General features: G+C 53.5%; 2 protein-coding genes across 2 annotated transcripts; one reads left to right on the forward strand and one right to left on the reverse strand.

The window, feature by feature from the left end:
* Positions 1–20,668: 20,668 nt before the first annotated feature.
* On the reverse strand, positions 20,669–30,722 carry LSG1 (large 60S subunit nuclear export GTPase 1). The gene is made up of 14 exons (XM_081862467.1): positions 30,594–30,722; positions 29,450–29,576; positions 29,250–29,370; positions 28,302–28,388; positions 27,921–28,007; positions 26,956–27,016; positions 25,911–26,090; positions 24,630–25,046; positions 24,412–24,513; positions 23,679–23,822; positions 23,103–23,226; positions 21,707–21,786; positions 21,347–21,523; positions 20,669–21,103 (listed from the first exon to the last, which is right to left on the reverse strand). The coding sequence occupies exons 1-14, from the start codon at positions 30,675–30,677 to the stop codon at positions 20,933–20,935; spliced, it is 1,962 nt and encodes a 653-aa protein (XP_081718593.1). The 5' UTR covers positions 30,678–30,722; the 3' UTR covers positions 20,669–20,932.
* An 11,078-nt stretch (positions 30,723–41,800) lies between these two features.
* FAM43A (family with sequence similarity 43 member A) lies at positions 41,801–43,449 on the forward strand. The gene has a single exon (XM_081863117.1). It carries the CDS (start codon positions 41,929–41,931, stop codon positions 43,309–43,311), a length of 1,383 nt encoding a protein of 460 aa, XP_081719243.1. The 5' UTR covers positions 41,801–41,928; the 3' UTR covers positions 43,312–43,449.
* Positions 43,450–69,572: the final 26,123 nt, after the last annotated feature.

The raw sequence follows: 69,572 nt of genomic DNA on the forward strand, positions 1-69,572 counted from the left end.
CTGCGAAAGCCGCTTTAAAGTTAGTGTACATCATCACACTTCTTGGTAGTTCAGCTACGTGCTATATTTATTTACTTAAAACATTTCTAAATGGCTTAGTATCTCTAAGGGGTATATAGTATAAAAGTAGGAAGCATGACCAATAAAACAAAAAGACAACACAAAACTAGTAAAGAGGTTGTGCAAAAGCACAGAGAAACAGGAATTCAGGGAATTCCTACAGATTAAAAGAGGGCCTGGGGGGAAACAGCTGTCTCTACAAGGCACTTGAAGCAACAGGGAAGAGGAAGGAAAATGGGGAAGAGCACAAAATGCCCATTTTGGGGTCACCACCCTGTGACCTTTCGTGGGGTGCAGTACTGCAAGCAGACTCTCCCCAGGTGATCTAAGTGATCTTGCAGGTCCTATGCATGAGTGAGTCCGTTCTTTTGAATCTCCCCACATTCAGCTTCACTGAATGACACACCAAGTGGGTTATTATAACACAAGAAGCAGGCTTCTCCCCCCCCACACACACACACAAACCCAATTTTTACACCTGTCCTCCTCAGCTCACCACTAGCCTGAACCACCACCTGCTTCAGTTCCTCAGACTCCCTTCCTGCAAAAGCAAGTTCACAACTGGGAGCTGCCCTTTATCTTCTGCTGTGAAGACAGACGCAACTTTTCTACAATCTCCTTATCCTCCTTGAGCAGCCACTGGCTCCCTGGTCAGATCCCTTTCAGGTGGTCAACTCCATCGCCTGGTCAAGAGGAGGAAAGAGCATCAAGAGTCCAGCCCGGATTAACTCCATAAGCACTTTTTCTGCTACTGCAGTCAGCCAGCCAAACAACTAGAACCGTTTGGGGATGAGTTGAAATATGGCCTGGATCTTCAGTTCTGCTTTTCAACAGCTAGTTTGGCTCCAAGCTCCCTGAACACCACTAAAGTTTCATCCGTGTGCAAGCCATGCTCCAACGCAGCAATGCTCTGCTCACAGAAGTGACGCGGAGCCACCAAGGGAGATGGCCTTTCTGAAACACCCCATGGGGCTTGCTGCAGGATGCCACCCCCCTCTACCCGGCTGGTGCCTCTCTCCTCCTCCTCCCTCGTTCTGCTATGCTTGCTGTTGGCCCAAAAGGCTTTGTCCATCTCGCTGTGTAATAACAGATATTATTCTTCCTGCGGTTCTTCTCCGAAAAGAACGCTCCAGGAGGAACCAACGGCTCCACCTCCACCCAGAGTGCTGGAAGGCACAGGGACAAACCCCCTGGGAAGATGCCTGGCCACCTGAGAAGGCACCTGCCCAGGTCGTCAGGAGGCCTCGTGATGCTGAGATTGCAGGAACGAGGGGAAAGGGTGGTGGACCTTTCCAGTTTAAGCAGATCACCCAACTGATGCCTCCAGGTGCTGCTATTCGGGAATTCTGCTTTGCCTGAAATGTCAAATATTGTTCCTGTACAGTATATACAAAGAGACTACTGAATTTCCACGCAAGCACATCTTTGAAAAGTTACTATTTGTACCTGCGAACAAAGATTAATTCCAGTGCCCTTTGCAAGAGGCTCCTGTGGACAGAAGGTGCAAAGGAGCTCATGCCTGGGGCAAGTGACCTCCCAGCGCCTTGGACTCCTCCAGCTGGAGTGCTGCTGCTGCCGCTCCCAGCCTGGGCTTCCAGCCCCCATCCCACCCCCACCCCCGTCCAACTTTATACTCCCTGACTCTACAGACAAGCCCCCCAGCCTCCTCCCAAGAAACTACTTCTGCTGCTAGAATGGCTCAGTTGCCGAACAGCAAACAAAGCTTCACACTTTACTCCACTAACAAACCTGGTACAATAAGCATGACATCACTGCTCAGTGAATACCTGGAAATCTTGCAAGCATACCAGATCGGTTCAACAAAGCCCTCCTCTCAATGCCCATTTTATCACTTCCCATCTTGGGCTTTCTGGTATAATGCGGGCTTTTGTTTCAGAGTTTAGGCTTAAGGAAGACCATTGTATCTAGCAAGCACCAAACCAAAATGGTATTTACATTCGTAAAAAGTGGATTCTTTACATAAATATATGTTCTGTTGCGAAAAGCATGCCGCATTTGGTGGTTGACCGAGCTGGATTTGAAAGCAAAGATTGTAACAATCCCAGGAACTGCTGGTGCCTGGATCTGTGATCATCGGTCACGTGTTACGGCTGCAGTCCAGCAGACACCTGGGAGCAAGTCCTCGTTGGACTTGGCAGGGCTCACTTCTAACTCACTTCTGACGGGCACACCAAGAAAAAACACACAGAGATTTTGACTGGACCTTTTTCCGCACAATGACACACCCAAGGATGGAATTGCTCATGTGCAGAGGAGATCCTCTTTGCTTACCGCTGAAGGGTTGACTCGGCAGCCCCGGCAGGCCCCCAAAACCTAACAGGGTATCCTCACCATGTTTTCTCACGCAAATTATAACTACAGCACAATGCCCCTTCTACTTACACACCAGGGACCACGGAAGGGTCCTCTGCACCATCTGCTAGCCGCATGTGACCCACAGGCGCACCAGCACTTGCCTTGCCGACCTGTGCAACAGCCGCCTTGCTGGACAGACCCAGGAGATCCATCCTGCCCCAGATCCAACTCCAGCAAGCAGATGCGCCCGGAAGCTCTTATGCAGGTGTGTTGCCACATCCTCTTCACCCACAACGATGTCTGGCAGGCATCATATCCACTAGGCCAGACATCCCTCCTCTTCCATGAATCTGTCTGGTCCTTTTTTTAAAAAAACAAAAAACCGCTTGTGGTCCAGCACTGTGAATGCTCCACAGGAAGGCAACCCAAACTTTTGCACTCAGCCCGCACTTTAAAGGTAAAGGTACCCCTGACCGTTAGGTCCAGTCGCGGACGACTCTGGGGTTGCAGCATTCATCTCGCTCTATAGGCCGAGGGAGCCGGCATTTGTCCGCAGACAGCCTCCGGGTCACAAGGCCAGCATGACTAAGCCACTTCTGGTGAACCAGAGCAGAGCACGGAAATGCCATTTACCTTCCTGCCAGAGCGGTACCTATTTATCTACTTGCACTTTGACGTGCTTTCGAACTGCTAGGTTGGCAGGAGCAGGGACCGAGCAACGGGAGCTCACCCAATTGCGGGGATTTTAACCACCAACCTTCTGATCGGCAAGCCCTAGGCTCTGTGGTTTAGACCACAGCGCCACCAGCGTCCCTCAGCCCGCACTTTACCCCTGGTTATTCCTGGGCAGGTTCATCTCAAGGCCAAGCAGCACTTAGCACTTAGTCACAGAAATCCAGTAAACTTTGATCGGCTTCAGAAGTTATTTAATAACTTGACCCCCACCCTGAGAACTAGCAGGTCTTTCAGCAACAGGGGGAAGTTCTCACAGAGCCTAATGGAATGCCCCTGCTCCCAATATGTCATCACTCCCTCTGCATTTTGCCATTCCTTGTAAATTTAACTCCCATAATGAGGGAAATCTCCAGGGAGTTTGGCAAGGATCTGCAAGCTCCCAGTAGAGCCCGTTGGACAGGATCCCAGCGGCCGCCCCTAACAAGCACCTCTAATTGCTGCAAGTGCATTTTGGCAGAAAGCAAACGAAAAGGAAAGCCCTGTGCCATTGTGCATGCGCAAAGAAGGCTGGTGGGAGGGTGGGAGCCAAGGGAGGGACGCTTCTCTTGTGGGGACTCAAGAGCCCACCTAGACCAGCCGTGTGCCCCAAGATCCTGAAGCCTCTCTCCCCCAGCCTCTGAAAGGGTTAAGGAAGAGATTCCAAAGCCTCTCTGAGCAGCTTTTTCCACAGCGGCTGCTTGGAGGGCTGGTGCTGATTATTCTGGCGCTGAGACAACCACCCAAGGCGTACATGCGAAGCTGCGAGGAATCTTGGTATTCTATCCAAACTGCACCTCCATTGACTGAAACGTTTTATATATGTACAAAATCATTTATGCTGCCACCTTTTTGGACAGGGCCTGCCAGAGGCAGCTCACGGTGTCATCAAGAGCAAAATAAACACACCATACTTCTGAAATCTCTTGCAAATCAACACAGGCAGCTACACTGACAATCTAGCTCAGTACTGCCTACACTGACTGGTAGCAGCTCTCTAGGACTTCAGCCAGGGAGTCTTTTCCCAGCCCTGCCTGGGAATGCTGCCACTGGGGCCTGAGCACTGGACCTTTCATGGGCAAGGCGGGGGCCCTTCCCCTTTGCGACCCACTGCAAACACTCTGCAAATAAAGCAGCTCAAACACGCGTTGACCAAGACCACAGATTCTGGTCAAGGTTCTTGCCCAGCCCAGCTACAGAATCCTTGGGGGCGAGAGGCTGGCCATGGGTGCCCTAGGCTTTTGGAGGTGGTGGGAGCAGACAGTACCTCCCTAAGGGAAGGGGCACTTCCTGAAACCACAGGAAGGATCCTAGTAAGACCCCCTCCTGATGTTGGGGGAAACAGAATTGCTCTGAATGGACCTCAGTGAATTCTGGTTGTCTGGTGCCAAACAGGCCGCTTTAGGTCAAGGTGACAAGGTGATCAAGCCTGTTGTGGCAGCCCAGGCACAAGTGTTCCTGGATGAAACAGAGTATTTGGACCTCTTCAGTGCCCACCTTGGTTCTGGAACTGCCCTCTCCATTAGCGGTGCCAACTTCTGGTGGCACCTGGGTTGTGGAAGTCCCTCTTTGGGGGGACCTGCTAGGTTCCTCAGCTGCCCATCTAAACGCAAGGAGAGAAGGAAACAGCCTTCTTTCTATATTGGTCCTGCTACCTCTGGGATGCCTGGATTTTCAGCTGGGGGTCTCCCCACGCCATACCGGGGAGCCGGGCGCCCTTCACACCTTGAGCAGGGAGGAGCTCTGCCACTGAGCTACCGCCCTTCCCCCTGAAGCCAAGGGGGGAGAGAAATATGTCACTCAGAGGTGTGGCTGCATTCCCAACTCCCAGGCTAGGGATGATGGGAGCTGCCCTCTGGCCATGTCTGAAGGGCCACCACAGTTCCCCTCTCCATGCAGGCCCTTCAAGGAGACCAGCAGCAGCAACACCTCGGGGCTCTCTCCCCAGATGCTTCTAGCCACTGGTGCTCCCACATCTCGCCATCATGCAGTTCAATTGCAGTTTCGTTGTGCACACTCTGCATAGGAAGATCTATGGGTTCCCAACAGGGCAAGATCTAGGGAAAGAAGCAGGTCTGGGCCAGCTGGGTGGTGCGGTGTTGTATACCGCTCCGTGGCCCGGGGGCAAACCCGCCAGGGCAGGGCGGACTCGGCCAACAGCCCCTCCGCCCAAGACTCTTCTCCACCCGCCTATCTATGGCTGGAGGGCCGAGGGAAAGGCGGCCGGGGGCCGAGCGGGGCGCCTGTCCGAGCCGCGGCCCCTTCCCCACCTCCTGCTCCGGGGCCGGGGAGGCAGCGACCGAGAAGCCGAAGCTCGAGCGGAGGAAGCGGCGTCCGACCTCCGGTCCCCGAGCGGGGCACGGGCCGGGCAGGCCGGGCTGGGAGGGAAGGCCCGGAGCCCGGCGCCCGAGACACCCACCTGCGGCCTCCGCCCGGAGGGGAGCCAGGCGCCTCCACGTGTCAGCCGCTTCCCACGCGACGCCCGACGCCGGCCGGGTCCCCTCTGCGCAGGCGCCGCCGCGTCCCTGCCGGGCCTCCGCCTCCGCCTCCGCCTCTCCCGGCTCCCCTTCGGCGACGGACGGACGGAGGGACCGGCCGGGGGGGGGGGCTCGCCTCAGCTCTCCGCCTGCGCCCCCGCCGCCGGAAGCGCCTCAGCCCCGCCGCGCCGGATGCGACGTCGCCAGGCCCCGCCCACTTCCGCTCGCCGGCCTCTCGCCGTTGCCCGGCAACGCCCACGCCCGCCCCGCCCCGGAATGGCGGAGCCGGAAGGAGCCCGGGGGGGGGGGCAGCCAGTCGGAGCGCGCAGGGGGGGGGGGAACTGGCAGGGGTCCTGGAGCACGGTCTCGATATCTGCGCGTGTGTGTGTGTGTGTGTAGACAGTACAGTATCTTAAAAAGCAGGGGGGAAGCAAAAAAAAAAAAGCAGAGACATCCCCTTGCCGACAAAGGTCCGTCTAGTTCAAGCTCTGGTTTTCCCACTAGTGATGTATGGAAGGGAGAGCTGGACCATCAAGAAGGCTGGTGGCCGAAGAATGGATGCTTTTGAATTCTGGTGCTGGAGGAGACACTTGAGAGTCCCATGGACTGCAAGAAGATTAAACGTATCCATTCTGAAGGAAATCAGCCCTGAGTGCTCCCTGGAAGGACAGATCCTGACGCTGAGGCTCCAAGACTTTGGCCACCTCATGAGAAGAGAAGACTCCCTGGAGAAGACCCTGATGTTGGGAAAGATGGAGGGCACAAGGAGAAGGGGACGACAGAGGACGAGATGGTGGGACAGTGTTCTCGAAGCTACAAACATGAGTTTGAGCAGTGGAGGACAGGAGGGCCTGGTGTGCTCTGGTCCAGGGGGTCACGAAGAGGCGGACACGACTAAACAACTAAACAACAATATATATACCGTATATGTGAGTGTGTATAAATATACGTGTGTGTGTGTGTGTGTGTGTGTGTGTGTGTGTATACACACACACACACACACACACACACAGTCATACCTTGTTTTGCGACCAGGATCCATTCTGGAGCCCCAGCCGCTAGCTGAAAAGGACACAGGGCAAAGTGCCACATCTGTGCGCAGACATGGAGCAGTTTGTGCTTCTGTGCATGCATGAGCAGCGAACCCAGAAGTAACCCATTCCGGTACTTCCAGGTTTGCCCCAGACATTCGCCGGAATGGATGCTAGACAAGGCAGATGTTCGCAGAGGTATTACTGTGTGTATATATGTGTGTGTGTGTGTGTGTGTGTGTAATTTCTATTAAATATTCTAAAAATAATAAGAAATTTGTCCAGTAGCACCATAGAGACCAACTAAATTTGTTCTGGGTACAGTGATACCTCTTGTTGTGAATGGGATCCGTTCCGGAGGCCCATTCGCAACCTGAAAAGAAGACAACCTGTACACATGTGGGTCACGATTCGCCGCTTCTGCGCATGCACATGACGTCATTTTGCACGTCCGCGCATGCACAAGCAGTGAAACCCATAAGTAACGCTTTCTGGTACTTCCGGGTCACCGCAGGACACAACCTGAAAGCGTGAAACCTGAAGCAAACATAACATGAGGTATGACTGTATAAGCTTTCAGATGAGGAAGTCTGCATGCACACAAAAGCTTATACCCAGAACAAACTTCGTTGGTCTCTAAGGTGCTACTGGACAGTTTTCTTATTCTTTTATTCATTTCAACTGCGTCAGACCAACACAGCCACCTTCCTCAATTAAATTTTCTGTTTCGCGCTGTGGGTTAAACCCCAGAGCCTAGGACTTGCCGATCAGAAGGTTGGAGGTTCAAATCCCCGCAATGACGGGGTGAGCTCCCATTGCTCAGTCCCTGCTCCTGCCAAACTAGCATTTCGAAAGCACGTCAAAGCGCAAGTAGATAAATAGGTACCACTCCGGCAGGAAGGTAAATGGTGTTTCCGTGCGCTGCTCTGGTTCTCCAGAAGTGGCTTAGTCACGCTGGCCACATGACCCGGAAGCTGCACGCCGGCTCCCTCGGTCACAAACCAGGAAGTGGCATCTCCGGACAACAGGCAGCCTCTCCCATGAAGGCTGCAGTCTCCTGCATGAATCAGACACTGTCCAGTAGTTGGGGGCGCATGCGCCCTGTCCGTTGGCCTCCCCAGGATCCTGGCAACCCACACTATGCCACTGCCCCACAGGTTTCAACAAGTTGCTGCCACCCCAATATTGGCCTACGGATGCCCTGGAGGGCTTGGAAGGGGCATGAGACAAACTCCCCGAGGAGGAAGAGCTGGCAGCTCTCAGCCGTGAGCCAGTGCATCCTCCATGTTCAGGAACGGCCTGTCCCTCTACACACCAGCCGTGTGCGGGGCAAGCGCTGTGGCCTCGTCCTCCTTGCAGGCTCCCTGGAAGCATCAGGCGGGAGGCGGGAGGCAATAGGCTGCCCGGCTGGGTGGACCTGCCTTGGTCTGATCCCACGCGGGTTCCCTGTGCTCTCCAAACATGGAACTCCATGTGCAGCATCTGGTGAAGATTTGGGACGCCCGGCGGGAATCTTGGAAACGGGACAATGGGCTGGGAGGGCCTGCTGTGGTCTGACCCAGAAGAAGGAACTGTCCTTGTGCTAAGCAGGTCACATAAACAGGTCCTTGCATAAGCAGTTTTATGGAGTAGATAAAAGCGATCACGGAATGCTTCCTTTCTCGCTGGCACAACGGCAACCGTGGTACGCAGAATCGCAGAATAATGGATGCCAACCCCGGAGTCACGGAGCCCAACCAGCTTCCTGCCAGCTGCAAACTCCTGTCTCCATGCCAGAGTCTTGGGGGGGGGTCTCTGGGCTCTGAGGGTGGGCTGGCATTTGCTCTGCCAGGGCTCACCCAGCGGCAGATCTGCACCAACCCACCCAAAGGCCCACCCGCCCCTTGCTCAGCTGACAGGATAGTGTTGCAGGAATTTATGTATAGGTTGGGGTGGGGTTTACCCCTCCAACAGATATCATGCACATGCAGCCCACTACCAAAACCAGCACCATCACTTTTGTGACTTTTGTGATTTGTCCCCACAAAACACTTTGTCGCAGTTTCTTCCTATCTCTTCAAAGGGCCTCTGCTGCACAATACCAAATGATAAATGTATCTATGTACTGTTAACGGACAAATCCGAGGGCTCCCTTGGACAAAAACAAAGACACCAACCAGGATAACTTGGAGCAAAACAGCAGCCTGTAGGTTTGGCCTTTATTGATCTGTTGCAACACGGTGCTCCCCTCACTTGCAGGAGAGAGGAGGGACCCAGAAAAATGGTGTGCAAGGCCTTATAAAAACTTTTGAAATTGCCACCCTGTAGATCAAGACCACCCCCAGAAACATCATACATACATCACAGAAAGGAGGGGTTGAGGGAGGAGTTGTGGTGGTAACCTGAGTGTCCTGTCACCTGGCTGGTTCCCCCTTTCCCCCTCCCCATGAATACTTTCCAGGTTGTAGCAGGAAACACACACACACCCATCATTCAGTTTGTACAAACTTCACACACACTCACACTCACACACTACATACGCTACGCTTCTGTTATCAATTCATAGAAAATCAACCATACATCGGATTTGCACTGTTCCACTTTTATTTTACTCCATGAAGGAAGGACTACAAAATGGGGAAGGTTTGATACAGGGCAGCCATAATCCCTTGACCATCCCAGCACATCCACAGGAGCCCTGCCCAGTTGCTATGCCAACCCTGATGGTCCTAGACAGAAGACAATCAAGATCACAAAGAACTTGCATATGGGAGTGGATTCAGCATGGACTGGAACAAAGGACAATGATCAGATCTTCCCTCAGGGGGCAGGAAACTGTGACTACCTTTTGTCTTCAGAAAATGACTCATGGGGAAGGGGAGAAGGGAACCAGCCAGGTGACAGGACCCTCAGGTTACCACCACAACTCCTCCCTCAACCCCTCCTTTCTGTAATGTATGCATGATGTTTCTGGGGGTGGGCTTGACCTACAGGAGGGGAATTTCAAAAGTTTTTTGAGTAAAATAAAAGTGGAGTAAAATAAAAGTGGAACAGTGCAAATCCGATGTATGGTTGATTTTGTATGAATTTATAACAGAAATGTAGCGTATGTAGTGTGTGAGTGAGAGTGAATCATAGAATCATAGAGTTGGAAGAGACCACAAGGGCCATCGAGTCCAACCCCCTGCCAAGCAGGAAACACCATCAGAGCACTCCTGACATATGGTTGTCAAGCCTCTGCTTAAAGACCTCCAAAGAAGGAGACTCCACCACACTCCTTGGCAGCAAATTCCACTGTCGAACAGAGTGTGTGTGAAGTTTGTACAAACTGAATGATTGGGGGGGGGGGGTTCCTGCTACAGTACAGGGAAAACTTCAGAAATCCATATAGACATGTGAGCTCAGCTACTCAGCAGCCCCTCTGTCTGAGTGATAATCCCTGGCATCCTGATACCTGAGTGCCAGACAGGTAGCCATTCCAGAAATAACAAACCCAGATGAAGACAAAAGGGTGGTATGAACTTGGCTGGGAAACAGGGAAATGTAAATGTCTCTTTTGTTACACTCGATGGGTGTTTGGTGGAGGGCAAGGGGAACCATGGGGCAGGGTCCAGGACGCCCAGATTACTGCCACCAGACCTCCCCTTTCATGATGTATTAGGGATGTAGTTTGGGGGGTGTAACATGGGGAGTAGCAGCTAATAAAAGTTTGGGGGTTCTTTTGTTTGGGGCTTCCATCTTGCTTTGTCTTGCAGTGAGTGGGAGTCCTGTCGTGACACTTTCAATAAAGACCAAGCCTACTGGCTGCTGTTTTGTTCCAATTTTCCTGGTTGGTGCCCTTGCTTTTTTGTCCAAGGGAGCCCTCACATTTCTCCATTAACAATATAAACCCACACTATAAGAGAAGCCTGACTGCATCCTCATCAAGCAGCCTGGGTTGTTATGGGGGGGACCTATCTTATGGGGGGGCACCAGTCTCAAAGGCTTTCCGTCTTCTCCCACCGCTGGCTCCTCCTCACCCGGTTCAGCTCCTCTTGACCAGGTTAGCTCTCAGATCTCTCTTTGGGGCAAAACAGAATCCGGCCTGATGAATGGGAGCTGCTTCCTGTTAATCAGATGTCCTTGGCGTCGGAAGGAGGGCATCGCCCGTCTCCCAAGGGCCGCCTTTCTTTCTGCCAAGGCTCCTGGGGCAGGCAGGTCGAGAGCGGCTCCGTGAAAATGGCCGTTGGGTTCAGCAAGCCAATTCTGAGGGCAGCCAAGACAAAGCGGTCCATCCCATTCCCACTCTCCACCTTCAAATCTTGGACCGCACACTCTCAACACACGAGACCTGGCGGACGTCCAATGAAGCTGGATGTCAGGAGATTCAGGGAAGATAAAAGACAGGACTTTTCCACACAGCACATAGTTTAACTGTGGGCACCAACTGGGATGGCATTAAAAGAGGATTAGACAGATTCCTGGAGGAAGAGAGGGCTACAGAGGGCTACTAGCCAGGATGGCTCTGCTCTGCCTGCCCAGTTGGAGGCAGCAAGGCTTCCAAAAACCAGTTGCTCTTGAGTTCAAATCCTGCTTGCTGGTCTCCCACAGGCCCCTGTGAGAACAGGATGCTGGACTTGCTCCAGATTAGCTTCCACGGACTGCAAGAAGATGAAACCTACACATTCTGAAGGAAATCAGCCCTGAGTGCTCACTGGAAGGACAGATCCTGAAGCTGAGGCTCCAATACTTTGGCCACCTCATGAGAAGAGAAGACTCCCTGGAAAAGACCTTGATGTTGGGGAAGATGGAGGGCGCAAGGAGAAGGGGACGACAGAGGACGAGGTGGTGGGACAGTGTTCTTGAAGCTACCAACATGAGTTTGACCAAACTGCAGGAGGCAGTGGAAGACAGGAGGGCCTGGCATGCTCTGGTCCAGGTCAAAAAGAGTTGGACACGACTAAATGACTAAACAACAACAACTGAGACCAGGGTGAACACCAGTTGAAGATCAGGCACCTCCTCTTCCAGGGAACCTGATGCCCAGCCAGAAGAGACAACAGGCCCTCCTTTCTTCTCTCGTCCTGGGAATTCAGGCAAGGAGACAGGGATCACGTTCACCTCTGGAGGCCTCCATTCAAACTTCACACTTGCCAAGAGATATCCTGGAAGATCTGGGCATTTTCCGAGTGTTACTGTTGGTTGTGAACTTAATTGTTTTAAGCAATCTCGTGCATAGGAGAGGGTGATATCTTAATCTTTTAAATAAAGAATACACAAATCCCTAAATCAATCAGTCTGAGAGCAAAGAAGGTAATGTGCAATTAAAACTGTGTAGGGAATTGATGTGCATGTTAAGCAGCGGTGGAGAATTTTTTGCTCTATAAGACTCACTTTTTCCCTCCTAAAAAGTAAGGTGTGTCTTATGGAGCAAATGCAGGCTGCGCAGCTATCCCAGAAGCCAGAACAGCAAGAGGGATCGCTGCTTTCACTGCGCAGCGATCCCTCGTTATTCTGGCTTCTGAGGTTCAGAATATTTTTTTTCTTATTTTCCTCCTCCAAAAACTATGTGCATCTTATGGTCTGGTGCGTCTTATAGAGCGAAAAATACGGTAATTTGCCTATTGAGCTGCTTAAGGCTGGATCCCTACCAGTTGGCCCGCAGCATTGCACCAGTTCCCGCAATGGACTCCTGTCCACTGGAGCAGGACCTCCCCACCCTCCAGCCACTGCCTCCTCCTCCCGCCACCCCTGGGGTCTTCAGGAGAGTCATGTTTTCTCTCTGTCCTCTTGCCTGGCATCCTTCCAGGGACCCTTTAACAAGCCCCGGGAAGGATTCCCCCAGGGGTATCCAAGTGCACTGTGAGTGCCACTCCCAGCCCCCTGCAGGGCTTGCTTTCCATGGGGAGCTTCAATATTTACTCACATGGTTCTGGCCATTGACGTGTTACAACCAGCAAATCTGGGTTTGTGTGTGTGTTTTTTTTCCTTTTCCAGGACTGTTCTTTGCTTCCTCTCAAAGTCTTTCAGCGGCAAAGAGGAGTTGGACAAACGACGTCCTTGTTGCTGGGCTGCTAATTGATGTTCCAAGCTCTCTGTGAAGGGGCTCCTTGATGCTGTCTTTTTCTCACAGGGAAATAAAAAGGGACCTCAGAACACAAGAAAATCTCCCGCTGGGTCCACAAGTGGTGCTTCTGCATCCGACCTTCCAGAATTAAAGTGGTGCTGCGTCCCAAGAGGGGTTTTCTCCTGAAAGTGAGAAGCAAACTTGGCATGCGGGGGAAGGTTGGGTGAAATAGCAGCTGGAGGAGGGAACTCCGATTCCTCAGCTGCCTCTCCTGTCCCTTTGGTCTCCACGCTGACCTGTCCTGCAAAGTGGAGGCTGGTCGGCTGAGGGGCATCCTCTCTCCCTTCTGCCTCCTGCTTCCTTCTGGAGCACCAGTGGCAAGGAGGTCACCTTGGATCCCTTTCCCTCGGGGAACGAAGTGGGCAAACACAGCGGCCTTTGTTTCTCCAACCCGTTAGCCAGCCTGGTCCTCTTGCCTAGCCGAGAACGCACCTCCAATAACAAACAGCGGCTTTCTTATTCTAAGTCACGTCTCCTTCGAAATGTCTTTGCAATGAAGGCGACTCCAAGCAGGGATGCATCTCACGCACATTCCCTTGCGCTGTGGCCTGCAAACTCCCCCCTGCGGACTTTTCCGCCCCTTGTGCCCAGCTACCAACTGGGCTGCTGCTCCCTGCGCAGTTTGGCCCCAAGAGGGAAAGGGAGAAGGAGCCACAGCAAGCAGTGGGTCGGTTTTCTGCCAGTGCTGATGGACAGCTGCTGCCCCCTTGCCCTGTGGCACAAGGATGGAAGCTGTGGGGGCACCAGAGGCTCTGGAGGACAAGGAGGACCCTACAGCAGCAGCAACAACAGCAGCTGGATCAGGCCCACCGGTTGCCTCTGGGCCCCTTCTGTAGGTGTTCAGGGCCATGCCATTTCCCAGCCAAGGGTAGGATGCCCTCCTCTCAGAGGTGAGAGGCAGACCATGGCACCTCGGAGCTCTCCCACTGCCTTGCCCACCCACTGTCTTTTCTGGCCACCTGCCAAGAGACGGATCCAGGAACAGGCGAGAGACACACGCTCTGCCATTGTTCCTCCTAAGCAGCTCTCGGTTCAGGATCCAGGCTTGGTTGAGGAACTGCCTGCTGTGTCTCAGCAGACCCCTGCCCAAAGAAGCAGCAGCTGGAGGGAGGGGGAGGCAGAGGAGGAAGCCATGGCAAAGCGAAGAAGCCAATGCCCTCAAGCCCTGGGCTTCCAAGGTGGCTCCCTCTTGCCACAGCCTCCGGGGCCCCAGCTGACAAAGGCTGTGAGGGTCTTGCATCTAAGGCAGGTCTCATTCTCAGTTAAGGGTGGTGGATGTGAAATGTATTTTTATTCCCCCTTTTAAAAATAATCTGTAGCCATTCATGCTTCACTCATTGATAACACACAGGTCCATGTATCCTTCAGAGCATGACAGTGACGGTTTCTGCATTTAGTAAGTGCCGCAAGGAAAACAATGCCCGACCTGAAGAAGAAAACAATGCCCGACCTGAAGAAGAAAACAATGCCCGACCTGAAGAATTTGGAGCAAATGATTCAGCAGAGGAAACACAGCCCAGAATAACTAAGGAGATAGTACAAGAATACTTGACTAGTTTAGATGTATTCAAGTCTCCAGGGCCAGATGAACTGCATCCAAGAGTATTAAAAGAACTGGCAGATGTGATCTCAGAACCACTGGCAGTCATCTTTGAGAATTCCTGGAGAATAGGCGAAGTCCCGGCAGACTGGAGGAGGGCAAATGTTGTCCCTATTTTCAAAAAGGGGAAAAGAGAGGACCCAAATAATTACCGCCCAGTCAGTCTGACATCAATACCAGGGAAGATTCTGGAGCAGATCATTAAGCAAACAGTCTGTGAGCACCTAGAAAGGAATGCTGTGATCACCAATAGTCAGCATGGATTTCTGAAAAATAAGGCATGTCAGACTAACCTGATCTCGTTTTTTGACAGAATTACAAGCCTGGTAGATGAAGGGAACGCAGTGGATGTAGCCTACCTTGATTTCAGCAAGGCATTTGACAAGGTGCCCCATGATATTCTTGTAAAGAAGCTGGTAAAATGCAGTCTTGACTATGCTACCACTCAGTGGATTTGTAACTGGCTGACTGACCGAACCCAAAGGGTGCTCATCAATGGTTCATCTTCATCCCGGAGAAGAGTGACTAGTGGGGTGCCACAGGGTTCTGTCTTGGGCCCGGTCTTATTCAACATCTTTATCAACGACTTGGATGATGGACTCAAGGGCATCCTGATCAAATTTGCAGATGACACCAAACTGGGAGGGGTGGCTAACACCCCAGAGGACAGGATCACACTTCAAAACGACCCTGACAGATTAGAGAACTGGGCCAAAACAAACAAGATGAATTTTAACAGGGAGAAATGTAAAGTATTGCACTTGGGCAAAAAAAATGAGAGGCACAAATACAAGATGGGTGACACCTGGCTTGAGAGCAGTACATGTGAAAAGGATCTAGGAGTCTTGGTTGACCACAAACTTGACATGAGCCAACAGTGTGACGCGGCAGCTAAAAAAGCCAATGCAATTCTGGGCTGCATCAATAGGAGTATAGCATCTAGATCAAGGGAAGTAATAGTGCCACTGTATTCTGCTCTGGTCAGACCTCACCTGGAGTGCTGTGTCCAGTTCTGGGCACCACAGTTCAAGAAGGACACTGACGAACTGGAACGTGTCCAGAGGAGGGCAACCAAAATGGTCAAAGGCCTGGAAACGATGCCTTATGAGGAACGGCTAAGGGAGCTGGGCATGTTTAGCCTGGAGAAGAGGAGGTTAAGGGGTGATATGATAGCCATGTTCAAATATATAAAAGGATGTCACATAGAGGAGGGAGAAAGGTTGTTTTCTGCTGCTCCAGAGAAGCGGACACGGAGCAATGGTTCCAAACTACAAGAAAGAAGATTCCACCTAAACATTAGGAAGAACTTCCTGACAGTAAGAGCTGTTCGACAGTGGAATTTGCTGCCAAGGAGTGTGGTGGAGTCTCCTCCTTTGGAGGTCTTTAAGCAGAGGCTTGACAACCATATGTCAGGAGTGCTCTGATGGTGTTTCCTGCTTGGCAGGGGGTTGGACTCGATGGCCCTTGTGGTCTCTTCCAACTCTATGATTCTATGATTCTATGATTCTATGATATGACCTGCCAGGATCTGCTGGATCCCTCCCCTTTGCCTGCCTTGCTCTGATGCAGAGCCAGCTTCTCCTGCAGTGGAGCAAATATCAGAGCTGGGGGGCCTCTCACCCCATAGCAGAGTAGTTGATGGGGGAACCGGCTGCTGACAGAGAGAGTTATAGCTCTTTCTCCAAATTCAACACTCTGCTGATAACTTTGGATTAGGAGAATTTGATCAAGTATTTTCCTTAGATTGTCCCCAGCTCCCAATTTGTTTCCATGCCACTGGACTTCAGGGACTCATCTATTCCTCCTCTCCCTTGCTCAGGGAACTGGGGAACACCCGGTTGCTTCCTTGGCTACTTCTTTTTTCTGGGATCTCACCAGGACCCCCTAGCCCAGGAGCCCTGCCTCGGGATCCCAACAGCCTCAAGTCCCCACTGGACTCTGCAAAGGGCAAAGACAAGAGGGGGGTGAGCATTGTCTCATGGAAAACATTATCTGGCTCCCAGGCCTGTATCTTATCAGGAGGGAAACAAACCACCCCACAAAGGGGAGACAAAAGGGGAGACAAAACGGACTGCAGCACAGCATGTGACTTCTCAGCAGAACTGCTTATTGTCCTGGGCCCTGTGCATCCCCTCCCCTGGGCAGGAGCCCTGTGGACTCTCAGAGAGGGCAAACCAGGGACCCCTCCCTTGGCTCCCTCGGCCCCATTGTCCAGTGGGCAGACACAATGGCCTGAGGCCACAGGCTTGGGGGGTGGTGAGTTATCACCAGCCTTGCAGAGCTGATAAGACCCCTGTCAAGATGCGAGATGCGGCTGGGCCAGCAGTGAGATCAGAGATCGTAATCCTTCCAGGCTGTCCAGCATAAAAAGGAGCCCTTCTGGAGACTGGGGAAGGGAAGAGGGCCCCTTCTGGCCTCCCCCTGCAAGAGCGGCTGGCTGACCTGTCCACCTCCCCAATTGCACATCACATGCACCAGCACACTCTGGGCCAGCTCTGCCCCCCCCCAAGCAAAGCTCCGTTTTGCCATTGTGCAGGTGTGGAGCTCTGCCCCAGCCAGGCTCCCCTGGAACAAACCAGTTTCTGTACACGCACACACCCCATTCAGGGGCAGAGGCTGCCTGGGGAGCCCCGGCTGGAAGAGGGAGGAAGTGGGGAGCGCGAGGGGCAGGCCTTCATTGTGGATCCCCTGGATCTGCAGAAGGGGGCTTCAGAAACTTCTTCCCATCTCCAGTGGGAACATTCAGAGTCCAGGTCAGCAAGGAGGCACAGAGGCCTGTTTTTCAGGTGAAATTCAAGCAGCAGCAAAAAGGCGAACACACGACCGAAACGGCGGCACCCACAGGCTTCTGGTATCCAGATCAAGGAAACTAACAGTCTGCGGGGTGAGGCCACACCTGGAATATTGTCTCCAGTTCTGGGCACCACAATTTAAGGAGGAGGTTGACAAGTTGGAAGGTGTGCAGAGGTGGGCAACCAAGGTGATCTAGGAACTGGGTATGTTTAGTCTGGAAAAGAAGAAACTGAGAGGATATAGAAGAGGCATCTTCAAATCTCTCAAAGAGCTGTCACATGGAAGAGGGAGCAAGCTTGTTTTCTCCTGCTCCGGAGGGTAGGACTCAAACCCATGGCTTCAAGTTACAAGAAGATTCCAACTAAACATCAGGAAGAACTTTCTGACAGGTAGGTAGCCGTGTTGGTCTGACGCAGTTGAAATAAAAAAAAAAATTGTCCAGTAGCACCTTAGAGACCAAATTAGTTTGTTCTGGGTACAGTGGAACCTTGGGTTACAGACGCTTCAGGTTACAGACTCTGCTAACCCAGAAGTAGTACCTTGAGTTAAGAACTTTGCTTCAGGATGAGAACAAAAATCGCACGGCAGCAGCAGGAGGTGCCATTAGCTAAAGTGGTGCTTCAGGTTAAGAACAGTTTCAGGTTAAGAACAGACCTCCAGAAAAAATAAGTTCTTAACCCAAGGTACCACTGTATAAGCTTTCGTATCTGAAGAAGTGTGCATGCACACAAAAGCTTATACCCAGAACAAACTTAGTTGGTTTGTAAGGTGCTACTGGACAATTTTTTTATTTATTTCAACTTTCTGACAGTAAGAGCTCTTCACCTGTGAAACAGTCTCCCTCTGGAGGTGGTGGACTCTCCTTCCTTGGAGGTGTTTAAGCTGAGGTTGGGTGGCCACCTGTCAGGGGTGCTTGAGCTGAGATTCCTGCATTGCAGGGGCTGGACTAAATGACTCTGGGGGTCCCTTCCAACTCTACGATTGTATGACTAGCAAAATGGATGCCACCCACCAAGCTGCTCTGTCCGTTTCACAGTCCCCAGGCGAAGCACAACGTGAAGATCCTGCTGAGCTGCAAGCAAAGTCCTCCCCCAAGGCCTCCCCCCCCCACGCCCCTCAACCTGCGCCCCTTCCAGAGAGCCCCCCACAGCTCCGCCACAGAGGCTGCCTTGCCTGGAGACGCGGGCTGTATTGTGCGCTCCCTTATCGCAATAGGAAAAGCCAATTCAGGAGGAGAACTTCCTCTCTCCAGAGAGGCTCCCGGCTGCTCCATTGTCCACTGGCCCTCGCTGCTGCTGCTGCTGCTGCTGCCGGGAGGCACTGGCCAGGACATCCATCTCCGCTGCGCGGACTGGAGGGGCCTCTTATCAGCCCGGCCTCCCAGGAGGGCATCCGGCAGGGATCAATGGGCTTCTCGCCCACCCAGCTGCTGTGGGTGCAGAGGAGGAGGAGGAGGAAGGGAGCGGACCTCCAAAAAGAGCCCAGCAGCAGCAGGATGGGGCCAAGCAGGACCTCATCCAGTCCAGACTCTGTTTACAGTGTCCAGGCAGACGCTCCCAAGGGGAAAAGCCCAGAACTGGAGCACAACAGGCTGCGATGGCGACTCCCAGAAGCCGGTCTACACTGGCACATCATGGAAGGAGCACAGACTCATCCTGGTAGCTGAGATTCTTGCACTTCAGGGGGTTGGACTAGATGACCCCTGGGACCCCCTCTACCATTCTAGGATACTATTCAATGATGACTGAAGCAGCTCTGGTCAAGTGCTCCTCCTGCTCTGGGTGTCTGTTAACAGTCATAAAGTGGGGGTGGGTCTGGAAGCTAACAAAAAAACAACAACCCATCTTTTTACTCCAGATCGATTAACAGAAGTGAGGCTCATTCGCAAAGCATTCCCGTAATACTGCAGATCTTTGTGGTTCTCTCCTGATTAATACCTAAATAAAGGTGCCCCCGTGTGGTGAAAAAGGAACAACCACAGATGCTTCCTAGTGGCTAAAACAGGCAGCCAGTTTTTGCAGCAGGAATGTGATTTAGGCAAAGAATTGCCCACAAGAGAGAAACTGGAAGAGATTCCCAAGGTTGCTGTTAGATTGTTCTGTTTTTAAAAATGGAAGCATCAGTTTCCCCACAGAACGCCCCCCCCCCGGCACATGTTAAAAAGGGGGCAATGCTGCCCAGTCCCCCATCTCCTTGGGGCCCCCACCCTCTGCACTGCCACTCCCTCGCTTGCAGAAAAGTGCTTCTTAAAACTGCCCCCCAAATAGCCTGGCGTACGTAACCCCCTGTGGAGGGGGGCCCAGAACCAGCTCCCTCCTCCACTCCCACCCAGACTGAACCTCCGGCTTCCCAGGACAAGCCCCCTGCCAGTCTTGCCTGCAAAGGCAACTGGGAGCAGCTCCTTAAAAAACCCCTGCTCATTTGAAAAACGCAACGCTCTTCCTCCTCTGATGGACCTCGGTAACATGTCATCACCACAACCACCCCACAAATTCCCACTAGGCTGAAAAGGGAAAGGAACTGCCAACAGCAGCAGCAGCAGCAGCAGCTGCCACAAGCCCCGATGCCCCTCCATATCCCATGCCCATGCCAGGCAGCCAAGGAGAGGAGACCTTGCAGAAGGCATTTTCCCCCACAGTAAGGAAGGAAGGAAGGAAGGAAGGAAGGAAGGAAGGAAGGGGGCTTCCAAGGCGGGTTTGCAAGTCACGACCGGGCTGGCAAGGAGGAGAGGAAGCAAAGGAGGGCCAGGTCTCTGCTCCTGCCCTCCTGAGCACTGACAGTGGGGCCCTGCTGCCCCCAAATTCAAGCAGGGCTGCAAGGATTGTTTGTGCGCCCAAAGCCCCCACTGCACAAGCCTCGGCCTTCAGCACCCTCTCCTGCCGGAGAAGGGCTGAGTCTCCTGCAGCTGTAGAGAGATGCATCACTCCTCTTCCTTTGCTGCTGCCCATAGCACCCATCATCCCAGAATTGCAGAGTTGGACCCCCAACGGCCAGCTAGTCCAGCCCTCTGCAATGCAGGAATCCCAGCTAAAGAATCCCTGACAGGCGGCCATCCCACTTCTGCTTTAAAACCTCCAAGGAAGGAGAGCCCACCCCCTCCTGAGAGAGACTGTTCTCCTGTTGAGCAGCTCTCACCACCAGAAATATCTTCTGGGTGTTTAGTGGGAATTTCCTTTTTTGCCATTGGAATCCACTGGTAGAAAACAATCTGGCTTTGGAAGTGCCCCTCTCCCAGCTGGGGAGGGCCCAGGACCCCAGGCAGGTTGCAAAACATCCTGGGGGGAAAGGCTGGGTGGCAGAGGGGGCCCTTTTCACAGGCCAAAAAGAAAGAACTTGAAATCCTGCCCGGAAGACAGGCGGGAATGGGCAGTGCCCAGAAAGGAGCCCTTTCAGGCTGGCAAAGCAGAATCAGAGCTTTCCTCTAAGAAGCCTTGGAACGGCCATTTGTCGAGGGTTCTGGAAACAGCGGCTGCAAGGGGGTCTGGTGCCACGGGGGGGGGGGGGGGGAGGTGTCAGAAAGTGCACCTGAATGGTCAGGACAGGACAGGGTCGCATCTCGATCTACCTGCCACACTTGCAGAAAGACAAGGATGGCAAAGGTAAGAAAAATTTATTGCCAGCAAGTGGAGAACGGCCTCCTGCTCCAGGCTTGGGCCACGAGGTGAAGTGGGTGCCCAAGCAGCAGCTCCTCCTCCTCTTCCAGGCGCTATGACCAGAGCGCCTCTCCTTGGTCAGGCCCGCCAAGGGACAGTCCCCTGCCTGGGGAGGGGGGAGTCCAGCCCATGGGCTCAGCCTCTTCTTGCCTCTCTTCTCTGGTGGAGGCGAGATCCTGCCCAGAGAGGGGCAGAGGCGCACAGAGTCAAGCCTCCAGGTGCTTGGTGATGCGGCGGATCTTCTCCTTCTTGTTCCTGTTGCCGTGCTTCTTCCAGGGTTTGCCTCGGGCGTCCTCGGCGCCGGTCGTGGAAGAGGGGCCTCCCACTCGGTTGCCCATCAGGCACTGGCTGCCTCTGGTCAGGGCCCGGACGTTCTCCTGGGAGAAAGAGGCAGGCCGTGTCAAGGGGGAGCCTCCTGGTGACATGGGGGGCACAGGCCCACCTGGGGAGCCAAGAGGCCAAGTTGTGTGGGCAAAGAGGAAGGCAGGGGGCAGCCCAAGAGGCCAAGCAGGATTTGACCAGGTGCACCATATTTCACCCAAGCAGGTGTCGGAGCAGAGCAGGTTCCTGGTTTGTTCCCCACCCCCCCACCCCCCGCATGCACGCACACAGCCCCTGACCTGGTGGAAGAAGGCAGAGTCCACCACATTCTCGATCTGCTTTGCTCTGGGGCTCCTGCCAGGCAGCCCCCTGGCCTCACGCTGCCCGGCCTTGCTCTGCAAGGGGCATCTTTCGTGACGCAACTGGAAGTCCTGGGGGTCAGTGCCAGGAGGTGGGTGGCAGTAGAGCAGCTTGCCCTGTGAGGAAATGGGGGGCAGGGGGAGAGGCAGGCAGCAGGAGAGGGAGAAATGAAAGTCAAGACATGGGGAAGTTAAGGATTCCATCTCCCCACCAGGACACATTTATTTACTCTGTTTCCAGCACGCCCCCCCTTCCTCCCTAGAGCCAAGTGTCGGGGCTCAGGAGTCCCCAGCACTTACACTGACGTAGTCCTTCAACACATAGCGGGCCGAGCGCGGCTGATCGGGCTGCCCATGATCCGTCATGAAGCCTCTCATGTCTTGGGCCAGGCGGAAGGAAGGGAGGAAAGAGACAAGGAACTTTTTAGCTTAGAGAAAGGGCAAGTATCAGGTGACATGGTAGAAATCTATAAAATGAGGCATGGCGTGCAGAACACAGAAAAGGTGTCTTCCCTCTCTCCTAACACTAGAACTCAGGGGCATCCCATGAAACTGAAAGGACCGTTCAAGACCCATAAAACAATCTCCTTCTTCACGCAGTGCAGAGTGAAACCCTGGAACTCCCTGCTACAGGAGGCAGCGATGACCACCCACGTGGGACAGCTTTACAAGAGGATGCGATGAATTCATGGAGGAGACGCCGATTGAAGGCTCCCAGCCACAGCCATTACGTGCCACGTCCACGGCTGAAGGCAGCCATGCTTCTGAATACCAGCTGCTGCTGCTGCTCTTGTGCTCACGTTCTGCTCCCTGGCTCCCCACTGTGGGCATCTAGGTGGCTCCTGGGAGAAGAGGCTGCTGGGCGAGACGGGTCCCCTTGGGCCTGATCCAGCTGCAGGCTCTTCTGATGTTTGTATGGAGGGGACGGGGCAAGCTGCCACAGAAATGAGCCAGAGCAGCTCTGGCAGACGAAGGGCTCTCTGCCAGGGGATTCTGTGCCAACATCTAAGCGCTGCTGAAAAGGGTTCTCTTCCACCAGGCCTATGCAGGCGGCTAAGACATCCCATTGTCCACTTTTAACGTTGTTGTTGTTGTTGTTGTTGTTGTTGTTGTTGTTGTTGTTGTTGTTGTTGTTGTTGTTAATACCCCGCCTTCCCCAGCCAAGACTGGGCTCAGGGCAGCTAACACCAAATATAAAAACAATTGAATGAAATACAGCTTAAAGAACAAGATTAAAATACAACATTAAAACATTAACATGCAGCCTCATTTCAGTGGAAACTCAAAAACTTTTTTGGGGATAAAAACGTCAAGTCTTCACCACGGCTAACTATCTAGACTGGTCCTACATGGGCCAGAAAAAAGCCAGGGAAGTCCCCAAATAGGAGTTCCAACACAAAAGGAGAAAGGAAAAAAGAAAGAGGGGGAGGGGATCAAGTTGATTCCAAGCCAAAGGCCAGGCGGAACAACTGTCTCACAGGCTCTGCGGAAAGAAATCAGATCCTGTAGGGCCCTGGTCCCATGAGACAGACAAGACAGGATCTTTAGTGTTGTTTTATGTTTTGTTGAGACAACGCTATACAGAAGTTACTTTTCTAAATCCATAATCAAGTCAGCCCTTCCTGGGCCAAAGGAGGAGCACCCCTCGGAGGGAGCCAAACCCCAGCGCGCAGCCCCTCACAGGGCGGCAACTCACATCCGTAGGCCGTCAGCAGCTCTTCAGACGTGGGCGGCCGATCGGGCGGCTCGTCTTCTCGAGGCCGGATGATGTTGATCCCGTAGGTGGCCTCCAGGACCGGCCGGGGGATGCGCTGGCAGACGTGGGCCAGTGAAGGAACAAGCAGTGGGGAGGGGGGAGAAGGGTGCCCAAGGTGAGACCAGGCCCCCCACCTCGGCAGCTGCCCTCCTCACCTCCCAAGACAGCTCTTTTCCTTGCAGTTGAGGCTGCCCCTCTCTGCTGCATCTGGAGGGGCACTTTACTGAAACAGCAGCGAATCAGGAGATGCCCGGTCTTTGCGAGGGGGAGCAGGTGCAGCTGCCCATCTCCTGCCCACCTCAGTCTGAACACCTGCCCTTTCCGGCAAAGCTAGCCAAAGGCAACTGAGGGGAACTCAAGGCGACTGGAAAGCCCCCACCCCAATACAGCCAACTCCTGTCTGGGGCAGGGCTGAAGCTGAGGCCCCCTGGCCAGCCTTGGCTGCTCTGCAGATGGAGAACTGACTGAGTTTATTCCCACCCACCCCCCCACCCCCAGAAAAAAAGCAAAGGATATGAGAGAGACGGGGGGAACGTGGTCCCTCATCTGGTCAATGGGCAAGATCCCGCTGCAGATCATTTCCGCCTTGGTGGAGACAAAGGAGGGCATCACCAGGCCAGGGCAGTCGCAGAGGCAGAGGGCCGGATCCACGTACAGCGTCTACAGGGGGGCGGGAACAGCAGAGGCGCTCAGCTCCGGCTCCCCTCAGGTACCAGCCCCCCAGAGCCCAAGCTGCCTCTGCTGAGCAGAGCAGGCAGCTATGGAGGACCAGCGCCAAGCAGCGCAAACGCAGCTGGGGCTGGCGGAAGCTCCTGGCCTGGCTCCCATGATGCGCCCGCCACTCCCTGGAGACTCTCCTTGGCCTCCCCTCCAGCTCCTGCTCTGCTTCCTTATGGTCAAATCAGAAATTGGAAGGTGCCTTGGCAGCAAGCAAGGAGGAGGGCAAGGCCAGGATGAGAGTCCGGCAGGACTCAGGACTGCTTGCCGGAGGGGGAACAAGCGCAGGAGTCCCGGAAGAAGGCAAGAGCAGAGACTCTGGGGCCCACCCCACCCCCACCCTCCTAATCTGCTCCTAGGAGATGGGGAGGCCTGTGGGGCTGGGGCCAAAGAGGCAGCTGGGGCCACGTCTACTCTGCCACAGCTGGAATTTCCCCTGCAGGACTGGTCCAGCCCTCACCCCTGCCCCTCCCGCCCTGGCAGCAGCAGCAGCAGCAGCCATACCCTCCACAGCCGGTCAGCCAGGCAGTACCTGGAAGTGCTTGGTGTGACCCGGCGTGGCCGACACAGAGACCTTCTTCTTGCCCAGGATGGTGTTGATGGTCGAACTCTTCCCGACGTTGGGGTAGCCCACCTAGGGAGAGAAGGGAGGAAGCGGCTGGCACAGAGGCAGGCCTGGCACACCGGCTCCTCCCTGCAGCACCAGAGGAGGGACAAGCAGCCCAGCTCCAAGGCGGTCCCCCAACTCACCAGCCCAACAGTGACTTCGCCTTCCCTGGCCTTCCTCCCGGAGTGAAGCGTCCTCAGGATCTCCAGGAGTTCCTCCCTTTGCACTAAGCGGCTGCTGTTCCTGAGCAGCTGGCCCTGAGGGGGTCCTGCTGCCCTCGGGCTCTGGGGGGAATCAGTTCTGCTTTGCCCCACGGACCCAAGAGGGATTCTGCTCTCCTCGTCTTCAGAGCAGGTCAGCCAGGCGTCCTCCTCCTCCTCCTCTTCCGCACAGTCCTCATAGACGTCGCTGTCTTCCTCTTCGCTGCCGCCGGGCTCTTTGTTCCCAGGAGGCCACGAGAGAGCGCCGGGTCCCCTTTCCACGTGGCGACTTGAGGTCTGCATCTCCTCCTCGCTGGAATGGCCCTCATCCAGGCCTGGCTCTTGCGCAGCTTCTGACCCCTGAGCAAATGGGACAGAATTCAGGGCAGGTGCCTCTGCCTGCAGGCTCAGCAGAACACTTAGAATGTAGAAGCACGAAACACAGAATGTATGTTACCCGGAAAGTGGAGCTAGCTTGTTTCCTGCTGCTCCAGAGGGTGGGACTCGAATCAATGGATTCAAACGGCAAAAAAGGAGATTTGGCTCCATGTCAGGGAGAGCTTTCTGGTGGTAAGAGCCGTTTGACAGTGGAACGGTCTCCCTGGGGAGGTGGCGGACTTTCCTCCACTGGAGGTTTTTAAGCAGAGCTGAGTTGCCCATCTGTCAGAGGTGCTTCAGCTGAGATTTCTGCACTGCAGGGGGCTGGGCAGGGTGGTTCCTGGGATCCCTCTCTTCTAACTCTATGAGTCTATGAAATACCAACTAATGCCTGCCTGATCACCTCCCTGTGGAGGCCAAAGGAAAATCCACAGGTACATGAAGCCCAACCTGGAAGGGAGAAGAACGGGGGACTACAGAGCCACCTTCCAATTCTGGTGCCCTCCAGATCTTCTGGCTGCTGCGGTGGAGGCCGACTGTGACGGAACCGGCTCACCGCTTATGCCCCATGGAGGTTAAGGTGGAACCCCACTGCTTCTGCCCCATGGAAGGCTGAGCTTCTCTTGTGTTGCAGGATGTCCAGGGACCTTTCTAAGAGCCTGAGCACTTCTCTTCCACAGAAAGTGTTTTGATCCTGGGAGTATTTGCAAGGAAAGGATCCTGCATGCCCAGGGGCAGGAAGGTTCTTTAGAAAAAGGAACATTCTGAAAAGCCAAAGCCTTGAGCGTTGCCCCTCTGGAAGCTGCTCCCTCCGCCCCAGCTGCCTGCCCCCGAGGCGTCTGCTACCTGAGAGCTGTCCTCTGCCAGGCGCCTGGCCTCCTCCAGGGCAGACCAGAAGACCACGCGGACCCCTTCGTCCTGGAAGAAGCGGGCCCAGGCGCAGCGCTGCTCCTCACTCAGCAGGTCGGCCTTGTTGAGCAGGAGCAGGTTCTCCTTCTCGGGGCTGATCTCTTTGGCGTAGCATTCCTGGGAGGAGGCAGCAGAATCACCCTCCAGACTCAGGGAAGAAAAGCAGAGGGAGAAGAGCCCCGTGGGGGGGGGCCCTCCATCCCAGGGGCGTCCTGAGGCCTCCCTGCATGGCCAAGCCCCACCCGCCCCACACTCCACAGCAACTGGGCCCATGGGAGAGATGCAGGGAGTGCCCCTGCAGAGCGGCAGGCCAAAGCGGCTGGCTGGGCATCCCTAGGACGTGCGGCGATTGACAGGCAGGCCCCTCTGTCCACCCTGAAGGGCACTATTTAAGGGTGTTTGGAAGATTCTCCTTTCCTGGGGTGGGAAGAGGGGCTGGACTAGACGGACTTCTCAGGTCCAGAATGCTCCCCTTCCCCTTCCCCTTCCCCCAGATGCTGGGGAAGGACAGGAGCTCAGAGGCAGAGCACTGGCTTTGCAACCAGGAGTTCCCAGGTCCCAACCGTCTCCTTCCGTATAAGGACTGGGACTGCCCCGACTGGAAGCCTGGAGAGCCGCTGCTGCCAGCCAGTGTAGACACTAGATGGACCAAGGGTCTCGCCCAGGATAAAACAGCCTCCTGTGCTCCTGAAGAGTCTGGGTTTGCTTGGCACACAGCAACATAGGAAGCTGCCTTATCCTGAGTCACACCCCTGGTCCATCTAACTCAGTATTGCCCGCACTGACTGGCAGCAGCGGCTCTCCAGGCTTCCAGGCAAGGGACTCTCTCCCAGCCCTCCCGGGAGATGCCATCGGCGATCTAACCTGGGAGCTGCAGCACAGAGCAAGGAGCCAACTGAGCAGGGAACAGGACAACCCCACACCCCACACCCACCCTGAGCAGCTGCCCAGTAAATCGCGCTCCCCGGCTCGCTTCACCTACCAGATCGCGGCATCGGAAGAGAAGGGGGTTTCTGGCATCCACAATCTGAACCACAATATCACTGCAAGAGGAAAGGGAAGGGGTGGCTGCTTCACTGGCCACTAGCTCCCCCCTCGCCTCAATCAGGGAGGAGCAGCCCAGGTTGGAGAGGCAACCATAGCAATAGCATGTAGCTATTCAGATGGGGGAATCCCAGCTCCAGCAATTCAGGCACTTTCACACAGCAGCCCCTGGCAAGGGCTTTTGTGGCCAGAAGGCATCTTGGCTGCCTTCACACTGAGGCCTCTGGAACGGGAATCTTTTTCTTTTTAATAGTTTTTTAAAATTAAATTTTCAATTTATACATCTCAAACTAAACATTTTACAAAATACCATATATCCAATGACTTATCTCCTCCTCCTTCCATGGTTCATTTTACTTATCTATCATTCCTGCATATTTTACTGTAACCATTTTAGTCAATTTTCCAACTTACTTCATTCAAACATTAACCACACTGTTGAATTTATCTTGATGCTGCCAGCGTCTTTAGCTGTGCACAGTTATTTTCCAAGTACTCAGCAAAGATTTGCCACTCCTCTTTAAAGAGATGTTTTTCTTGCTCTCTTATTCTATATTTTAAACCTCATTCTGCAAATTCTATCATCTCAAGCTGCCAGTCCTCCATATTTGGGACCTCCCTCACTTTCCATCTTTGGGCTAACAAAACTTGAGCCGCCATTGTTGCATACATAAATAATTTTTTCTGACACCTGGGAACTTCAGTCTGAACTATTCATAACAGGCCTCTGGACCTTTTGGGAATGTTGTTTTAAACATGCTTTTCAACTCATTATAAATCATTCCCCAATATTCTTTAACCTTTTTACATGTCTCTGGAACAGGATTCCAACCCATTCCCACCACCAGCACCAGCAAGCGGCTTCCCAGTGAGGGAGAGCCACAGGGCAAGGACCAGCTTTACCTTCTTTCAAGGACTCGCCACAGCTGGCGCCAAAAATCCAAGTTCCGCTCAAAGGGGGTCAAAAGGAGTTTCTGTTCTTCCTCCAGACTGGAATGTAAGGCGGGAAAGGAGGAAGCAGGAGAGTGTTAGAGGCCAGGATGATTCCCCAGGTCAGAGGCTTCTGATCTGGACTAACAGCTTTCTAACTGAGGCAACAGTATTCGAGAGGGAGGCGTACTGAACCGCCTGCTGAATATTGTTGCTGCCCTGGTGGGCTTCTTGATCCCTGCCCACACTGGCTCATGGCTCCACCCTGCGAAAATCCTCGACCGAAACCTGAGATGTTGTGCTCCCAGGTGGCGTCAGGGGAAATGCAAGCCCCCAGCAGCAGGGGGCACTTACCGGGCGAGCCGCCTCCTCCACTCCAGGAAGCTGTCTCTTTCTGCTTGGTTCAGCATCTCAGGACTGGTCCGCTTGTCCCAACGTGGCCTGCTCTCACCAGACACAGGGGAAGTCATCAGCAAAGGCAGATTATGGGGGTTTTATTAGTATGGGGTGGTGGAGGGATAGAGATGTCATGCTTTGCAGAGCTTGCCTCCCAGCGGATATCAGGATAGTGGAATTCCACGTTACCATAAATTCTTGCTTCCCTAAAGCATCTGCAGTTTGTTTCAGGACAGCAGCACACACGCCCTAGTTTGGTGGTCTGTGGTAGGCTCCAGACACAATATTCTTTGTGTATTTTTACTTTTGCATTTATATTTAGCCAACTGCTCTCCACAGAACTATCATGTTCACTCTCTCAGAAGTCTGTATAGGTGCATGTTTTCAGGGCACTTCTTATATTTCTATTGTTTTAAGTTTTATAATATTGTTTATAAAGCTGTATCCCACCCTGCAACCAAAGAGTGAAGGGTTGGTAATAAACAAACAAATGATAATTAAGTCACTCTTTCCTTGTTTCCCTTTCTATTGCATTCATTCTTTTTGATCAAGTCACAGGATTCAATTCCAACATCCCAATCACAGGAGTCATCCCACCAAGTCTGAGCCTAGCTTAGCAAGCTACATTTTACTCATTAGCACAGAAATATCAAAAGCTATGAATATTATGTTCTCTTTTACAGCTTTGACCACAAACACCATTTTCAAACTAGAGAGATCTCTTGCCATTACAGCCACACTACAGGTTGTGTCTCTCTGGCTCTTGGCCTTTCCACTCTCATGTTTTATGTGGCACAGAAATGCTACTAAACCGGCAGCACCCTCAGGCTGCAAATAACACAGGGGATGTGGGTAGCAGCACAGAACGTGAAAGGTCCCCAGCACCCTGAACTCTGCGACACTCACCTTCTCGGGATGCACAAGAAGTGCTTGTTCTGCTCATGCAACTCTTGGATCTTCCGGGTCTCTTCCTTTGTCAACAAACCAGTCCGAGCCTCAGGAGGAACAATCTTGATGTTCAGCTTCTCTGCAGAGCAACAGAAGCTGTCAAGAGCAGCAAAAGTGTCAGGATATGGAACACAGGAACATCCTCGCCAAGGACTCACCTGCCACAAATTCGGTTCCAGCCAGCTCAGCAGTAGCCAAGAACTCCTCCAGTGAGTTCTGCTCAGTGACAGACTGAAGGTTTAGCCGTCCCCAGTCGTACCCATCGTTCAATTCGCTGGTGTGCAGCTGTGAGGTAAGAGCAGAGCATTTGAACCCCCTCGCCAGGCCAGCTGCAGGGCCCACCTAGGCCAGCCTCATGTTTCCAGAAGCACCTGGCCAGATGTTTCCAGAAAGCTTCTGGGCAGGGCAAGACGGCTACCTCCACCTGTTCTCCAGTGCTGGGTAGCCAATGGCAGACTGCCTTGGCACAAGGAGGTTCTGCTTTAGCTGCTTTCCAGACACAGGAAGCTGCTCCCCACTGAGAAGGGCTGGCAGCAGCAGATCTCCAGTGTTTCAGATGGGGGGGGCAGGTGATTCTCCACCCTGCCTGGAGATGCTGCCAGGGGCTGAGCCTGGGGCGGTCTGCATGCGGAGCCTTGGAAGCCCACGCGGCCCAGGAGCAGAGAAGGGGGGGTCTGGGAGTGGCAGGGGGTGAGGGGGGCAAGCAGGGCTGGCATCCCCACCACCTCCTCCTCAAGCCTCCACTCCTCATGGCTGAGCTGCGGGGAGCAGGAGGAAGGGAAGGGAAAGTGCGGGGGGGGGGGAGAGACTATCTCTTATTCATGCTTTATTAGTTGAAACATTGTATAAAAGAAATAAGCAGTAATTGTTAAAAACAAAATAAAGAATACCAAATAAACAATCATTTGTTCCTAAATTGATACTGTATTTGCTTTGTACATCATTCTGCAGCTATTTCTGACATGACCTCCGATCTTCCCATTATGTTCTCAAATTGGATTTCTTGAATACGCACCTCACTTTATTTTCTCCATATTATTTAACTTCATATTTTATAAAATTATCTATACCTGCCAACCGATTCACGTTTTGACAACGTTCTTTTACACAGCCCTTGCATGGAGTTTCTCAGGCTCCTAGTGCAGGGGAGCTTCCGGGGAGGGGGCGAGGGCACCCAGCGGAGCCTCCCTGCTCAGGCGCAGTCTACCTCTGCCGCAGCCCCCCTCGCAGGGAGCCCCAGACCCCACAGGGCTGGAAGGCGCCCCCCGGAGCCATCTAGTCGAGCCCCCTCCCGCCACTCACCCATCCCTCTGCCGCCCGGCGGCCCCCGCTGCGCTCCCGCATGAGCGCCCGGCCCAGCCCCGCCGCCGCCTTCTTCTTGCCCATGATGCCGCCTGTGCTGGGGGCCCCTCGGCCACCAACCGGAAGGGGACTGCGATCGGCGGGACTCCTTCCGCGTCACGTGGCCGGGCTGAGCCAGTAGGAGGGCGCGGCCGGGCGCGTCGCGGAGGAGGCTCCGGCGGGAACCTCCGGCGGCGACCTGCGGTTCCGGGCGGCGTCTTCCGCGCGCCGCCAGGGGGCGTCCGAGGCGCGGGGAAAAGGCGGCGGCGGCGGCGGGGAGGGCGAGGGGCCACGTGACCTGCCTCCCGGGCCTGGTCGGGGACGCGCACGGGCCGCGCCCGCGCCCCGGGAACGAGGAGGAGGAGGAGCAGCGCCCCGTGGGAGGGGAAGGGACCCCCGGGGGCATCTAGTCCAACCTCGGCCAGGCCAAGGAAGGCGAGTCCAGCCCCCCCCCCGCCTCCCACTGGGCCTCTCAGCATCTTTTCCAGCCGGGGGCCGGTCAACTGCCCCATAGACCTTGTGGGGGCCGGACTAGATTTTGAAGGGGGGGGAAATGAGCGAATTCCTGTCCCCCACAAAGAACCAGAGATGCAGTTCAAATCAAAGCACACATTCTACTCATGTAAAAACACGCTGATTCCTGGACCGTCTGCGGGCCGCATTGAGAAGGCGATTGGGCCGCATCCGGCCCCCGGGCCTTAGGTTGCCTACCCATGCTCTTGGGCTTGCCCATCAGAAGGTTGGCGGTTCGAATCCCCGCAACGGGGTGAGCTCCTGTTGCTCGGTCCCTGCTCCTGCCAACCTAGCAGTTCGAAAGCACCTCAAAGTGCAAGTAGATAAATAGGTACCGCTCCAGCGGGAAGGTAAACGGCGTTTCCGTGTGCTGCTCTGGTTCGCCAGAAGTGGCTTAGTCCTGCTGGCCACATGACCCAGAAGCTGCATGCCGGCTCCCTTGGCCAATAAAGCGAGATGAGCGCCGCAACCCCAGAGTTGTCTGTGACTGGCCTGAACTGTCCAGGGGTCCCTTTACTTTTACTGACCTATGCTCTAGAGCAGGAGAAAAGCTTGCTCCCTCCTCCATGTAGCAGCCCTTGAGATATTTGAAGATGGATATCTTATCTCCTCTCAGTCTCCTCTTTTTCAGGCTAAACATATCCAGCTCCTTCAATCATTCTTTATAAAAGTTTCCAGACCCTGGATCATGTTGTTTGCCCTCCTCTGAACATGTTCCAGTTTATGAACATCCTTCTTAAATTGTGGTGCCCAGAACTGAACAGTGTTTAAAGTATGGTCTGGCCAAGGCAGAATAGAGTGGGACTATGACTTCCCTTGATCTAGACACTATAATTATAATTATTATAATTATTAATTATTTTTATTATTATCTGTTCCCTGCCCATCTGGTTGGGTTTCCCCAGCCACTCTGGGCGGCTAGACTGCTGATGCAGCCTAGAATAGCATTAACTTTTTTTGCTGCTGCATCACACTGCGGACTCATGTTCAGTTTGTGGTCTCCTAAGATTCTGAGATCCTTTTCATATATCTTGCTAGTAGGCCAGGTGTCCCCCATCCTATATTTGTGCATCCGGTTATTAAAGTGCCCCCACCCTATAGAAAGCATTATCCAGAATAGTGGTTTGCATGGCCACTAAGTAAAAGTCAGAACAGTAACAATTAATTGCACCCCCCCAAAAAAAAAATATCCAGTTTAAACTATTCAGTTCTATTCAATTAGTTCAACAAAACTGATGATCTTGATCCAGTAATATGAGCTTTTCAAAGTCTGGTAGTTATTTATACCTCCAGTGCTCTCCTGCACACACACACCTACCTCAGCACCCCACCACCCCCACCCCCGGTGATGCCACCACAACCCTCAGGGGGCAAAACCACCCACTTTGAGAACCAATGAATTGAGAAGTGTAGCCACTGTGTTTCCTTAGAAACCAGTCAAATTGTTCCTCTGCCAGGTTTTAAAGACGGGTGAATAACTCAGTACAACATCAACACCTGTAAATACCAATTTCTGTAGTCGTGCCTGCCCCGTGGAACGCCCTCCCAGCAGATGTCAACAGATAAACATTGTGTTTTTTAAAAGACATCTGAAGGCAGCCCTGCCCAGGGAAGTTTTTAGTGTCTGATGTAGTGCGTTTTTACTATTTTTTTGTGGGGAGCTGCCCAGAGTTGCTGGGACAACCCAGTCAGACAGGTGGCATATAAATAATAATTATTATCATTATTATTATTATTAAAGTTTCCAAAGCCATATTGACCTTGGGCCAAAGACTGAGATTCTAGCACAGAACCACATCATGTGTCAGAGCATTGCATGTGGGTTTAGTAAATTACTTCAAGGAATGTGCCTTCCTTTTTTTTGAGCAAGAATTACAGACAGATTTTCTTCAGGATGGAGGAGGAAATAAAGGGTGACGCTCCTTCTTCACACAGTGGCTCCAGTCTTGGTAACAGACGCACACAACTTCTGTTTTCAGCTGCAAAAAGTTTTGTACAACTTCTCAGTGACACGCGTTGTTTGGCCTTGAGCACACTACAGAGCAGCTCAGTGATGCGCAGCGTCTCAAGGCAACAGGAAGGGACATAATGCAGAGCCCCCTCGCCAGGGCTGCTTCCAGGGCCAAATTTAGGTTTGATGAGATCCTAAACTACTGAAGGTAATGGGGCCCTTTATATGTCCAGCTGTCCTTTGTCAACAACAAATTGTCACTGGTTTTTTGTGTTGAATATATGCTCTATGGTAATTTATGGACATAATAGGTATCTAAAGCCATTTGCACATAACAAAATATGTATTTTATCAAAGTAATTGTTGAGAAGTCCATGCAGAATGCAAAGGCCATGCAGAATGTAGGCACCCTATATATAGAAATGAGCAAACCAGGGCTATTTGAGGGAACAGGCTAGCAGGCGGGGCCCATGACTTACATCATAGGAGCCTACACAGTACAAAACACTGCTGCTGGATGTAGGTTTTATTTCATTTTTTTATCTTATATTTTGGAAATGTACATCTAGTTGTTTTTTCCTTTAAATTTTTTTGGGGCCCCCAAGAGAGTGGGGCCCTAAGCTAGAGCTTGTTTAGCTTATATGTAAATCCAGCACTGGCTGTATCTCTGGGCGGGTTCATTTACATGCTGCCACCAAGTGAGAAGAACACTTTGTGCACCTGGCAAAGGGGGCTCTGAAAATAGGCCATGAAAACTTCTGCAAATATAAATGAAACCGGGGGGGGGGGGGGAGAGAGAGAGAGAGAGAGAGAGCGCACCCAGGAACCAAGTGCTGCAATACTTGGTGACTCTAACTTCCCCCGATTGCCTGAGCAGTGCCCTTGCAACAGAGCCAACTAGGCAGATCCCCTAAATGAGGCTGCCTTAGAACAGAGAGCCACGAAACTGACTAGAGCAGAGGTTGCCAGAGATCCCCTCTGAATCTAGTGCAAGATGTAATCAAAGCAGCTGGACAAAAGCTGCAGAGTTGGAAGGGACCCCCAAGGTCTTACCCCCTGCAATGCCAGAGTCCTGGCTAGGGACTCCCTGACAGACAGCCATCCAACATCCGCTTCAAAACCTCTAGTGAAAGAGAGCCCATCATCTTCCAAAGGAGCCTGTTCCTCCGTTGAACGGCTCTTCCCATTAGAAAGTTGTTCCTGTGCTAGATAACTAATTGGACCATATATTGAATAGCCCAGTCTGGACACCACATTTGCTAACAAAAGAGGAAACATCTCATGATGAGAGTATTAGATGAAAGGAAGATGAAAGGGAAAGCAGAGAGGATCACACAATCTCTTCAGGACAGTTGGAGGCTATTTAACATCGCAGTGGCTCCTCTAGTCCCTGTTCTCACAGTGGCTGACCAGATGCCGGGGGGGGGGGATGTTCCTATATTGAGATCTGGGCTTCTAAACTTTTTTTCATATATTATCTAGAATTCGCAGTGAGCTGATGATTCTGAAAACAAAACTGCCAGTAATCGTGGGGCCACTAAATAAATTTATGGTGCCGCTGCGTTTCGAATGCTGTGTCCTGTTCGGGTCTCCTCACCCCCAAAAAAGATACTGTGGATTTCAGAAAGATTCAGAAGAGGGCAACCCAAATGATCAATGAGATGGAGCAAATGCTTCTGAAGGCCAGTTCCCAGAAGAGTTGCTCTTGTGTTCGAATCCTGCTTGCGGGCTTCCCTCTGGGGCCTCTGCTTTGCTGCTGGCAGAACAGGAGGATGAGCCAGCTGGGCCTGCTGCCCCTTCACTCAGTTTGGGAACACAGACCACAGGCTAGAAAAGGCACCCTCAACTCCCAAGTGGATGTCAGCAGAGTCAGGGAGGCTGTGAAAGATAAGTATGCTTCAAAGTCCTGCTTTTACAGTGACCACCCAAAGGCTTTCCTTGCAAACTGGAAATCTAACCAGAATGAGAGGAACAAAGTGAGCACATCCTCTGGCCAAAAGAAAACTCTGAGCTGGGTATCACTAAAAACAAGACAAGTGTTTTGAAAAGAAAGAAAGAAATCAGAAGCAGGAAGGCAACCAGGAAGGAAGATGATTAGACTGTTAAGGTGACAAAAGAATGAACAGATTACTGGAAATGTTTTCCACAAAGGGTGCAGAGAAGCTGACTTAATCATTTACATTGCTTTTAACTGTGAAAGATCGTCTTCAGAAACTCACACTGGCCACCATGTTTGTTTTGGGTCAGATGGAAGTAACAAGAGAGGAAGTTCTGGGGATAAATGACAAATTGAATCAATAGCCATGTCCAGATGGACACCAGGCCACTCATAAATATTTCATACGTGAAACAGAATTAGAGTCGTGAGGGTCACCAAGGGTCATCTAGCCCAACCCCTGCACTGCAGGAAGCCCAGCTGAAGCTTCCCTGATAGATGGCCACCTGACCTCTGCTGAGCAAACCCAACAAAGGAGAGTCCACCTCTTTCCAAGGCAGCCCATTCCCATCTCAGGTGTCTCTTACTGTCGAAGAGTCTTCCCTTGTCAGGCGTCTCTTACTGTCAGATATAGAATAAAAAAATTCCTTCCAGTAGCACCTTAAAGACCAACTGAGTTAGTTCTAGGTATGAGCTTTCGTGTGCATGCACACTTCTTCAGATACTTCTTCACTAGGAGGAGATGTGTATCTGAAGAAGTGTGCATGCACACGAAAGCTCATACCTAGAACTAACTCAGTTGGTCTTTAAGGTGCTACTGGAAGGAATTTTTTTATTTTGTTTTGACCATGGCAGACCAACACGGCTACCTATCTGTAACTGTCAGATATAGACTCTCCTTACAAACACATGCACAGTATTACAAAAATCTGTCTCTTCAGTGGATGGCTGGGACATGACAACATTTTATAGGTTTTTAAAAAATTAATTATTGTGGGTAAGTTGCATAGGGCCTTCCTCAGGCAACAGATGAACTGAAATGAAGATGATGAGAATGATAATAATAAAGAATTTTAATACTTTTTTTTTTACAGTATAGTATCAACGAGAACAACTGATTGGTTCAAAATTGGGAAAGGAGTACGGCAAGGCTGTATATTGTCTCCCTGCTTTTTAACTTATATGCAGAATTCATCATGCAAAAGGCTGGGCTGGATGAATCCCAAGCCGGAATTAAGATTGGAATTAAGATCGCTGGAAGAAATATCAACAACCTCAGATATGCAGATTACACAACGTTGATGGCAGAAAGTGAAGAGGAATTAAAGAACCTTTTAAGGAGGGTGAAAGAGGAGAGCGCAAAATATGGTCTGAAGCTCAACATCAAAAAAACGAAGATCATGGCCACTGGGCCCATCACCTCCTGGCAAATAGAAGGGGAAGAAATGGAGGCAGTGAGAGATTTTACTTTCTTGGGCTCCATGATCACTGCAAATGGCGACAGCAGACCCCTGCTCCTTTGGAGAAAGGCGATGGCAAACCTAGACACCATCTTAAAAAGCAGAGACATCACCTTGCCAACAAAGGTCCGTATAGTTAAAGCTCTGGTTTTCCCAGAAGTGATGTATGGAAGTGAGAGCTGGACCATAAAGAAGGCTGATCGCCGAAGAATTGATGCTTTTGAATTATGGTGCTGGAGGAGACTCTTGAGAGTCCCATGGACTGCAAGAAGATCAAACGCATCCATTCTTAAGGAAATCAGCCCTGAGTGGTCACTGGAAGGATAGATCATGAAGCTGAGGCTCCAATACTTTGGCCACCTCATGAGAAGAGAAGACTCCCTGGAAAAGATCCTGATGTTGGGAAAGATTGAGGGCACAAGAAGAAGGGGACGACAGAGGACGAGATGGTGGGACAGTGTTATTGAAGCCACAAACATGAGTCTGACCAAACTGCGGGAGGCAGGAGTGCCTGGCGTGCTCTGGTCCAGGGGGTCACGAAGAGGCGGACACGACTAAACGACTAAACAAATCAACGAGAACTCATTTACTTCTCAGAGGTGGGCTGAGAACCAGGCAATTGTCCACTTTGGGGCCTGATTCTAGTGTTGTCCCGTATCCTTTTCCCCACTTCTTCCTGAGGTTGGCACCTGCAGCAATAATCCTGGCCACTGGAAGGACAGCAGGTGGCAAACAGGTGGAGCCTTTTTGGTGGCGTCTCCTGCACATGGAACAGCCTTCCCAACACCCCAGGAAGCTCACTGGGCACCTGCTTTGTTATCCTTGTGCTGCCAGGAGACCTTTAGTTTTCTCAGACTTTTAAACATTGCTATCCTGTAAAGTATTTAACGCTTCTTGTTTACTTTTACCAATTGGGGTTTTTGCCCTGTGCTGTCCTGAATCTTGCCAGGTTCATCTTCATTGGATGCCCACAAATTCTACTGTCAGAAGAGAGGAAGAGACTTCTCCCCATCCACTTTCTCTCTGCCAGGCATAATTTTATAAACTTCTATCACATCACCTTCAGGGCAAAGCCATAACTACTGCTTGTCCTATGACTGCTAGTATTCTGATCTTCTTCTTTGGTGATTCTTTGTAGCCAAGTAAGATTGTCTTCCATAAACACGGTTTTAACCATGAGTCCATAAGTGACTGTAGAGGCCAGTTCTGGATCCACACGTCCTTCCACAGTGGGGACATTGGTTTCCGGGCAGGAGCTGATCATGGTGAGGGTTTGCCAAGCATGCCTTCCTCTTAGCACATTTCTCCCTTGCATCTTGAGTTTGAGTGTCTTCAAAACCCATGACACCTTTGGTCAAGGCTGTTCTCCAACTGGAGCGCTCGCAGGCCAGTGTTTCCCAATTGTTGGTGTTTATACTACATTTTTTTAGATTTGCCTTGAGAGAGTCTTTGAACTTCTTTTGTTGTCCACCGGTATTTTGCTTTCCAATCTTGAGTTGGGAATAGAGTAGTTGCTTTGGAAGACGATAATCAGGCATCCAAACAACATGACCAGTCCAACGAAGTTGATGTTGAAGAATCATCGCTTCAACACTGGTGCTCTTTGCTGACAACTGCTGGACAGATTAGAGACCAATACGCTCCACGATGGCTATCAAGATTATACCTCAACACAGGCTTCAAGGAAGGAAACCAAGGTGCAAAATGAACCCTCAAGCCCTTCTAGTATTCTGTATTGATATGTTATTAGGGGTCCAAGATGGTTTGGTTTTTGTCTTTTGGGCCCACCACTTTCCCTGGAAAAACCCCGTGTTTACTGCTGAATTGGAACAAACATCAAGCTGTGAAAAACCCAAAGGAACACTTGTCCCTCTTCTGAAGTGGTCCTAAAATAGCTCCTGAAAGAGATTTCCTGTGCTTTCCTGGAAGCGATGATGGGGGCAGTCTGCTCCCACTTTCTCTCCTTCTCTCCCTGCCTACCCTAGCAGGATAATTTTTCCAGTTGTCTCTGCAGCTTCTCTCCAGCAGCACACTTCCAGTTTTCTCGGCATGCTTAATTTTTAAATTTTATTTACTTTTCTCTCTTTAGCATTCTTAGAGAAATCACAGGCAAACAGTATACTGTATGCCCAAAATGTGTATTGGGAGGACCTCCTTTTGTTTTTTTGTTTTTTTAAATGTTTATTAAAGTTTTAGAAAATAAACAAACATACAACAAAAACAAAATACATCAAAAAGAGAAAATACTTCACACAAAAAGAAAAAGACAATAAAAACATAAAAAAGAAAAAATCCACTTTTTAGCTTTATGTCTATATAACTCTCTTTCTTGACTTCCTCACATCTCCCTTTTGTGTGTTCCCCTTTACACAATCGAGTTCAGCAAATCCTTACCCTCTTTCAAATCTCATTTATGATTATATATTTCAACCTATTATGTCTCCAATTTTCTTCCCTTTTCAAATCAATTTTCGCCATGTACATTAGACATAATATTACTGGTCTTTCCCCCCTTTTCTTTTTAAGCATTTTTTCATACTCCTTTTAACTATGTCACTAATGTCATATTATCTTTATATCCAACATCTTTTTAACATTCAAACATTTTACAATGTTTCTGCAAATAGTCTTTGAACTTCTTCCAGTCCTCTTCCACCGACTCTTCTTCCAGGTCTCGGATTCTGCCAGTCATTTCTGCCATCTCCATATAGTCTATCACTTGCATCTGCCATTCTTCCAAGGTGGGCAAATCTTGTGTCTTCCAATATTTTGCGATAAGTATTCTTGCTGCAGTTGTTGCGTACATAAAGAATGTTCTGTCCTTCTTTGGCACCAATTGGCTGACAATGCCCAGGAGAAAGGCCTCTGGTTTCTTAAGGAAGGTGTATTTAAATACCTTTTTCAGTTCATTATAGATCATTTCCCAGTGTATTGGGAGGACCTCCTTTTGTATATGTTGAATGATTGTCTGATTATTCAGGTTTCTGAAAACCTGGTTTTCTGATAATCTGATTTTCTGGGTTTCTGATTCTCTGGCTCTCTGCCATGGGGGAGGGGGAGAGCTGAAAGTAGAGACAACACAAAAAGCAGACTATTGATTATAGGAAGTATGAACAGGAAAACATGGGGCTTTGGGAGTCTGAGGCAAAAATCACAAGTGGAATCACTGTGCCCCAGACCGAATGGAAAATGGGGAAAGAGGTATGGGCTTAAGGGGAAGTGTGGCTGGGCCTTGAAAATGTCCCAAATGCTGCAGATTTTATTTGTAGGGGACTCTTTGGTTGCCCTTTTCTGAACCCTCTTCCAATTCCACTGTACCTCTGCCCCCCCCCCAGCCTCCAGGGAAAACTCAGCAGTCATGGCAGACAAAGACAGACAGGAACTCTTGGGGACTGTTGTCAGTTAAACAACCGGAGGCAGAGAGAGAAAGGGAGGAGGAGTAAACAGGCCCGAACAATGGAGGGAAGTGAGTAATGGCACATTACAAAGGCCTGCTGCTCACATCTGCGTAACACCAAATTATATTGGGGATTCTTTCTGCACTGCCCGCGCCAGGATGGTATAAGGGGAAAACTCAGCATTTGGGGCAGCACAAACTTGAGCAGATTGTAAGGAGTTTTCCACACTGGGTGACTGGGCAACAACATGTCCAAGGCTGGGTGGGTTCTTGGTTTGCTTTGCTTTCATTCTTGTTTTCATTATGTACTTTGTGGTTTTATTTCTGTGTCTTTGTGCTGTGCCCTAACCCCGAGATCTTTGGATGAAGGGCAGGATACATATTTAAGAAATGATGTGTCAAGTGATGCCCATGGAGGCAAAGAATCCGGACCTCAGATGTGCACAGATAGGGTCCGCGTTGGCAGCAGCTGACTGGGAGAGGGATCTTGGGGCTGTGGGGAGAAATCCATGAAGCCAAGGAAAAGGGGGAAGCAGCTGGAATCCGTGCTGGAAATATTCTCATTTGACTGAGCGGAAAACAGGAAGCTCTGCTTTTCACTTCCAGCCTAGTACTGCCTGCACTACCCTAACATGCAGCAGCTTCTCAGGGTTTCAGGCAGGAGTCTTTTTCAAGCCCTCCCTCAGGAGGCTGCCAGGGATGGAGCCACTGCCCTTCTGCATGCCAAGCAGGTGCTCTGTCACTGAGCTACGGCCCTTGCCAGCCTTGCCTAACAGCTCCTTGACACATCACCTAAACGTGAAGCCGTATTAGACAATGCTCTCCTGACCATTAGCCCTGGTGGCTTAGAAGGGGAGGGGCAGTAATCATTGTGGCAGCTTGGTGCAACCTCCATATTCCAAAGCAGTCTACCCCTCAGTCAGCCCTGGCAAGGGGAGCAGCCGCCAGAGGGGCTTCTGCTTGTGGGAGACGGAAAAGCCACCTTGTCAGAGTCGGGATGCTGGAATGTTCCCTGGATGGACCCTCTGGCCAGGGAGATGCAGCATTCTTCTTCTCACATCAAAGGCGTAAAAAGACAGTGTGGAATAGTGGTTACAGTGACAGACTACTGGGATTTGGGGGACCCGGGTTCAAGTGGCCACTTCATCCATGAAACTCCCTGCCTCTCAGCCTGAGCTCCCTCCCAGGGCTGGTGTTGTGAGGATAAAACGGGGGGAGAGAGAGAGACCCCTGGACCTTGAGCTCCTTGGACGGGGGGGACTGGGACATAAATGCAGAAACATGGAAAGAAAGAAACAGAAAACAGGACCCGGCAGCTCCGTTTCCTAAGATGGTTGGAGATGAGGAGTTCTGTTTGCTTTCCCCTTTCTCCCCGTTTCCGTATTGCGCCCCGTCCTCCGGCTCGCTCTCCCCCCCCCCCGTCCTCCCCCGCCGGGATTTTGCCCGAATTCGCCCTTTTGCGACGCGGTTCTTTTGTGCCTCTGCTTCCCCGCTGCGCCCGGTCCTTGCCGCTTCTCCGGCTGCCCAGCAGAGGATGCGGCCGGCGGTGGGCGGAGAGGCAGCAGCGCGCAAACGCAGCCGGGAACGCCAGCCAAGCCTCCCCCTCCGCCCCCCCCCGGTGCTCGCTCCCTCCGCCTTGAGCTCCCCGTTTTCAGCCGTGGCGTCGATCCGGGGCCGCCCGCGCATCTCCCCGCCGAGCGCGCTCCCCGGCCGGGAAAGAGGAGGGCAGCGGCGCCGGGGCTCCTCCTGCCTCGGCTCGGTCCCTCCCTCCGCTTCCGTCGGCGCCGCCTCCGCTCCTCCCCGGCGGGGCTTCTGGGCGCCGCCGGCCTATATTTAGCGGCGCGGCCGCCCGCGCGGAGCCCCGAGCAGCGGCCGCGGACGGGATGTGAAGCGCGCGGCGGCGGCGGCGGCGATGGAGACGGAGCGGCGGCGGGTCGGGCAGCGGCGGCGGCGCGGCGAGGGGCGGCGGGCGCGCGCGCCGATGCGGCGGTGGCAGGCGGGGGGCCCGTGCCCGGCTGTCCCCCTCGGGCGCCCTCGGGATGCGCGGGCGGCCGGGGCTGCGGCGGGCGCCTCCAGCTGAGGAGCAGCAGCAGCCGCAGCCGCAGCAGCAGCGCCCCGGGCCGGCCGCGCCGTCGGGCGGCGACGCCATGCTGCCCTGGAAGAGGCACAAGTTCGAGCTGCTGGCCGTGGACGACGAGCAGCTGACGCAGCAGCAGCAGCACAAGAAGACGCAGCAGAAGCACCGGCGGCATCCTCCGCCTCCGCCGCCTCCTCCTCCGCCAAGCGCGCCGTCGGGGAAGGGCAAGGGCAGCTGCTGCGCGGCGGGCGCGGGGAGCCTGCCCTGCTCGGCGGCGCTGGGCTCTTTGGCTCGCGCGTGCCCGCCCGAGGGCGCCCTCAGCAGGATGGGCAACCTGTTCCGCTGCAAGCGCAAGAAGTTCCGCGTGAGCAGCGAGGCGCCCACCTACACGGTGCTCTACCTGGGCAACGCCACCACGCTGCAGGCCAAGGGCGAGGGCTGCACGGACGTGGCGGTGGGCAAGATCTGGGCCAAGAGCGAGGCCGGGCGCCACGGCACCAAGATGAAGCTGACCATCGGGCCGCAGGGCATCCGCATGGCGCCCGCCGCGCCCTCCGAGGCGGCCTCTCGCCCGGGCCACCTCTACCTGCTGCACCGCGTCACCTACTGCGTGGCTGACCCGCGCCTGCCGCGCCTCTTCGCCTGGATCTACCGGCACGAGGTGAAGCACAAGGCCGTGCTGCTGCGCTGCCACGCCGTGCTGGTCTCCAAGGCCGAGAAGGCGCGCGCCATGGCGCTGCTCCTCTACCAGACGTCGGCGGCGGCGCTGGCCGAGTTCCGCCGCCTGAAGAAGCGCGCCGACGCGCGGCACCAGCAGCTGCAGCAGGCGGGCGCGGCGGCGGCCGACGGCGCCATCCCGCTGGTGCCGCTGCGCAAGCTGCTCCTGCACGGCCCCGGCTGCTGCTACAAGCCGCCCGTCGAGCGCAGCCGCAGCGCGCCCAAGCTGGGCTCCATCACCGAGGACGCGCTGGGCGAGGAGCTGGAGGAGCGCGCAGGAGGCCTGGCCAACGGAGGCGGCCCCGACGGCGAGGACGGGGACGAGGAGGAGGAGGGCGACGGCGAGGACGACGAGCTGCTGGCGCCGCTGGGCGAGGACGACGACGACGACGGGGCGGACGCGGCGCCCAGCCTGGGGCAGCTCATCTGCGAGCTGGGCGAGCTGGCCATCGGCAACGACGTGGCGCTGCTGCGCGCCGACCTGCGCGTCACCCGGCTCCTCTCGGGCGAGAGCACCGGCAGCGAGTCGTCTATCGAGAGCAACGGCCACGACGGAGGCTCCCCGCCGCCGCCGCTCCAGCCGTGCCGCGGACCGGACAGCCCCGAGCCCGGAGGAGACAGCGGCTGACGGAGCCGTCGGAGGGACGGCTGGCGGGAGCCAGGGGAGGCTCCGCCAAGGCGCATGGAAGACGGGCCACGTTTGCCGGCGCCTTCCAGGTGGGACCCTCCTTTGCCCCCCGGGGCGACCACGCGAGCCTCCCTCTCCAGGCAGAAAAGCCCGGCACATTTCCTCCTCGGCCCGGCGGCCGGTCTTCAGAGAAGGAGCCCCGTCCGGCCGCCCGCTCGCCGGTAGGACCACCCCGCTCCCGAACGGTGGGATGACGCCCCGGCTTCTCGGGACCCCCCAGACTTGCCAAATGCTTTTCCGTAACCCTGGGGGTGGGGGAGGGGTGTGTCTTGTTTACAGCTCCCCAAGCGGGGAGGGGGTTTTCATCCCTCCTTCCCTGCCTGACTCTCTTTCTACCCTTCCTCCTTTTTTGAAAAAACGTGTGTCTCCCTCCATGGTTCCTTCCATTCCATGCTGTGTTAAGTTTTTTCTTTTTTCTTTTTTTGCACTGTGGTGAAGATCATGGAGACCTTTTGGGTTTGTTTTTTTTTAATTATGAGGTTTGGCGAATATTATTTTTATTCTCCACAAATCCATTTTCTTCTCCAGTCTCAGTGTTTCTATAGATATGTATAGATATATTATAATTATTATTATATCTTTTGCTGTGCAAAAGGAAACTGTACATGTGGATGTTCACTTCAACCCATGGAAAACACAAATGTATATCTAATACATTTAGTTGCTGTTGTTGTTATTTTTCTTAATTTCTGGAGCAGGAGCCTGGCCTCCTTGGTTGGGTTTGCTCCCCGTATTTGGGGATGGTCACAGCGGAAGCTGCTGCTGCCGGCTGAGCAGGAGGCTGCCTGTCTTTGTGCTGCCCCCATGGCTCTCCCCCAGGCTTGCATGGTGCTGGTCAGGCACCTTGTGCCCCCCCCAGCCCAGTCACATCTTCTCTGGCTGGAGCTGGGGGTAGAAATGTGGGAAGCGGCCACAGGCTCTTTATGGCTCAGCCCTCCCCACCTTCCAATATCCAGCCAAGCAAGGATCTCTGGGCCCAACTGGATGGGTAGATTCACCACTCCCCCCCCCCAGCACCCTTCTCTTGACAGCCAAAAGCAGGTGGGTTTCTGTGCTTGTAACTGCACTAGGAGGGATGAGAAACCTCCTCTTGGTGCTGGCAAAGAGAAACAGGTGCCAGGATTTGACCTGCCCTTCCTTCCTCCGCTGGTTCAACAGCAGCTGAAAGTGGCGGCTGGGTTCAGTAGGGGACGTAGCAGAGGGCAGGGTTTAGCCACATGGCTCCCCACCCATTTGCAAAGCAACCTGCCCACCGCAGCGGTCCCACCCCACAGGCTTAGCACCAAGAGCCCCATCCTCTTGGGAGATGCTTGCAGCAGTGGGAGAGGGACCTCTGCCTGCACTGGCCCTCCCAGCCGCCCTCTGGAGCAGTAGGGCACCTTTGCACATGCTCAAGGCATTCTCTGCCCAGCCAAGCCAGGGCGGCAGCTCTGCCCAGGGCCGTGGGGCTTCCTGGCTGCTCATTGACATCCCTGCCTAGCTCACCATTGTTGTTGCTGCCTCCTCCTCCGTGATGCTACAAGAAGGAGTTCATGAGGTGCCCCACTTATTGGCCCCCTGGGAATGGTGTCACCACCTCCCCCTGCTGCTGCTGCTGGGCTCTTGGGCAGCCTGGCTGCTCCCCTCTCCCGGGCCTTGCCCTCTCCTCCACCAGGCCTGGTTCCATCTGATTTTGCAGGTTTGGTGGCCAGCCCAGAAATGGTCTGGTTCCAGGTGAGGGTCATTTGGGCTGCAGCTCAAGCAACAGCTGGGACTGATTTATTCCCTCTCTTGCACTCCTATTCCGCCACCATCCTCCAAGGAGCTGAGGGTCACATGCAGGGTTTTCGCCTCCACCCCCCCCCCCCATTTTGTTCTCACAACAACTGTGTGAGGAAGACCAGGCTCAGAAGTAGTTTCCTTGGCTTGCTTTTGTTGCAGAAGCAGAATGCCTGGAGGGCTTCCTTTGGAGGAGAAGAGTGATCAGCTCTGCAAGGGTAAGAGCAAGCGAAATAGGGAGAGCGGTGGCCTCTCCCTTGCTGGAGCTCTTCAGGCCCAACCTGGGCAGCTGCCCGGACCCAGACAGCCTCCTTTGCACAGAGTCCCTGGGAAGGATATCCTGCAAGGCCCTCTCCACTTCCAAGAGAGAGGGTGAGCCCCGGCCTCCCCCATTGAAGGCCAGGACTCCACTTCCTCCCCAGCACACAGCCTCCAGGGTTCAGGCCCTACACGGCAGGAGGAGTGCGGAATCAGGAGCTGAAAGTTTTGAATTTCATACGAAAGTAGCTCAGAAAGTCACCTGAAGCGAGAAATGCTCCCTTGGCAGGCAAAGCAGCTCCGGTGACAAAAGCCCATGATTAATTCAAGATCCCAGTCCTGTGGGATTACGGCTGCCGCCTCAAAGCTCTGGCAGGAAAATGTTCAAAGTGCAACAAGGGGGACAGCAGAAGGCAGGAGGGACTGTTTGTGGCGCATGCCCCCCCCCCAATATTCTTCTTTGGCGATCCCTCGTAGCCAAGTAAGATTGTCTTCCAAAAACACAGTTTTAACAGTGAGTCCCTAGGTGACTGTGGAGGCCAATTCTGGATCCACACGTCCTTCCACAGTGGGGACATTGGTTTCCGGGCGGGAGTTGATCCCTGTGAGGGTTTGCCAAGTGCGCCTTCCTCTTAGCATGTTTCTCCCTTTCGTCCTGAGTTCGAGTGTCTTCAAAGCCCATAACACCTTTGGTAAAGGCTGTTCTAAAGCTGGAGCACTCACAGGCCAGTGTTTCCCAGTTGTCAATGTTTATACTAATTTTTTTTAGATTTGCCTTGAGAGAGTCTTTAAACCTCTTTTGTTGACCACCAGCATTATGCTTTCCATTTTTAAGTTCAGAATAGAGTAGTTGCTTTGGAAGATGATCATCAGGCCTCAGGGTTTGTGGAGCACCCCCCAATATAACAGATTGGGGGAAGAGGGACTCCCTCCCAGTTCCTCTTGCTTTGTGGGGCTTGCCGTGGACAGCAGCTCTTAGTGGGGAGTGGGGCCCCTTTCTCCCCCTCCGCCAAGCAGATTCCTCAGCTATAATATACCAGGCAAGGGAGAGGGGGTTGCAGGGATCCTCTGGGAATGGTGAGCCAGTAGAGAAAGTCCCTGGGTATCCATTCCCCCCCCCCCCGAATGGGCTCCTGCCTCTTTTGGCACCTGCCCAAGAGACAAACTTTCCTCCCTCCCTCTTCGCCCCCCCCCAAAAGAGCTTGGGCTGCTTCGTTGCCTCTCATCAGGGAGCAGAAGTGGGGAGCAGGCAGTTCCTGGCACAAGACTGGGGCGTGGAAATGTCAGGAACTGGGGTCCCTGGTTTTCCATCCTCCTTGCGGTTCTGCTCTCCACCAGTGATTCAAACTAAATATTAGTGTGGTGTAGTGCTTAAGAGCGGTGGACTCGTAATCTGGGGAACCGGGTTCGAGTCTCCGCTCCTCCACCTGCAGCTGCTGGGTGACCTTGGGCCAGTCCCACTTCTCTGAAGTCTCTCAGCCCCACTCACCTCACAGAGTGTTTGTTGTGGGGGAGGAAGGGAAAGGAGGTTGTGAGCCGCTTTGAGACTCCTTAGGGGAGTGATAAAGCAGGATATCAAATCCAAATCCCTCCATGGCAGCAAGATCTGCAAGGTTGCCCTGTGGTGTGAGGGGCTCTGCGGCGGCTACTTGCACCCACCTGGGATTTCCCTGAGCTCTTCTGCTCTGGCCTGCATGTGGCAGAGACTCCCATCAGCTGGTTATGTGTGGTGAGCCTCCTCGTGAGCAGGGCTAGTTCATCAGCTCACCTGGGCTTCTCCCAGGCCACCAGCAAGAAACTACTTCCTAAGCCTCTGAGAGCCAGGAGTGCCTCTTGGAGGAAAAGCAAGAGGAGGCAGCCACCAGGCCTGTGTCCCCAGAGTGAGTCCTGGGCAGTTCTGGCGACCCCTACTTGTCACCCAGGGAAGGGCTGTCACTCTGGGGCAGAGCTGAGAAGGTCCCAGCCTCAACTCCTGCGGACATCTCCACTCCTGACTGCAATCCTGGAGAGCCGCTGCTGCCAGTCAGTGTAGGCAGTATTGAGCAAGATGGGCCCATTGGTCTAGATTCAGTAGATGGCAAGTTTCCTGCACTGAGGGAGGGAAGCTGGAGCAATTGCCTGCCTTTCCTCTTCCTGCCTCCAAAGAAGCCAGTGATGGCCCTGCCTTGTCTGCCGCCTGCACAGGAGAAGCCTCAGAGGCAGGTGGCTGGCAGAGGCGGCCCCCTTGTTGCTCCCAGGCGGCCTGGGGGGGGGGAGGCTCAAAGGGAAGCCAGCTGGGGCCTGCAGGGAATCTGCTCTTATTTCCATTTAAATCCCCCCTCCATCTGGGGATGTCAGTGTGGTGTCCGTGGTGCTCATCTTCCCAACAACCCTATGAGGTAGGGGGAAAATTTTATTATTTGTTGTAAAGCTCTTGCCGAGATTTCACCGCAGTCATAGGCAGGGGAGAGCTGGCTCTTGCACTCGCATCCCCCTTGCAGGTTTCCGCAGCTGGGCATCCGTTTGGCCCCTGTGAGAACAGGACGCTATGGCAGATGAGCCATTGCTCTGATCCAGAGGCCTCTTTGTAGGTGGGGCATTGTGCCCTCCTCTTGGTGCCTTGGGGAGCTGCTGCCAGCCAGAGGAGCCAAACCAGAGCTGTGCTCCCTTCCTGATCCCTTTCTCTGAGATGGCCAAGAGATTATCCCTGCTTAATCTTGGTCTGCTTCTTTTTAGGATTTATCTGTCTGTGCATATGAGCAAAGCCTCTGCCCCCAACTGCCTCTGACCCATGTTTTAAGCCAGAGAAAAAGCCGGGGGGGGGGAGTGGTGGGCAAAGTGCTTCCTTGTGGGGAACACCCAGGAGGCCACAGGGAGCATGTGAATGCAGTGGCGTAGCGTGGGGGTTGCAGGGGGGGCCGGCTGCACCGGGCGCAACATCTGGGGGTTAGGGATAGGGTTAGGGAGCGCAAATCCAGGGTTAGGGGGCGCAAATTACTTGCCTTGCCCCGGGTGCTGACAACCCACGCTACACCACTGTGTGAATGAAGCCCCCATGGAGGGGGGAGCCAAATGAAGTGGAATCCCCCTTGGCCAGGGGCTGCCCAGGGAGGGTGGGCAACTTCAAGGGCCTCCCCCCAGCCACGACAGAGCCACTCCCTTCCGGTGGCCTCCCTCTTTCAACTAGGTGGCCCTTCGGGTAGAGGACTCTCCTCCATAAAGGAGGCCACCCGGCCACCCTCCTCTCTGCCCAGGCAGCCTGTGCAGTAAGGGAGGTTTTCCTTCCACACCCTACACTGCTCTCTGCCTCTTGATACCCACAACTCCCAGCGTGTTTCAATTGTGGTATTATTATTATTATTATTATTATTATTATTATTATTATTATTATTACACTTCGCCCATCTTGCTGGGTTTCCCCAGCCACTCTGGGCTGCTCCCAACAGAACAGTAAAAACAGAATAAAACTTCAAACATTAAAAAACATCCCTAAACAGGGCTGCCTTCAGATGTCTTCTAAAAATCAGATAGTTGCTTATTTCCTTGACATATGAACTGTAGAATTGGAAGGGACCCCAAGGGTCATCTAGTCCAACCCCCTGCAATGCAGGAATCGCAGCTTAAAGATTCATTTTTATATCCAGATTTCTGCCTTGCTCTGCTGGCACTTCTGCACCATGCAGGGCACCCTGTAACAATTCAGAATTACAAGTAGATTCTTAAGATAACTAACACTTGCAAGATAGAAAATCCTTTCTCAGTCGCAGTTCTTTCTGAGCCCCAGAACAATATCGTAGACCTTCTGCTCTTCCCCGTTGGTTCATCTGAAGGCCCCCCTCCAGGAAGGAAATAAAAACCTGCATTTTGTCTGTCTGGCCTTTCATTTATAACCATGGCCTCTATTTTAAGGAGTTCTAAGTTGAGCAAGGGTGTGAAGCCCGTCTGAAAACAAGCCAGCCCACAAGCGTCACTCAAATCCAGGCTCTGGAGATGATGAAATCCTCCTTGTGGAGATGGCGAGGGAGTTAAATTTGGCCAAGGAAGGAGCACAAACAAGGCAGGGGGGGCTTCTGGGCAGGTCCTTCCTTCCTCCTCCTCCTTACGGTCCATTTTTAAGAGGGCCGGCTCTCGTTTTAGCTGAGGGAGGAAGTTAAGGCAAGTGGCACATAAGAGGAACATCTGCTGGATCCGGCCCATGGTCCATCTAGTCCAGCATCTTCCCACAGTGGCCTCTGGGAAGTGGCCCCCTCCAGGAGCTCCTGGGCCCAAGAGCCCCCTTTCCCCTCCTGCAGTTGGCAGAAGCGTTGCTGCCTTCAAGGGGGGAGTCACAGCACAGTCTTGGGGGCTAGTAGCTGTCAGTAGCCCTCTCCCCCTCCATGAATCTGTCTCATTCTCTTTTCAAGTCGTCCAGTTTAGCTACACATTTGCGGTTTTCCGACTGGGCGGTTGCAGATGCAGGAATTGAAGGAGTGCTCTCAGCAGAGTCATCAGCTGCCAGGCAGAGCCTGGCTTCCCCAGAAAGATGGCAGGCACTCCTGGTGGCAGAAGCTCATCTGCCAGTCTTGCCCACCCCCCCTTTGGGGGGAAAAACCCTTTATGTGTACCCATCCATCTGTTTGTTTCTATATTACTAAGAAATCCTAAACTTATATTTTCAAGACAAAACCTGCATTGGGAATTGGGGAGTTAGTGACCTCTCTGATGCCTGCCAGTTACCCCTATGCACAGCCAACTCCTCTTTCTATCCCGGCCCTCCTTGGTGCTTGTTCCTGCAGGAGGGGGAATGGGGGAATGGTTTTGGCTGGTCCCTGAGAAAACCTTCACCCTGTGGAGTCCTCCGGTCACCTTGGGGGAGGCCATTCCCAGTGTCTGAAACCTGCGCCCACAGTCATTGTCATTGTTTCTTGGCTTCCCCTTTCCTGGATCAAACTCCTTTCCAGGAACACGGCCTGATCTTCCCAGCCCCTCTGCACCTTTCGCAAAGGATGATGGAATCATAGATTGGTGGAGCTGGAAGAGACCGAACGGGCCATTTAGCCCCACTGCCAGCAATGCAGGAGCCCCATCCCCCTGCCCCAAATGGGAAAGAAGAGGGAGCAAGCTTGTTTTCTCCTGATCCAGAGGGTAGGACCCGAACCCATGGCTTCAACTGACCAGAAAGGAGATTCCGATTCAACATCTGGAAGATCTTTCTGACAAAATAAAAAAATTCCTTCCAGTAGCACCTTAAAGACCAAGGTGCTACTGGAAGGAATTTTTTTTATTTTGTTTTGACTATGGCAGACCAACACGGCTACCTATCTGTAACTGGAATCTTTCTGACAGTAAGAGCTGTTTGACAGGGGAAGGGTCTCCCAAGAGAGGTGGTGGCCCTCTGTCCTGGATGCTTTAGCCGTTATTCCTGCATTACAGGGGTCAGACTGGATGGCCTTGGGGTTCCCTTCCAACTCTAGGGTGCTGTGATCCAAGGAGGCATCTCCTCTGCCTTAGGAGCAGATGCAGGAAGGGGGGTGCTTGGACCCAGAGCTCCTCTCCGTCCTCCTCCCCCCAGATCCGCCAGAGGCAAAACAGCAGGCAGCATCTGGATGGGCTTGCTAGCAGAGCCACCTCCTGGCCCTGTGAAACCAGAGAGCTTTGGCCCTGCAGCTGGAAAGGGCTGCTGGGGAGCACTTGGGATGACGGTGCTGCTGCCTCCCGGGCGGGCGCAGGATCCCGCCCTGCCCTTTCAAAACAAAAACAAGATGTTCTTCCAGTCAAGAATGCAGCTGCTGGGCCAGGAGGAGGGAGGAGGAGGGGGCCAGATCTGGGCCTGCTCACAGGAAACCCCTCTGGAAGGAGTCAGGAAGCAGCCCAGGCAGGGAAAGACAGATTCACGGCTTCTGAATCCCAAATTCTGGAAGCCACAGGAGGGGAGAGAGAGGGCTCTTGGGTTCAAATCCTGCTTGCTGGGTTCCCAGGGGTGCTGAGAGGATGCTGGCCTTGAGGGGCTCTCTCTGGGCTGAGCCTGCAGGCGCTTCCTGGATCCTTCAAGGATCAGGAGCACAGCTGCTTCAGAGGAGAAACCCCGGAGACAGAGACAGAGAGGAACTCAAGGGGGAGGCAGGAGACAGATGTGGGAAGCATGATGCCAGCCCCCCTCCCATTCCCACAGTGTGGAGGGTGCCCCACTGACGCCCCACACCCGAGTGCCTCTCCCAGCCCCTGCTGGCAGCCCCTCTGCCCTGGCCTGGCTGGTGTTGAGCAGAGAGTGGCTGCCTCGGGGGCCATGCTCATTCTGAGCACATGGCCGGCTGCTCAGTTCCATAGTTTCATGCCTGCCCCTGGGGGACTCCTTTGAAGGGGCCGCATGGAGTCTTCTGTGCCAGGCAGGATGAGGCCTTGCAGGTGCAGGACAAGGAAGGGGAGAGTTTGCAAGTGTCTTGGTTTTGCAGAAGCGCTGAAAACCTGCACCTTTCCCCCGAAAGGCCCCCTCTCTCTCCACCCCCCTCTTGCAAGCACCCTGGCTCCCTGCAGGGAGCTCAGGTGGGGGAGAAGGTCTCTCTCTCGCCCTCCTCAGACATTCTCATTCCAGCAAGGAAATCTGATCCGTTTGGACGGACGGATGGCGGCAGCTGCAGGACTGCTGAGCCCATATGCTCTGTTCCTGGGACTCCAGGCAGGCGGGCAGGGGCTGCGGGTTCCAAACCAGGTCAAATTTGCAGGGTTGAAATCCAGTTTGCAGTGTGTATATGTGCATGTGGCCAATTTCACGGTGGGGCCCGGGAGAGATCTATTTGCAGGCTGGCTGCTCAAAGGGAGAAAGAAGATTTCTGGCTGGTAGGGAAGGTCCCAAATGCAAGAGGGGTATCCTGGCATCCGTGTCCAAATGACAAAGGCAGGGGGGCAGTGCCCTGACGCAGCTGCAAGTGTCCTTTCAACAGCCGAGGCAAGCTTCTGAGTCACACCGGACTGTTTCCCAGGCTGGATACTGTGTGTACATACCCCACCCCCATTAATTCAAGGGGAAAAAATAGATATATGAAGAGAATTCCTCGATATCAAGATCCAAGTTTAGGGCAAGTAAACAAAATAAAGTGGGGGGGGGGAGGGAAATATTGTTTTTGTTTGTTACTATGTTATGTATTTTTGTGTTTTTATATTGTAACACACACACACCTGGTGATCCTCGGATGACGGGCAGTATAGAAATTTAATAAAACAAACAAACAAATGAATATTCTTTGGTGAGAGAATTCCAGCAGAGATTTGAAATCAAAAAATATATCGTGAAGCAAAATGTGGAAATATAGACTGATAGATCTTTAAAACATGCCCTTTCCAGGGAGTTTCCAAGTTTCCCTCTTCCTCTAGCACAGAAAAAGACCCCACGTGTGGTAAGTTAAGAATTGCTTGCTTACAAACTCTCTCAAGGTCAGGCTCAAGTGCTTCAGGAAAGGTTGCACAGGCAGGAACACTTGGCTTACTTTCAAAGTGGTAAAAGGCCCTAAATTATTGGTATGGGAACTTAAGAGTGGCTTGTGAGAGCCATGTGGTCTGAGCTGGAGCAACCAGCTTAGCCTCTTTGCATGCTGAATTCATCAGGGAGACTGGAGGCAAAGGTGAGCTAAGCCTGTCAGGACAGCTGACTCTATGGTCTTAACTCTTTCATGCATTAATTAGACTTAAGCATGTTGGTTATTTGAGGCTGGTTATCCCCCCCCCCACTTCCACATCACAGGAAGGGGTTCTTCTTAGCCAGGAAGGGCCTTCCCCCACCCTGGCAGATTTTCCAAGGTCCCTAGAAGGTGTCAGGGAGAACTACAGTGATGGAGGCAGCAGGCGGATTCCAGCATCTCCCTCTTCCACGGCCTATGACCATGTTCTATCAATGTTGCATATGTAATAAAACATATGACTGGAAGTAGGGATTTTTGTGTCTGTTCAACTCTCTCCCCCAGAAATTTAGGCTGACATTTAAAGTGGTTCGAAGCCCCCTGCCGCCCCAACACAACATATCCACTTTTTAAAAAATGACTTTTTGCAGTTTGGAGGGGAATGCATTGAAAGTGTGGGAGGAATGAAGACTTAATGGGGAGACATATAATCACCCCATAAACAGCTCGGGACAAATGTCCTACCAAAGAAGACTCAGCAAAGACACGAGCTTGTCTGACCATCTCACAAGCTTCATGCAAGCGAATCAGGGCTGGCCGCTGAATAGAGTTTCTCTGGAGGAGCCGTGGGTGTAAGGGAACCATTTTCCACCTGCACCCAAACAAAGCTCCAAAGGAGTTGGACTCCCCTGACCCCCCAGAGGCTGATGCGATAACATCTGTAGGGCATTAGATTGGGAAAGGCTGGCACAGACCATTCTGGGCTCCCTGGACTGAGGGCCTTGACTCCGAATGAAACAGACATTGCACCAGTCCAGCCCGCCCAGTTTGAACTGGCCACGGGGTTACGCCTAAGCTCCCTGGTTTACATTTCTGGATTGAAAAAAGGGAGGACAGTAAAGGAAGGAAGCGTGAGCCCAGCTCCCTCCTTTGGAATCAGGCCTGCCTGGCATCCTTCTCGGTGCTCCCACCTCGGAGAAGCCTTGGAAGGCAGAGAAAGAACACGGCTGTCGTCAGAGCCGAAGGCTGACCCTGGAAGCAGAGGCAGCTGGCTGGGGAGGAGGGAGAGCAGAGCAGCTGGGAGGGAGCTTCGCCCTGGCCCTGGAAGCAGGGACAGAAACCAAAGCTGCAAATGCTATGCAAATCTGTGGCGAAACCACTCTGGGAATACTGCGTTCCGTTCTGGTCGCCTCTAAAAGGATATTGAGAGAGAGAGCCAGTGTGGTGTAGTGGTTAAGAGCGGTGGTCTCGTAATCTGGGGAACCGGGTTCGTGTCTCCGCTCCTCCACATGCAGCTGCTGGGTGACCTTGGGCTAGTCACACTTCTCTGAAGCCTCTCAGCCCCACTCACCTCACAGAGTGTTTGTTGTGGGGGAGGAAGGGAAAGGAGAATGTTAGCCGCTTTGAGACTCCTTAAAGGGAGTGAAAGGCAGGATATCAAATCCAAACTCTTCATTGCAGAGCTGGGAAAGCGTCAGAAAAGCCCCCCCCCCCCAGTGATCCAGGGGGTGGAGCAACCCCCCTATGAGGAACGGTTGCCGTGTGTTGAGGACAAGTAAGAGGCGACATGAGACAACTTTATAAAATCATACCTAGCAAGGAGAAAGTGGAGAGACAAAAGCATTTTTCTCTCCTTCTCTCATAACAATTTGTGGGCGTAGCTCTGCTGGTTGGAGTGTGCCACACACAAAGGTTGCAGGTTCGATCCCCATATGGGGCAGCTGCCTGTTCCTGCTTTGCAGGGGGTTGGACTAGATGACCCACAGGGTCCCTTCCAGCCCTACAATGCCAGGATTCTGTGATCCAGTGAAGCTGAATGTTGGGCAATTCAGGACAGATGAAAGAAAGGCCTTCATGCAGCACAGAGTTAATCTACGGAACTCCCTTCCACAGGAGGCAGGGATGGTGACAAATTCCGGGAGGAGGAGGAGAGGGCTCTAGGGGGCTGCCAGCTCTGCAGGCCATGCTCTGCCTCCCCTGGGAGAGGCGACACTGGGATGTGCAGGGGGAAGAGGGCAGCTGTGTGGCTTTGGTGCCCCTGTTGGGCTTCTCCGTGGGGCACCAGGCTGCCCACCCTGAAAAGAGGGGGCTGGACTAGATGGGGGCCCTGCTCTTCTGACCCCCCTGTGAGCATCTTTCCTGGGCTTCCCTTCTCCTCTTGCAGAGGCAGCCTGGGGCTCAGAGAACGGTCCTGGGAAGCTCTTCCCATAGGGTTGTTCTGGGTGTTTTATTTATATGCCACCCAAAGAAGGATCCCTTCTTTGGTTTTCCAGAATACTTTTCTCCAATGCTGCCTTCACACATATTTGTGTTTTGCTTCCGTCACATTTATGTGTGCAGGACACAGCACTGCCTAAATAACAGCTCTCCTTCTCAGAGGATTAAGACTCCTGGGACATTTCTGACCTCCGCAAGGCCTGGGGGGCGCGGGGGGGGGGCTCCTAACGTGCAGGCTGAGATTGTGCTTTCGCCAGCGTCAGAGCGGCTGAGAGCAGGAGCAGGAGGAGGGATTTAGGGGTGAGACCTACAAGAAACAGATAAAGATGAGATAAAAATAGGAACAAAGCCAGCCAGCAGCAGCAGCAATGCTTGCACCTGAGGTCAGTCGAGTGTCACTGCAGCCGAGTGCTGGAACGGAGGAGGGAGGGGGTCCCTGGCTGGACAAGAGCACAGTCCAGGGACCCCCTGGCAGGAAAGCCTTTTCCGCTGAAGGAGCCCGGAAGGGGCCAGGGCTCTGGGGGGCTGTGGGGAGAATCAGGGCAACAGCCTGGCAAGGGCAGCTTTGGGTGAAGTGCTGAGCATCAGGAAAGAGAGGAATGGTCCCCCCCCCCTGTGGCCCTGAGGACCCTTAGAAGCAGGGGAAGAGAGAGACTTGGTCTAGGGAGAGTGGCAGGACACCCAGACCCAACACCCAGAGAGAGGATCTTTCTCTCCGCTAATCCCTGTCCTCAGCTGAGAGGGAGGATCTGCATCTCCACCCTGGCCCAGGTGATGGGGGGCTCTCAGCCCCCTCCCTGCCAGGCTGGAAGGGCGATGATCTGCCCCACAGCATGGCGTCTCTCCCCTCCTCTCCAAAGGACACTGCAATGGGGGCTGGGCGAACATTGGAGCCTCCTGGTGGCAGGGAGGGTGGGCTGCTGCCTGAAGAGGCCAGTGGGGCCATTTGGGTTGGGGGGGCCAAGATGGAGGCTCCCCATGCCTGCCTTAAAGAAACCCTTCCAATCGTCACACCTTTGCCATCTTGCTGCACATTCAAGACTGAGCAGGAACATTTGCACATAAAAATAAATGCGCTCATCTTTCAGGTGCCACAAGGCACTGAGTTGTTTCTGCGACAAGGGCGGGAGATGGGGGCTCCTTTGGACACCCCCTTCCCTCAAGAGACAAAAGGCTGCCTTTGGGGGGGGGATGGGGCAGCAGCAGCAGTTGCCCTCCTGCCTTTTGGCAGCTGCTCTTTCAGGCTGACCCTTCCTGGCTCAGGATGTTCTTGCATTAGGCAGCAATAAGCTCCTTTTTTATATGAATTTCAGAATCACAAGCTAAAACACACATAATATAATACAAGCTGAAACGAAACAGCAATAAATGAAAAACAAAGCAGGATGAAAAAGCAGAGCAACAAAATCTCTCTTAAGTGGTGATTCCCCCTTCAGGAAAAACATTTCCAAAACAAATGGACTGGAAGTGGGGTTTTGATGGCTGGGGAGAAATCAGCTGGAGGCAGCCGGAGAAGCTGAAAGGGGGCAGGGGGGGGAGGCCACTGCTTCAAGCACCTTTGATGAACATGTGGGGTATAAATATGGAGCAAATATAACTAGGAGCAATTTTATTTATTTATTTTCCTTAGTGAATTGGGTTCCATGAAACATCCGGGAGCTTATCCCAGCTATGAAAATATGTATAAATGCAATACCTAGTCTAATGCAGATAAAGTCTGGATAAAAATCTACACCTGGGAGGCTTCTTGGTGGCAGCTAGCTAAGGATCCTCAGGGGAGAAAATCTGAAGCACAGCCTCATCATACAACATGCCCTGTAAGTGACAGACACGTTACGGACATTTGCCAAAAATAAAATAAATAAATAAAAAATAAAAACCGTGCAACATTCTTCCCCAAATGCCAGGGTGAGCCTGATGAAGGGGGGAGAGTGGCAAACCGTGTGTGTACTTTTCTGACTCCAAAACCCATGACTGAGTGTGATTTAAGTTAAATCCTTCCAGTCTTCTGTAACCGACTCTCTTACGATGCCGCTGTGAGAAGCGTCTGCTTCTCCCTCTCTTATAGTGCGAGATCCCAAAAGAGCCACTCAATGAAGCAGAATGTTGGAAGATTCAGGACGGAGGAAAGAAGGGCCTTCTTTGTGCAGCAGAGTGTTAACCTATGGAACTCCCCCCCTCAGGAGGCAGTGAAGGCCACCAACTTGGATGGCTTTAAGGCAGGATTAGGAAATTTCATGGGGATGTGATGGGGAAGCAGGTGCTGATCTGGCCTTGGTGGGGAGGTGGGGGGGGTCAGAGGACTTGGCTCTGGAGAGGGATGGCAAGGACAGATGGCCAGAGGGGAAACAGACAAGGACTTACATAATATTTGCAAGTCTCTATTTGCATGCAGAGATACAGATTCAGAAAGAGCGGCTGCAATTTAAATACCGTACATCTCCCCCTAGCAGAGGAGACTGTGTCTCCATCGCCACAATCCTTCAAATCACGGAGCAGCCTCTCTTAAGTAGGACACACGGCTGGTGACTCCAGTTCTGGAATGTGCAACACAAGACTAAAAGGGAGTTTCCTGAGTAAACAGAGAATTGGTGTCAGGAGGAGGGAAGCTGGGGCAGATAGAGACATCCGGGGGGGGGGACCTATCAGAAGCTTGGAGTCGCTTTTGGTGCTGCAGTTATTCCATGCAAAAAGATTCCACACAGGGAACATGACACTGGAAACCCACTCAGACCCAGCTGGCACCTCTCTCACCCAGAAACCCATTTTGAAAAACCCAGTGTTTCCCACTTCTGGGCAGAAAAACACAACACCTGAAGCATCCCTGAGTCACAGGCAGGAGTCCGTGGGCTGCGATGGGGGACAGGAATCAATGTGCCTGGCAGCTTGCCAACGCCATGCTTCTGATGCCCGGCTGGCAAGCAGGTGCCGCCTTCTGCCGCCTGCGAGGCAGAAACACCCTCTGCCCCCAGCCGCCCTGTGAGTTGAGCACAAGAGGGCCTGACGGGCCATTTCCATCCATTGCCACAAAGGCCTTTAAGGCCTCTGATCTCCTTAGCCTTCCTGGGGGTGCATGGATGTGACACAGCGGGCGGGGGGGGGGCAGAGGAGCAGTTTGCATAATGTGGTCCCCATGCAGCCTGGCAGGCGAGGCGAGGACCCCTGGCGGAAGGAGCACCCTCAGCCAGCCCCTGCCCTGCCAGCCCCTTGGCTTAGCAGGGAGCAGAAGGCCAAGGCAAGCCATGGGGGGTGAGGATGAAGGAGAAGAGAAGCCGTCTCACAGGGTCAGGCTACAGCTCCTCATCTGCACATCTAGTGGTCCCAAGTGGCAGCTGCTGGTCAGGTGCCTAAGGGCAAGAGCTGCCCACTGATGCCCAGGGGGGCATTGGGTTCTCAGTGACAGAGTGCCTTAGGCCATGAAGGCTCCATACCAACTCTGATGGACTTTCCTCTTCCTCTCCCACCCCCAAGTCAAGTTCTGGAAGCCAGTGCCCCCTTTCTCCCCCCCCCCCCTCTCAGCTGGGAACAAGGTCCTCCCTTTGGCCTGCCCTGAATCTCCCTGGGAGGGGGTGACAAGAGAGGAAGGAAAACACACACCCCCTCCCGCTTTCTTCCCCCTGGGAATATTCTTGCCTGCTCCAGCCCTGTCCCTGGGCAAAACCCTCTTCCAGGAGAGCCTCTCTTCTTCCTTGGGGTTCCTGAGGCAGCTCAGAGCTAAATTTGGCACCTGGGAAGGGTAATGAGCTTAGGCCTTGATCCTCCAGAGTTAATTGTTCTCTGGCGATGATCCTGTTAAGCAAGCTTGCTTCTCCTCTTCCTCCTCCTCCTCCTCCTCCTCCTCCTCCTGCTGGCTCCACTGACCTTTTGCCTCCCTCCCCGCCTTGACCTGCAGCAAAAGGAATGAGCCCCCTTCCTCCGGGGACAAAGACAGCCCTGGCACCTTCAGCCGAGTTGTCCTGGGCAGGCAGCTGGGAAGCTCAGTTTCCACCCTCACCCCAGAAAGGCAGGATCTGAGCAGGAGCAGCTCCTTGAACTGGGGGGTCTCTTGCCCCGAGAAGCTTCCTCAGATACCCTTAATGTGGCCTGTGGAACTCCCTCCCACAGGAGACAGGGATGGCCACCAGCTTGCATTGCTTTGAAAGAGGACTAGAGAGATTCACGGAGGAGGAGTGGCTATAGGGGGCTGCAGGCCAGGATGGAAGCAGAAACGCTTCTGAATCCCAGTTGCTGGAAACCGCAGGCGGGGCAGTCCTCTTGTGTTCGAATCCTGCTTTGGCCCCTGTGAGAAGAGGAGGCTGGACCTGGTGGGTCCCTTTGGTCTAGCAGGCTCATTTTAGCTTCTCGTGTGGATGGGATATGTCCAACCCCAGATTGAGCCTTACAGAGGAAGAGGAGGCAGCCTCACAGATTGGGGCGGGGGTCCAGGATCATGGCTGTCTTCACAGGCAGCAACCAGAAAACAGAAGGATGCCCATCGCCAGCCAGCACCAATGCCACCATCAAGGCAGAGCTGTGCCAGGGTGGTGCCAATGCCAGTTGCCAGGCTCTCTTCCCAAAGCCCCCGCTGCCTTCTCCTCCACAGGCAGCCCTCGGCCCTTGACCCATTTCGCTGGTGGCGCTTGCAGCCGGGCCTTGGCCGCCCGCCCCATGGCCAGCCCTGAGCTCAGTTCCACATCTCAGAGCTGGCTGCTTGCTCTCTGCTGCCCTGCCTCTGCCCCACAAGCAACACTCAGGGGAGCAGAGCAGCCGCCAAGAGGCCGGCAGGTGAGGAATGGAATTTCCTCCGGGATGGAGTCTCCAGACTGCCCTGGGTTTTATCTCCCTCTCTCGATAACAGAGGGAAAGCTGGGGCGATCTCTGTCAAAACAGGAAATCCCAGTTCCTCCTTCTGCTGGCTCATGGAAGAGACACAAGGCGGCCAGACAAACAACGTGCGGCTCTGGAGGGGGGGGCTGTAGCAGAGCAGGAGGGGAGGGGAAGTGAGACGGCACAGCCAAGTGGGATATGGGATCCCTTTCCCTCTCTGGAGTGGAACAAGACTGCCTGCTCTCGAAGGGGCAGAGAAGAAGGGCCACCGACATGCGTGACTCTAGAAGGGCATGAGACAAGGCGGCCAGCGGCTACTAGCTGGGACAGCCATCCTCGGCCTCCATGGCCGGAAGCAGCAAAGGGTCTGGATCCCCAGTGCTGGAAACGCAGGAGGAGAAAGCTGCTCTTGCGCTCACATCCTGCTTTCTGGTTTCCCCTCCGGGCATCTGGTTGGCCTCTGTGAGAACAGGCCAAAGGCCTGATCCTGCAGACTCTTCTGATGCGCTTTGCTTCTTATTCTGGGACACAGCAGCCCTGGATGATGCCTCCCGCGCTGCCCAGCTGGCTCTGGGAGGGACGTGTTTGGCTGGTATGTAGGCTGCCCCACCCTCTTCCCCCAGCATGGAAGCACAACTGGTTTCCCACGCAAGCGAGAGGACGGCCAGGCACAGAGAGGCTGCTGCTTCCACTCTGGCAAACCGAATCCCTCTGCTGACGATGGGCAGATGAAGATCTACCTCAGGAGCAAAGGAGGAATGAAGATCTTCTACCTCAGGATCCGCTGCTCCTGTGGATCCTGCTGCCTGAGGCCTCCCCTTGCCTCGTGAGTGGCTCAGCCCGGCTTTGTGCGCCAGAGTGCCTAGCTGGCCCAGGAAGAACTGGCTGGCTGGCTGGCAGCTGTGGCTCACCAAGGTTTGTGCCAATGCAGATGGTGCCAACCACTCGCTTGCCTCAGCCCAGGTCAGCCCCCTGCCCAAGCTGGCCTTTGGGCTAAGGAGGCCAGATGACCTTGGCACCAAAGCCAAAACTCTCTCCACACCCACCCACCCACCCACCCCGCACTTCCCAGGGCATTTCCCCATCACAGTCCTTGTGGCAAAAAAGAGAGAGCCTGCTCTTTCAAGGGAGGGGCTCTGGGGCACAAGAGCTGCAAATCCGCTTCCATTGCACAACCCGGATCTGCTGGTATGTGACTGGATCCCACCCGAAAACAGTGTTAAGTCTAGGCATGCCCAGGATCAAGGCCGACACCTGCCCTCAGGCCTCCCTGAGGTTTTCAAAACAGCAACATTTGACCCGTCTACCCCAGGGCTGGCTTCTTGAGGAAGAAGGCTGGCCGATGTGTCACTGCTCCACAGCCACCCCCGGGATCTCGGGGAGCCTGTCACAGCCAGTTTCAGGCAGAGCCAGAAGAACAGGATCCACTCATGAGGCCTGTGGGTGACGAGGGATCTTCAGATCAGGGACACGGGGGAGGGGCCTCCCCAGGGTGCCAGCGCAGGGAGCTGAGGACCCCCCAATATTGAAAGGGCTGCCATCCCCTGCTGTCACCAGGTGAGTGCCCAGGAGACAGGTGAGGGTGGGACGAGTGGAGGGCCCTGTGCATCTCTGGGAAGATGGCCAGAATGTCCTCCTGGAAGGTGCTCTGGAGATCTCTATCAGGGATGCGCAGAGTGAAGATGCTTCGCCCTGAGCATCATTTCCCAAAAGGTAAGGTGGTTGGGGGGGGTGGCCAGCAGGACGACTTGGCATTGTGTGTGTGATGTCATGCACAAGCAGTGCCCTCTCCCTCAATGTTGGGCACAACTTGGCATTCCTGGGACACCAACCATTGAGGGAATTGGGTCTGTTTAGCCTGGAACAGAGAAGACTGATAGGACTGTCTCAAGGAGGAGGGAGCAGGCTTGTTTTCTCCTGCTCCAGAGGGTAGGACTCGAACCCGTTTCTTCAAGTTCCAAGAAAGGAGATTCCGACTCAACATCAGGACGAACTTTCTGACAATAAGAACTGTTCCACAGTGGAACGGACTTCCTCGGGAGGTGGTGGACTCTCCTTCCCTGGAGCCTTTTAAGCAGAGGTTGGGTGGCCCTCTGTCATGTGTGATCTAGCTGAGACTCCTGCGTTGAGGGGGTTGGGCTAGATGAGCTTCGGGTTCCCTTCCAAGTCCCACCCCTACAGTTCTGTGATTCTGGGAAGGACGTAGCAGGCTCTCCTCGCCCCCCCCTCCTGCCACTGGGTCTCTCTGCTGCGCTGGGCTGCTTGGGGGGCTCATCTCCTCACTGCGCCTCATCCATTGGCTGTTCTCCCCCCATTGTGCAGCCTCCCCACAAACCCCATCCTTGCTGGGCTCCCTGCAGGTCCAGCCCCTTTTGGCAGCCTCTGCTCCAGCGTCTCTCAACTCTTCCAGAGGAGATTTCCTGAGCGTTTTTTTCCACAGCCAGATGCCTTTTCCTGGCAGGAAGGGCTGCCTTGTGCTCAAAACAGGAAGACCCACTTAAACGGTTGGAGATTAAGCCATGGAGCAGGGGCCCCCCTGCCAAAAAATCAAAGGATGGAGCCCCCAGCCCCCTCCCAGCCTTCTTCACCATGTGGCTTTCTGTGTTTCAGAAGTATGAGCTGTCAGGACGCAGGGGACAGGATCCAAGACCAGGTGTGTGTGTGTATGTGTACACACACACACACACACACACACACACACACACATTTATATCAATTTCCGCCCCCCCCTCCAGGAAACTCAAGGTGGTGAACAGACTTTTCCCCCTCCACATTTAATCTGCACAGCATCCCTGTGAGGTAGCTTAGGCTGAGAGGCAATGACTCTCCCCCCAAGGTCACACACCTGGTGAGCCTTGTGGCCAAGTGGGGATTTGAACCCGAGTCTCCCAGCTCCTAGTCTTGCACTCTAACCACTATGCCACGCTGCCTCCTATTGGAGCCTGTGTTTTAGGAATGTGCAACGTGCGTCACAGAAGCAACAACAACAACTCTCTGCGGGCGGCAGTCTGCCACATTTTGCTCAGAGTCGACCTATTTAAATGTATGGCCCTCGCTTAGTCATGCTAAGATGCAGACAGGTAAGTGGAGAGGAGCGTCATAAGAAAGCAGAGAGCACGAGATGAGGCACACCTGTCTTGCAAGAAACATAAACCTGTGACTGAAACCACCAGAGGCACAAGGAGGACCGAGAATAAAAGGCTCTATATTACATCAAAAAAATGTTACCTGCCCCAAATTTCTGGAGAGGCTTGTGCAAGAGTCGAATGTCAATTTCCTTTGTGTGTGTGTGTATTCAATAACCGACTGGCTGCTCCAGTCCTTGCTCTGTCCTATTTAAGCAGCCAAGGCTGTGCTGCTGCTGCCGCTGCTTCTCGGAGGGCAGGGAGCCTGGTTACATAAGCCTGGCTGTTTTCGCTCCAGTTTCCCGCTGTGATCCCTGCAGGAAGGCCAGACGCTCATCTCTGGCTCCACAGGGAGCAGAAGAGAGGGAGGGAGAGGCCTGGGCAGAGCAGGACACCAGCAGAGCGCCTGCACCTGCCCAGGGGTCTGGGTCCTGGTGGTCTTGAAAAGCGACTCTCCAGGGAAGAAATGTGGGGCTTTAAGTTAGGGGAAAGGTGACAGAGAGGAGCTTGTAAAAAGACGTGCAGTGTGGAGAAAGCAGGAGGAGAAAAATATTTCTCCCTCTCTCGTAATACCAGAACTCAGGACCATCCAATGAAGCCGAATGTTGGGAAATTCAGGACAGAGAAAAGAAAACGTTTCTTCACACGGCCTGCAGTTAAACTATGGAACTCCCTTCTCCTGGAAGGCTTGAAAAGAGGAGCAGAGAAATTCATGGAGGAGGAGGAGGAGGAGGAGGAGGAGGAGAGGGCTCTGATGGCTCTGTTTGGCTCCTAGCCTGGATCACCCAGCTGGAGGCAGCGAAGCTTCTGGAAACTATTTTCTGGAATCCCCATGAGGGGAGGGGGCTCTGGTGCTTGGAAGCTGCTTGCAAGTTTCTCCTCCTGGGCATCTGGTTGGCCAACTGTGAGAACAGGACGCTGGACACGATGGACCCCCTTGGGCTGACCCAGCAAGCTCGCCCACTCTCCCTGTCTGTTCTGCAGCAGTGGGGCTGGGGGGCCCTGGCATGCTGCTACCCCTTTCCTCCCACTTGGGCTGTGGATACACCCAGGACCTCCTTGCCCCTCTGGACTGCAGAGCTCTGTGGGCCAGGAGCCTGGATTTCCAGCACCCAGTCCTGCCCCATAGGACTATAGCCCTTGCGACCCCAGGAAAGGGCCACAGACCTTGCCATGGTCCAGGAGGAGGGGGCTTTGCTCCTTGCCTTCTCAACCCTTGGCCAGAGCCTCCCCAGGATCAAAAACTGGGTGCTGGATACCTGAGAACAGGAATGACCCAAAGCCCACCAAGGACGAGCTGTGTGGGGAGGGGGAGGTTGTTTCCCCAGGGCTGAATGCACCCCTTTCCCTCGCCCCACCTGATCCTGGCTCTGGGACCTCTCCCCAAGTTTAATCTCTTCCTCCATATGACAGTTTCACAATAAAGAGAACACAGAGAGTCCTGATCTGAAAGCACAACAAAGGATGTCTGGTTCTGGCCGAGGGCTTTGCTGACTCAGAGTGGGAGATAGATGGTCAACAAGGAAGTGGCCAGTGGCTGCTCTGCCGTTGATTTGGGACGTATTGTTCTCTCAAACACTCTGCCTCCTGGACCCGGGTGTGAGTCGCCCAGGTGGATGCTGTCCAGGCACCTGGTCAGGTGAGCGCATGAGATCCCCTCTCAAGCCAAGGCCGGCCCCTTCTAGGCAAGGCAAGTAGCATCAGCTCCTGGGCTGTGCAAGGAGAGCTCTTCCAGGGAACAGGGGCTGTTAAGCCAGAGGTGGAAGAGCCCAGCAAGGGGAGGAAGGAAGGAGGCAGAAGACACAAAATAGTTTGAGCTGGAGAAAAAGTGTGACCCCTTGGGCTTGTTGCAGTGGGAGGGGGTGGAATGAAGGAAATGACCCCTCCCCTATTTAGCACAGACAGCAAGGGGAATGATGTGTGGGTGGCCAGTATAAGTCCCACACTAAGCACTGCTGTTGCATCAGGGATGCTTCATGTTCCAAGTTGGCCCCCTGGGGAGGCTGCCTTTGGGTCTCTGCCTTGGGCCGTCCCGCCTTCTCCTTGTAACTCCTTCCGCCCTCCCCCCCCCCCCCCGGGCTCTGGGCCTTGCTGAATGGCGGCCAGGAGGCCACCAGGCCTGTTTGTCATGATCCTCTGCGGTCTGGAAGCCCTGGGGATGCCTGAACCCCCCAATGGCAACCATCAGGGAGCCTCATCACAGCAGATGTTGGGATGATGAATAAAGCAAGCAGAAAGCCAGTCTGCCTGGCCATTCCAGAGAGGCTGGAACAAAAAACACCCCCAGGAAACTTTGCATTCCTTTGCTCCTCTTGACACGAGCCCTTTCAGGGATGCCAACCTGGAAATGCAGGCAGCTGGCAAGCCTGTCAGTCACAGAGGACACTGCCTTGCGCTGGCCCTGCAAGAAGTCCCAGGTTCAGTCCCTGGTGAGCCTCCCTGGCAAAGGCAGCTGCATACAATCCCAACACGAAACTGTGCAATTGGGTGCACTGAAAGAGAACTCCAGGGGTTTTAAAGCAAAGGGTGGATGGCTCTCTGCCAGGGATGCTTTAGCTGCGATTCCTGCATTGCAGGGGGTTGGACTAGATGACCCCTGGGACCTTTTCCAGGGCTACAGTTCTGTGATTCTATGGCAATGAAAGGAGGAAGTGCACCCATCTCTCGTCACAGCAGGGGTCTCTGCTAAGGCCCACTGCCTTGGCCCACACCACCGGGAATTGGCCCAGCCTGCCTCAGAGAAGCTGCCTGCCATTCCATCCTCCTGACTCCCAGAGTGGCAGGCGCCAGGCAGATGTGGCAGGATCTGTCACAGACATCAGCCCTGTCACAGAGCTGCTCTGGCTGGGAGTTGTGGTGCAGAACAGCTGGGCTGCAGCAGGTGGATGACAGCTGATCCGCATCCTGCAGGCCCTGCTGGCTCCTTGTTTGGGTGCACCCCTCGGATCCTCCCATACTTGGAGTAAGAACACAAGCAGAGCCTGCAGGATCAGGCCCATGGCCCATCCCAAGGGAAACCCACAAGTGGGATTTGAGCACAAAGCACGCTCATCTTGTGGTTTCCAGCCACAGACATTCAGAACAGGCAGAGCCATCCTGGCTCTCTGCTCCTCTATGGATTTAGCCAATCTTCTTTTAAAGCCATCCGAGTTGGTGGTCATCACTGCCTCCAGTGGGAGGGAGTTCCACAGTTCCATGGAGTTCTCTGCACTGTGGAATGGATTCCCTGGCACAGGACTGAGAAGGGCAACAGCCAGACTCCTCGCCCATGGAGGTCCTTTCGCGGAAGACTTCTGCATCCTTTCTGAGCTCCCTGAGAAGCCACCGGCTGCTGTAAACATGACCCAGGAGCATAGGAGTTGGGGGAGAATATCTCCAGCGGAAAGGACTTGTAAACAGAGGCCAGCCTGCCTGGTAAGTCCTTTCAAATGTCTGCTTGTCAGGTTTATTTGTACAATGAAATATCGCTTCATTGTAATGCCAATGGAAGGATCCCAGAGGAGGAAGATCAAAGGCATTTGTATCTGAACAGCTTTTGCTCTTCCTGTTGGGCAAGCAGACTGGGCGGCGGGGGAGGGGGCTTTTCCTGGAGCATCTCCCACCTGTGCCTGCCATTCCTGGGGGGCCTTGGTTCTGATCCCTGTCGAGGTCTTTTGTCTCCCAAGTGGTCCTGGTGGATCACGGCTTCCTCCCCTGTTGTGCTTCTGCACGGAGGGCGCTGTGATGCTACACCCCATCAGTCCAGGGCGATGCTGTCTCCCTCCTTCCCCAACCTCTCAAAAGGCTTCCACGCCCCTTGGATAGACAGGAACGAGCTCCTTGCACCCGCTGAGCAGGGCAGGCCAAAAAGCCTCGGCCACAACCTCGGCTTCCCTCAGCGGAACCATCAGCTGCAAAGGAAGCTGCCTTATCCTGAGCCAGACCAGTGTTGCCCACACTGGCTGGCAGCAGTGGCTCTCCAGGATTTCAGGAAAGGGGTCCCTTGGCCTGAAAAACAGGCTCTCTGCCCCACTCAGCTGCTTTGGCCTTCCCAGAGAGGAACTGAACGCCTTAAAGTCCATTTCCTGCATCTCTGCCAATACCCGAATCCCCACGCTGGGCACCTGCCCCTGCTCAGCCTTTCAGGGTCTTTGCAGCCTGAGCCTTTGGGTCGCCTGAGGCCGCATCACCCAGGAAGGGAGCCTGAGAGCAAAACAGCTACCAGTGACCCAAACGGATTTCGAAGAGCAAAAAAGAGGACAGATTTGCTGACTTCCACTGTTAGCTACAGATCGCTATAACGACTCATTTTAAATACCCCTCTTATATATAGGCTATAGCTGTGATATATTGCTAGTAGCAATGTTATTAACTTTCAACAAAATAATAATAATAATAATAATAATAATAATAATACCTATTGCTCCCTCACTTGCCACATGAAAGCATTTGGGCTCATGTTCACATCTTTGTGAACATCAATGTGCACAGAACAATTTATTAAACTGTTTAACATATGGACTCTCCTTAAGGGCAGAGGGATGTTAACTCTTGCCCTCCCAGACTCCTTCTCCAAGATCTTGTAGCTGAGCCAGCATCCTTTTCGTTCAGCCACAGAGAAGGCGTTTATACAGGATGCAGCTAGTTTAAGATGCTGCTCGGCTGTGATTCTTTGCTGCAGACTAGCTTAGCCGGGTGCCATAGATCTGAGTCTAATGCACTAGAAAAAAATTATTGAGTTATTGTAAACAAAAACAAACAAAGAAAACTCAGGCATTTTGCCAAATTTTAAAAATCCTGAAAAAGAAGGTGTGTCCTCAAAAAAAGAGGAAATATGGCAACCCTATGTAATAAATGAAAATCTGCACTGATTCCATTATGGGGGACACAAGAGCCCTAATAGAGTCCTTTGTAGGTTCTCCGTTGGTTGGAAGAAAAAAACAGAGGCCAACCAGAGATTATTGAGAAGCAAAGCAGCTAGTAAACCTGATCTTTATTGAACTGTTGCAACAGGGTGCCCCCTTCACACGCAGGAGGAGGAGGAAGACCCAGAACCAAGGTGTGCCCGCCCTTATATAGACATTTTAAATTGCCCACCTTGGAGTCAAAGACCACCCCCAGATACATCATACCTACATCACGGAAAGGGCGGGCTAAAGCAGAAATCTGAGTAGGTTGATTACCTCCTGTCTGGCAAGTTACCTGTTAATGCTCACTTGATTGGATACCCTGGGGAGCCTGGCCAGTCTTTTGTAATGATAAATACTTAGTTCCTGAGCCAGGTCACAGGCTCACCCTATTCATACACAGACATACCCTTAAGACAGCATTTGTGAAAGAAAAGACAATGGGGAGGCTTTTCCATTGACCTTGCAGAAAAAACACCTGGTCAGTTTGGGAGTCAAAATGGCTCCATGGCTTCTCTCCTGTGGAGCTTCAGACATGTGGCCTATATATCTATGTGCGTGTTTGCCTGGTACATTTATGAACCTTTATTATATACATAAGACCTTTATTTATTTCAAACCCTACAAAACGGGCACCTCTCAGCTTGCATCCACTTCATTGGACCGGGAAAACTCCTCCCACCAGATATCTGTGTTGCAGCCACTGTGGTCCGTTTCCCCCCAGGACAAGGAGCAGCAGCTATGGAAGGGGGAAACTGGGGTGGGAAGCTGGCATGTGAGGAAGGCCGCCAGCCACTGCTCTTAATACTTTTCAAAACACAGAGTCCCACGCCTCCCTGGAGAGCTGCTGCCAGTCAGTGCAGGCAAGAGTGCAGGCAGTGGAGAGACGGTCTGACTCAGGTGCCCAGTTGCCCCCTGGCTCCCTCTGCTTCGGAGACCAGGCCCTCCTTCTTTGGCTCTGGGGCATTTTGGGCGCCTGGAAATGAGAGCTGCCTTTTGCTTGCTGCTGCTGACACATTTATCTCTGGACTTCCCAGTCTCCAGACTCTGCTGGAGTTCTCACGCCATTTAATCCTCGCCTTTTGCCCAACTTCCTCTTGTGCAATCGCAAAGCAAAGGAGGCCTCTGGAACACAAAGACACACAGACAGGCTCCGTGGCTGTAGATAAACGGAGCCACTCCAAACAATCACTAAAAGTCTCACAACTGGGCTTGTGCCTGCAAAGGCACATCAGAGCCCAGCAGCAGACTCTCCCCTGCCCCCCCCCTTGGACCTCTGAGGGTGGAGGGATTGCCAGGAGGTCCCCCTGCCAGTCTTGCTCCCAAGGGGGCCTGTAGGGAAGAAGGCAGCCGTGGGGTATTTGGGGCCTGAGTCATTCTGGGGCAGGGGCTGTGCATGGACTTCAGTTTCTGACGCTTTTACGCAACTGCATTTGGCTTCATTGTCCATTACCTTCTTAAAGCTAGTTACAGATATCTGAAGTATCTGAAGAAGTATCTGAAGAAGTGGTATCTGAAGAAGTGTTCATGCACACGAAAGCTCATACCTAGAACTAACTTAGTTGGTCTTTAAGGTGCTA

The sequence above is a fragment of the Podarcis erhardii genome (genome assembly GCF_964252035.2).
Source record: "Podarcis erhardii genome assembly, chromosome: 5".
NCBI classification, from domain to species: Eukaryota; Metazoa; Chordata; class Lepidosauria; order Squamata; family Lacertidae; genus Podarcis; species Podarcis erhardii.

Bases quoted from the DNA above. Each gene is read 5' to 3' on its own strand.
- LSG1 (XM_081862467.1), bottom strand. From the start codon at position 30,677: ATGGGCAAGAAGAAGGCGGCGGCGGGGCTGGGCCGGGCGCTCATGCGG. The intron at 29,577-30,593 runs GTGAGTGGCGGG...CTTACCTCACAG, and splicing joins GCCGGGCGGCAGAGGGATGG to CTGCACACCAGCGAATTGAA. The intron at 27,017-27,920 runs GTAAAGCTGGTC...TTCCTCTTGCAG, and splicing joins TGGCGAGTCCTTGAAAGAAG to TGATATTGTGGTTCAGATTG.
- FAM43A (XM_081863117.1), top strand. From the start codon at position 41,929: ATGCGCGGGCGGCCGGGGCTGCGGCGGGCGCCTCCAGCTGAGGAGCAG.